This window comes from Notothenia rossii (assembly GCF_949606895.1).
Source record: "Notothenia rossii genome assembly, chromosome: 9".
Classification (NCBI taxonomy): domain Eukaryota; kingdom Metazoa; phylum Chordata; class Actinopteri; order Perciformes; family Nototheniidae; genus Notothenia; species Notothenia rossii.
Genome location: NC_136907.1, coordinates 45,565,388 through 45,637,476, shown reverse-complemented (window position 1 = coordinate 45,637,476; position 72,089 = coordinate 45,565,388). Strand labels below are relative to the sequence as shown.

Sequence of the window (72,089 nt, the reverse complement as noted above, 5' to 3'; positions counted from 1 at the left end):
GGGGGAAAGGTTGTATCTCTCAGGGTGCAGCGGCTGGAGGCTCAGAGCGCTGATAGATGTGGGTGTATGCTGACCTGTTCATACTCTCAGTGTTTGAGGAGGAGGAGGAGTCATGGACATGAGGTTACAAATAAAGCACTCCTGCATAAAAGGCTAAAATGTTATGACTGCAACCAAAGAAACTAAAAAAATGTATCCGGGATGAAATAAAAAACCCAAAGTTCATTCACCAAGTCATCCCCCTGCCCCCTTTCAACTCTGTCTCTCCAATAAAGGCGCTGGTGGTCAAAAAGATTATATTTAAAAAAAAAAAAAAGGTAATAAATAATGAAATACATACATAAATACAAATAAATAAATGTTGGCTTCATGGTGCTAATGCTTTTCAAGACGTAAATGAAATGCATTCAAAAATAGAAAAACATGCTTTGCAAACATTATGGCTTTCCTCATGAAATAACTCTTTACATTAATTCATTCAATATTTTTAAAAGAGTTTATCAAAGTGGGTTAGGGTTAGTTTTAAAGTTTGAGCGGTAAAGAAAAAGCTTTTTTGATTTAGAAATGCTACCATCATATCTTAATAAAAGTGGCATATTTTGACCAAAATGTAACCGCTGTTAACGAGATGTTCTTGATTGCCGTGATGCACTTCATTTGATAATGGAAAATCCCAATTGTTTGCACCTCTGCACTTCCACATATAACATGTAGGCCATACATATTCATGAGTTTGCATGAGGTACTGATGCAATTTAATAAACCTCATCAGTTGCTGTGTAATCCTCTCACAGCCTCAAAAATACAAATAGCTTTCCCCCCTCAAACATCCCTCAGGACGTCTTTTCACCAACAATGGTAATGATGGTATAATTAATGGATTGGCTTCTGTGCATCTGATAGCTCAGTCGGCCGACTTAGCTTCCATATTGACAGGGGGCTTAAATACCCCCCCCCCCCCCCCCCAGATTTATCTGTGCTATTCCTGTAAACTGAGCTCATTAAGCGCAGACCGATTACCAGTGAGTCAATATGAAGCCAGCAGATTACTGCAGTTAACTCAGCTGTGCAGGTCAGAGGGAGTCTCAGCTTCCTCTTCAGGGGCTGCAGGAGGAAACCAAAACTGATCTCTGATCCATTCCTCTCCCACTCCATCACACCCCAAGGAAAACACCCCCAGATGTCAATGGTGACAGGCAGTACAGATAAATAAAAAGGTTTTCAACACTGAAACTTCAACAATATGGTCTGAATTCTGAAAATGGATTTGTTCAAAAGTTTCAATGCTCAATGATTCTCATTCTACATCAGGATTTTAAAACGACAGGCAGGCGGTAAGCCCCTTCATGCTAGACAAGAGAAAATCATTATTCTATACCAGAACAGGGAAAACAGGTTGTCGCTGGGTTATTTTTGTCTTTTGATATGTATTCTTTGCAATTGATTTATCAAAGATTTCTGAATTTCCAAAAGCTAAATTTGGGAAGCTAGATATTACCCTATCCAAAGACAATGGCACACTGAAAACTGAAACTTTGACTTTCATTAAATGTATAATGTCAACAGATTTCACATAACTGTATTAGGTTATTTGAAAGCAATAATATAAAGTTTAAATACAACCTAACCTAATGCAAATATATGTCATTTCTTGACATAATACATTTAATTAAAGTCAATGTTTCAGTTTGTTCAGTGGATGATAAGGGTGCATTATTTTAGATCAACCTGTGTTTACTAAGTTTTGAGTACTTGCTTGATTTGTCATTGCAGGGAATACACACATGTAAATATGAAGTTGTTGAAAATCTGTCATTATTTGTATATGTACAACCAAATACATCACTATTACAAGATTGGTCACAATATTATCTAAACGGAGTGGTGCAGGAATAAGTCCTTAACCCGGAAATTAGTTAGCATTTAACAATTCAATCAATGTTTTCTTATGTGTTAGTGGTTAGCACAAGCCGAGGAGACTTTCATTTGTTGTACTACGACATCAAATGTGTCAGTAAATACCACACTGCTGAACCTTTGAAGATTTGACTTACATCAAAGGGGGTCGCTATCAAGTGGCTGAATGAGATTACTAAACAACATCACAGCAAACACTAGCCGCCTTTAGCTCAGCGCTTTTAACATGAAGTGATCAAAACAGACAGTATTGATTCTGCAAAGATCCCATATCATGTTGTCAAGGTTCCCCAGAAAATGAACTTTACATCCACTTCATTGGAGAACATGCAGGAAACCATAGTGGCAGATATACCATAACTTCAGCGAAGGAAAACTATCTTTCTATTTTAATAGAAGTCACTATGTGAGAGTTTACTATAGTGTAGACCCTTTTTCTGTGAGCACAGAATATTTTAGCTGGAGTCTTTTTTTCCCTTTTTTTTATACAACTGGTTCACTGCGTTATTTTTGATAAAAAAACACAACAAAAGAGACACCTCTTTTACTCATTGACTTCTAGCCAATTCTGCTCAAGGTAGAAGAAAAAAACTTGGTGCACATGTGCTGAGGGCCTCCCTACACACACACACACACACACACACACACACACACACACACACACACACACACACACATATATATATATATCTACACACACACACACACACACACACACACACACACACACACACACATATATATATATATATATATATATATATATATATATATATATATATATATATATATATCTACACACACACACACACACACACACACACACACACACACACCCACACACCTCTACACACATCGAACTGCCCGATTATTACGCCTTATTATTAGTTTTATGAAGGAGATGTCCGGTCACCGGGGTGTGTGTGTGTGTGTGTGTGTGTGTGTGTGTGTGTGTGTGTCCAAGAAAACAAATGAAAGTCTTAGTGAATCAGCAGTATGAATATTCATAGACTGAGAGAAAGGCTGAGACGAGTAGGGCTTAGCAGGACCGGCACCTGGTGAACCCGGATCAGTTTGTATCAAAATGTTCTGCAGTGAAACACAAGAGATCATTTAAACCATATTCATGTGTGTAAGTGTGTGGCACCACAGAAGAAGAGAGAACGCACAGCCGATGAATATGTATGCATCACTATATGTAAGTATTATAGATGATGGTGACTTTCAGTATTTTTATGATTAATCTTTTTTTGGATCATATAACTTGAGGAATGTCTACAATGTGATATTATTTTCTGTACGTTTATTCTCATGCAGTAGATCTTTCATTTTTATCAAGTTTGTGCTTGTCGGTTTCACATTTTTGCTCTTGTCTTTGACTTCAAAATATTTGGTTTGGAAAGAATGAAAATCATGTTCTATGTCTGAGCAGGTCATGGTCTTAGAAGGTGATTCCTGTAAGCATTGATCAGGGCTCTGGTGCTCATGAGGGGTAATCTGCGGTTGTGTCAGGGCCTGCGTCCACATAGCGCCTTTTCTTTTTGTGATTGATTCCAATGGAAACAGAGCGCATGCTGGCAGCCTCTTCAAGAGAAAGAGCTGAACCAGCGTTTTCTGAGCGCTCCTGCTTTTTGTGCGGCCATGCCGAGCGTTTTGAGTTATTCATATTTCGACTTTTCCGAAAACAGCCAGTGATTTGGCTGTAGAATTTGGTAAAGAAGATTGTTTTTTGGCCATGTCTGCCAGACGAAACAGTACAAAGACCTACATGTAATTTCTTGGCCAGCGGACCCTGGATGTTGCTGCCGGTGTGTTTTTTACTTTTATCATTGAAGGGTGACAAGCTCATTGATACAAAGTGTGAGAGCAAGCATCTTTAGTTGTAATTAGTTAAAGCAGTGAAAACATATTTTAAACAAGTATAAAGTAGCACAAACAGAAAACAGGCTGTATGGACACAGGCCCTAGCCCAGACAATCTAAATAATCCTCCCAAACTGAGCACAGTTGACTTTTGAAAAATGTACAAACATAAATCTACTCTACTGCAAAAAGTCCTACAATTGGTCCTCATGTAAGAAACTTCTTGTTTTCTAATCCTAAATCTAGTTTTTCTGCGAGGTTTCCTCGTCAAGTGTTCCAAGTGAGATTCAGCCACCCTTAGCAGGACTAACTTGTGATAGGTAGCTATGTTCGTATGACAAAATAAAAACCTTGAACCTTGAATGTTAGTTCCTGCCTGATGAATGTCCACTTTATATCAGGAGGTTTGACTTTGTGAGATGTCATCATTATCATACAACCTTCTCCCCCATGTATTTCATATGTATTTTAATATTAAAGTGTTACTGTCGGAACTTAGCAAACAAACGTAGCAGTGAACCCTTAGCATGTATTTTGTGGCCTCTTGTCAAAGATTGCATGAGTTTCTCCAAAAAAAGCAAAGATTATAGAAATGGCATACATGTGTGGTAGAAATATTATGGTATGTTTTAATTTAGTTATTTTAATAAGGTGGTACTTGGAGACGTTTATGTTTTCCTTAAGTCACCCATAAGCCAAGGAACTGTGTTCATTCGGCCTCGGCTAATCTAATGATCCCTGTGTATTTGACTACAAATCAATATATATCATGTGACCGAGGGAAGACATAATTCACAACACGTTAAGTCTACATCCTGATTAAGGAAGCGTTGCTTTGTATGTTTCTTTAAATCCATTGTGTGTTTTTCTTCCATTCTCAGGCTCCTCCCAGTAAATGGCAGTATGTGTGCGTTTAGTGCTTGCTGTGCCATTAGCTGCAGATCCTACAAAGAGCCCGGCTGCGTTGTCCTTTCTCCTGGCCCACAGTCCTGCATGGTGAATGGGCGTGCTGGCCTTTCTTAAGACCTACGGCCAGCATTGTGATGGGCAGCAGCGGTTTGATTTAAAGCCTGTGGTCAGAGAAGCAGGTGAAGGTCAGGGCAGTGGAGGTCAGCCCCGGAACATCTGATTTACTTCAATATGCCTGCAGTCACACAGATGAAGCTGTAATGACCGTCAGAAGTGAAGCACTCTGTCACACAGACATGATGTAGAGCTTTCACCGTGCTACTATGTTCACTGAAACAAGTCGAGTCATTTAAAGGGTCAGTTCACCCAGATTACACACATATGTTCTCCTTTCCCTCTTGTTGTGTCCATCCCATCAGATCATTAAGTTGTTATGCTTCTTTGGAACTACTTTCCGCTGAAGAAATAGTCCCTAAAACGTCCCCTGAGACAAACGTTTCATTTGTGTGATTGGGCTATATGAATCAAATTTTATTTATTTATAAATTATTCAGGAACACTGAACGGCTGAGCCAAGAAAGATGTTTATAAGGTTATTTCCCATTATTCTAATAGTTTGAAGCCCGATGGTTTAACATTTAAAAGTCACAGTTGTGTCGGGGGGCACTAAATATTTTTCTGTTTATACACAATAAACAAACAATGAAATACATTTTTTTCTTTAGGGTTAGCACATGTATACTAGCGGAGAGAGGGTAAGGATTTGAGGGTTTCGGTTATTCTGATTCTGATAAATGTAATAAATTGGACCAATTCCATCCCTGTGTCCGATACACATACTTTTTTTATCTCAAAAACTTTTGTAATGGTGAAAAAGCTTATCATATATCTTTCTCCAATGCAAAAACTACAGGCTATATTGCACAATATCCACTGTTAGTATACCAGCCATGGTAGCCTGTAAGGACACACATTAGCATAGCAAGGCTTTGAGCTAAATGCTAACGTTGCAGTTAAACAGGCCAAGTGACAAGTCTAACAGTTAGCAGGTTATGTTTGTTTATATCTTAGTTTAGAGTGTTAGCATGCTAACGTCTGCTTAGTGCAAATGCAATAATATGAAGGCAGATTACACACATATGTTCTCCTTTCCCTTTTGTTGTATCCATCCAATCAGATCATTAAGATAAGATAAGAGATAAGATAGTACTTTTTTATCCCAATTTGGGACATTTTTGTGTTGCAGCAGCAAAAAAGGACATGGCATTATACAATACAAATTAAAAGACAAGATATAACCAAGAAAGTAGAAAATATACATTTGTTGAATTTACATTGAAAGATGATGTTATTCTTCTTTTGAACTACTTCCTTCTGAAGAAATAGTCCCTAAGATGATAGACGGTGTGTTCGGTAAGGTCCCCTGAGACACATTCATTTAATTTATGTCATTTGGTTATATGAATAAAAGGTTGGTTCAGTATTCAGGGACACAGAACCAAGAAAGTTTTATTTGTAAGGTTATTTCCAATTATTGTCATCGTTTGAAGTCCACAACGAGCGAGCGTCCACCCCACCCTTTAAACCAGCCTGATCAATCCTAATTTCAGACTCCTGATCGCTGAACATCCTGATTCAACTATTATCAAGTGGAAAACAAATGTTTTCAAATGAAGAAGACTCATATCCTTAAATCCTAATTCAATTGTTTTCATTGTTACATGCAATAGGAAATGTTGTTTTCACCGGCATTGGAAACTAACGATACACACACAGTATGCACCTCTTGCATGCAAAAGTATGATGTGTGCGTAAGTTGTTGACATTGTATAAATGACAACAACTACAACCAGCTAGTGCATTTGTATTGTAGGCTGTCCAAATATCCAGTAGACAATGAGCAGCCCAGTATAGAAGGCCGAGCTGAGAGGGGCTCCCATCACCTTCTTGTCACATTATCAACTGGAGTGAAAGCATGTGTTCAAAGCTTTGAGAGCCGCTGGGGAGTTCACTGTGAGTGTGTGAGGGCGATTGTGTCTCCATTGGTGAATTCTTATGTGTGCATGGAAGTGTGCTCGTGTGTGTGTGTGTGTGTGTGTGTGTGTGTGTGCTCGTGTGTGTGTGTGTGTGTGTGTGTGTGTGTGTGTGTGTGTGTGTGTGTGTGTGTGTGTGTGTGTGTGTGTGTGTGTGTGTGTGTGTGTGTGTGTGTGTGTGTGTGTGTGTGTGTGTGTGTGTGTGTGTGTGTGTGTGTGTGTGTGTGTGTGTGTGTGTGTGGCGCGCGGGGCACGGGGCACGCGCGTGTGGCATGCGTGTGCGTGTGCGTGTGTGTGTGTGTGTGTGTGTGAATGAATAGCAGCCTGTCACATTAGCCATGGTTGGGAGTGTTAGTGGGCGTCTTTCTGCTCCTGTGTGTTTTGCTCTGGCAGAGTGAAAGTGTCTCAGTCTGAGAGGATAGTAATGAAAGAGAGGATGGAAAATGGCTGAAGAAAGAGAGGCGGACCTCCTGCGCCTTGATGTGCTTTGTGCAGTGAGACAAGACGGTAAATGTGTAGGTGTGTGTCACTGACAATGGGAGCAAAAAGCATCATCTGCCTGCTTAGTTACAAGCTGAGTGGCTGATACCACTCACTGAGAGCCTCATTGACTGCCTGTCAGTCGCATAAAAAGACGTTTAAAGGCACAATCTGTGAGCCAAATGTGAAGAACTCTTCCTCAGTCAACAAACCAGCTAACACATTCAAATAATAGACTGGTTTAGTTGTAGAAAACACTTCATTTGACAAACCCACCAGAAAAACCACCAGTAAAGAACCCGTCTTTTCCTATTAAATATATGACAGCATAGGATTTTTTGCTGAAATGTCTTGAACTAACATAGAAATAGAGGAGTCGTTCTCGATAAAAAAAAAAATGTAAACAGCGAAATACATTTTCTTAGCTATTCTACTTATTGTTAATGGACGATGGACCCTTGAACTGTATGTCAGAATCATGTGACAACATTAGCTGAAATTCTGCTGAAATTGTGCATCACTGTCTGTCTCCTTATGCAACAATGACAAACTTAAGATCAATGTATTCAAATACAAGTGTAACTTTTTTCTCGATATCCTCAATAAAAACATCAAATATTTACATAACAATAACATATTACTCGTCCTGGTTATACAAAACGTAATCCAGTCTGCTGTTGCAACTTGGTTGTATAAAATTTAATTTCAACTAAAGGGTTGGTCAGAGACCTTAAATTATGTTTCTCAATTTTTTTTAACCAAGATCTTCCCTTGACTTAACCAAGTATTGTAGTTTCCTAACTCCAACCACAACCATATTTTATTTGCCATCACTTATTTTGTTATAGTACATAATCTGGAGGATTGCAGATTTGTCAAACATCAACATCCTGTCTGGGAGTAATTTACATGAACCTCTCCGTCATTGGGATGGAACCAAGGCTTCAACAAAGAGGGGGTCTTTGTGACATCACACAAAGGATCCTACAGGCTAAATGTGAAGCTCAAAGTGGTGATCGCCATCTTGGCAGTGCTGCCTCAGCCTATCTCTTGGTGATGGGTAACCTGTGACGGTATCAACCTATCACTAAATATCATTTAAATTGGTTAGTTGTATGAACATTTCTCTATGAATCTTTCTTTTTTACCAGGCTGTTTGTTTCTGCTGTAAAGTTGAGCATTTAAACATGGTGGTGTATGGGGATTGACTCGAGTCAGCTCCAAGTGGCTTTTTAAGGAACTGCAGGTAAGGTACCTACGCGTAGGATGGACTATGCTTTGAGTGGTTTAGAGGCTGCAGATTGGTTCTCAGTTGACCAAAATAAACTCTTTGTTAACCTGGCCTTCTTCAGTTTTCCCCTGGGTGATTCTGTTTTCTCCTGCAGTCTCAAGACTTACCGATGATATGCAGTGAGTTTACATTTCCAAGTATGAGTGTAAAGGTTTTTGACCGTTGATATTTGGGAGTCAAGTGGTAGACTGGGAATCCCATCACGTTAGCCATCTGAATCATGATTAAGCGCAGATTATCACAGAGCATGCACCCAAGACTGTAGTACGTTTTTGATAAGGCAAAACCTGAGAGTGCTTCAAATTAAGTGTTCCTCTAATAGCATCTGAAACCCCACTTCCCCATAGAGGAACTGGGAGATAAGTCAATGTTAAAAATGTTCTTCTCTAAGCTTTTTGCATACTTTAAACATCCACTTTTTTGGTCACTTATTTAAGGATTGTAACAAATGAATTCTAAAGAGTAAAAATGGTTGCAAGTGTTTTGATGGACACAGTTTTTCCGTAAGAAGTGGTTGGATGACATGTCATAGTTTGGTTAGAAGATACTGAGGCCTTAACTGTCTGATTGTTGAGGCTTGTTTAACTAATGTCTTCCCATCTCCTTTTTACTATTTAATCTTCAATCAAGGAAAATACTTTATTAATGTCTGTAAGCCACCAAAGGAAGCCACTTCCTAGGAAAATGTGTTGTTGGAAACGTTGCCCGAACAATCTGGAAGACATCAGAGGAAACGTTGTCAGATATATCCATAAGGTGCAGCCATGTTTCATAAAGCGTATCAAACTACACTCCATATATTCCGATATATCTTGTTTGGATCAATGATACAGATTGCTAAATAGAAGGCATAGTTTACTTCCTGTTACCCAATGAAATTGCCCTTTGGTTTCAATGTCAAATAAGAAGATGAGTATCACACTGAATAACTTTTTAAGCCATGTGTTTAGTATTGCTGATGCTTTAAAGCAGAGTCACTAGCATACATTCCTGATGTTGGTAATAGGTGTTGCTTTTGACACCCTGATGAATGCACTTCATTGTTGACCCTGCGCTGAACCAGAAGTCGTACATTAACTAAAAATCAATAGTGGCGGAAGCCCTGTGTGTGTGCAGACCCTGTGTGTTTTTCTCTTTGTCTGATAGCAGTAATGCAGAGATCAGAGGCTGTGAGGTGTTGTTGATTAAGCGTTTAAGAGACGGACAGACTTTAACCTTCCTATCACCGGGGCCACAGGTGACCACAGTATGGCACGTTTCCTGCCACTGCCTGAACCCAGCTGTCAAATGTCACAGGTACTGCCAGATTTCATCTTTTTTTTAATGAAAGAATTAACCAAACAAAATGCATGTATGATGATCCTTCATGATTGACACAATTAGGTAGTTAAGTATGTACTAATAGTGTAAGTAGACCTCTTCGGTTATGATGTCGTTGTTGGTAAGTAAGATCAACCATAATAGCATTGATTTTTTTTTGTTGATTTAATGATTTGTTTTATCTGTAAATGCCTTGTTGAACCTGAGAATGCGTCTGTAGAAGTATTCAAACTAGGGCTGCACGATATATCTTGTCGTGACGATAATCGCGTTATGCGCATGCGCGATATTCACATCGCAGGATGTGCGATTTGAACTCAAACACGTCATGTTACAATTATTTTGCTGCTTGCTACAAAAGGAAAACTCGCGCGGCTCTCATGTCAGGGGTACTTGAGTGAGTGACATGCAGGCTCTGCATGCACAGCAAACCATCAATCACAATCCTTCTTGATCAGATCACAGCAGGATAACCGAGCTAGCTCAGCTTGTTGCTCTGATAACTTAAGATCCAGACGTCCGTGACTAAAATCCTTCATCTGGTTAAATATTGTTAAAAAAATACCAATTGTATAGCATTAAAGTGTTCTTAAATTCCTGTATTTTTTCATATCGCAATATATAGAAGAAAATAGAAAATATCGCAATGTCAGTTTTTTCCAATATCGTGCAGCGCTAATTCAAACTAAAAATGTTGGTAGAAGAGGGATGAACCTGCCCCCGGTGATGGGTAATGTCATAGAAAATATTTGGCATGGAAGTGTTGCATGTTTTGTTAGATCCATTAGATATCCTAGTGGCATTTAAATGTAATATATAATGATTCACGGCACTAATATAGCAGAAAACCACTCGTTGATATGTTTGAGATAGCCAAGTAATGTCTACCTGAGCATAGAGGGAAGTCACATTCCTGTGTGTGTTGTAATCCAAGTTTCTCTGTCTTTTATATACCGGTAGATAGTCGTGAGAGCAGGCAGTCCTTAATCATTGAAATGCTGTGAATCTTGCATTTTAGAAGGTTTAAATAGATAGTTCCTATCCAAGGATGTTGTACATTTAAATGAAACACTTGAATGGGTGAAGATCTAGCTTCTGGTTTTAATTGTATTTATGTATTTGCCTGCATTATCTTGAAGGGTCATTATTCAATTACCCTGACATGTCCATGCTATAAAAATGCTATATTATATTGAAATATCGAACAATCACAGAAGAGGGTCTACATCTTGCTCTGTATAGCAGTTTTTGTAATATTTCCACTACTTTAATGCATACATTTAAAATGGCACTTTCCTTGGCTTTAAACCTAAATGCATACATCCCCTTCCCCTGTTCTTATCCTGCTGTTTACTCTACAGCATTTATGAGACATTCTATTATCAGTTCTTTTGTTGGTGTGGGCTTTTTCAGGATACATCTCCTAAAATCATGGAGTTTAAAGTCATTCTGACTTATCAATGTCAAGCTGAAACTGCATGGCATTTGTTATTTATTTAATTAAACTAATGTATACTCTTTGAAATGTGGCTCACTTTAATCCTGTATATTTGTATTATTTTTTAGAATGGTAAAAAGCAGTCTTCACACCCATCTATTTGCATCAAAGCTTTATTGCGTACGCCCTGTAGAGCTTGTCACTGAATATAGCAGCTATAAAGCCTATATTGTCTTCCAGAGGATGATAAGTGATTGCAGAGGTCTTGAAGGATGTGCATGTTTACTCTTAATGCTGAAAAAAAGAGCCACTTGAGCCAACTCAAAAAGCAGTTTTCAATTTAAACTCACGGGAAGGAAGGCAGGTCAGTGATTATCGAACAGTTCAAGTGCCATTTATGTAAAAAGTAATATAGTGGCTATGGCTTGAAGATGTATGTATGTCTGTTTGCTCACGGGGCTGAGAGGCCCACCATTAGGACAGGACACAAAGGTCCAACACAATACTGAGAGACACAGTCCAGAGCTGAAGGCTGCACCTGCCTGTCTCTCTGCACCTCACAGAATGGAAACCTTCTTTAAGGAACTGTCTCTGCAATTTGCAGATTTGTTTCAGTTCATCACCCAAACACAAACAGAACAATGTATAATGAGCATTCATATTTATTTTATTACATATGGTAATGGGGATTAACTGAACACATGTTACAGTGTTACGTTATGAGGATACAAACACATTTTAACTGTCATCTGTTACAGTTATGGAAAAAAATATGTAATCTTACCGATACATCTTTAAAAACTGGTGATAACTACCAGGATAACAATGTTACAACACATTTTCAAATGAAGAACGATATATTACGAGGCTCATGTACACAGTACAACACTTCACGAGTCTCACATCATCAATAAAGCGACCAGAGATAATCTCCCAGAATGCATGGACTCTCGTTCCAAGGACATACAGACAAACAATTATAATAGGCTAAACTATTTTAACAGCACAAATATGAGTTGGTGAAGAAGTGGATGGAACATTGCTTGCTTTGCTAATGTTTAAAAAAAAATTCATCATCAAATTCACTATTGGACACGTTATTTGTTTAAAAGATTTGGTGGATGTTCTTAACCCATGCAATAAAACACCATTTTACCTTGTTTACCTTGTAAAGGGAACATATTCATGTTTGCATGGTAAATTATAAAAAAATGTAAGCAATCCAATACTTTTATTTTAAAAAACACTAAGAAGAAGTCCCATTTTTGATACAGAATTTCTTTGTTTCTTCTTTTCTTATGTAACATGTACATATGAGTTTGACTTTTCTGGTTGACAAATGTCATAATTCCTTATGTCTGTCTAATTATTGGACGGATTTCCACATTTTCTTCATTTCTTTCAGGTGATGATCTTTTGACTTTTATCTTATATCATCTATTCTGTATCTTTTGTGCAATATAACTTATGTGCAATATATATATATATATATAATCAAATGTTTTATTTAAAGTTAATATTATCGCTTTCAACTAATTTAATACAGTTATGTTTAATTTGTTGACATAATACATTTAATTAAAGTCAACGTGTAGGCTTTTTATAGCTGTTGCTTTGGCTTCACACCGGGAGGCTCTTCTGCCCCCCACACCACACGGGCCTGCTGTTTGTTGCTCCATTGATCAAAGTCACGACAATAATGAGAGAAAAGCACACTTTCCGACCTATCTTAAACTTCAGGCCCTGCCACCGGGCCACAGTGTGGAGCCCTGACACTCAACTTTGCCTTTCTAGTCAAAGGACTAAACACACATATATAAAACCACACACACACAGACTCTCTCTCTCACTCACACACACACAAAAAACAACAAAGGGAAAAAGCACTATAATTGAAATGGTTCGTGGATGTGTGTATGTGGGGGCAGGAGACAAAACATGACCTACAATTGAAGTGACCTGAAGGGGGGAGGTCTTTATAAGCGAGACGTAAACAGCAAGGGGGCCTTCTCCAACATCTGCTTTGCTTATATACTATATTTGAACTCCACCAACATTTATGCATTTGTCTGTGAGTCTGTCCATCCGTCACTCCTTCCAAGCAGCCAACATTTCAGATAAAGTGTAGCGTTTCTTTCAGTTGTAACACTGAAGAACTGAAACGTTGACTTGAGTTAAATGTATTATGTCACCAAATGACACATAATTGTATTAGGTTAGTTGAAATACAATAATATTAGGTTAAACTTAATATTATTGCTTTCAACTAACCTTATACAATTATATGTCATTTGTTAACATAATACAATATTCAATTAAAGTCAACAATTCAGTTTTGTCAATTGGAACACGATTGATCTTTAACCAACTTGTCACTATCATGTTCTTTGCTTGCCTCCTCTGACGGGGGCTGATTGCTGTTGCTAACTCTTGAATTCAACTTCCATCCACTAACTGCAGAGGTAAAGTGCTCCCTCTCTTTCTTAATATGTTCCCTTTATTCAACCGCCCATCTACCTCTCCTTATAGTGCAGCTATTATTGTCCCCTAATAGATGCCTGAAATGTGAGCATTGTTAGGGTTCTAAGGCAGGTGCCTCTGAAGAGGTGTTTTTAAACATCAGTTCTACAAATGGGGTCAAGAAACACCAAGTAAGGACCTGGAGGTGCTTACACTCAGTCTTGGCACCATTGTCTCCTCACATAACCTCAAATTTAAAGATCATGCTTTAATGGCAGATGTGTGTGTGTGTGTGTGTGTGTGTGTGTGTGTGTGTGTGTGTGTGTGTGTGTGTGTGTGTGTGTGTGTGTGTGTGTGTGTGTGTGTGTGTGTGTGTGTGTGTGTGTGTGTGTGTGTGTGTGTGTGTGTGTGTGTGTGTGTGTGTGTGTGTGTGTGTGTGTGTGTGTGTGTGTGTGTGTGTGTGTGTGTGTGTGTGTGTGTGTGTGTGTGTGTGTGTGTGTGTGTGTGTGTGTGTGTGTGTGTGTGTGTGTGTGTGTGTGTGTGTGTGTGTGTGTGTGTGTGTGTGTGTGTGTGTGTGTGTGTGTGTGTGTGTGTGTGCCTGCTTGTGATTTCTCGATCATCTCGCAAACCCTTGGGCTAGTCTACTTCACTTTTTGCTTGTGTGTTGAGAGAACCCACACGTGACTGAAACGAAACGTTGTCTTTAATTAAATGTATTATGTCAATAAATTACACTGTGGTTTTTGAAAGCAATAATTAATTATAAGTTGAATCTAATATTCCACTCCTCTCTGAAGCTCCTCTCCAAATCCTTCAGGTTTTGAGGCTGATGCTTGGCATCTGGAAGCTTCAGCTCCCTCCACAGATTTTCTATGGGATTAAGGTCTGGAGACTGGCTAGACCCCTCCCTCACCTAAATTAGCTTCTTCTTTAGCCACTCCTGTGTTGCCTTGGCCGTATGTTGATTGATTGATTGATTGATTGATTGATTGAAAAGTTTATTAACATCTTGTATATTGGGTACAGTACAGTACAGCTCGAAACATACAATTGTTAAGGGGATGCAGACCAGAGAAAGACTTTCGTCTTGTTTACATCCGGGTCCCCCATTTCCAATTCATCATACCATTTAAGACATATAAGACATATTTGACATACAGATGGCTTATTTACAATTTACATACAGGTGTTTTTTTACATACAGATGGCTTATTTACAATTTTCATTTTAGATTTCGTTCTAATACATCCTAACCGGACATTTAAGACATACCAAGTCTACAGATATACAGTTAGTAACAGAGTCTAAAATGCGAGTATACACATAGATGGGGGGGGGAAGCTGTCCATTGTACGACAGGTTTAGATTTGTACCATTACCGGAGCCAGTTTTGCAATGCTCTCCCCTGAAGGTGCTCTTTAAGAGAGGTTTTGAAGGTAAGTATAGTTTTACTTTCCTTAACAGTTGTGGGAAGAGTTCAGGGTCATTGTCCTGCTGGAAGACCCCTCCATGACCCATGTTCAGTGTCCTGGTTGAGGGAAGGAGGCTATCGGCCAAGATGTTACGGTACATGGCCCCGTACACCCTCTCCTCGATGCAGGGAAGTGGTCCTGTCCCCTTAGCAGAGAAACACCCCCAAAGCATAATGTTTCCACCTCCATGCCTGACGGTGGGGATGGTGTTCTGGGGTTATAGTCAGCATTTATCTTCCTCCAAACACGGCGTGTCGAGTTGATGCCAAAGATCTTGATTTAGGTCTCATCTGACTACATCATCTTCTCCCAAGGCTTCTCTGAATCATTCAGATGGTCATTGTCAAATTTCGGACAGGCCTTTCCTGTTCTTCTTGAGCAGGCGCTGCAGGGTTTGATCCATTATGGTGTAGTATGTTATCAATAGTTTTCTTGGTGACTGTGCTCCCAGTTGCCTTGAGATCATTAACAAGTTCCTCTCGTGTAGTTCTTGGCTGAACCCACACCTTTGTCATGATTCTCAATACCCCACGAGGCCAGATCTAAATCCATCTAAATATTACCAGAGCTATAAGTCAAGAGACACACGCATTTCACTCCACTCACACGCTCACACGCCACACCTTGTATTTATCACGCAGAGATTTCTTTCCAGGCTACCGCCCACCAAGTTGCGCCGCAATGTTGTACTAGGCTTGTTTGAGACGCGTGCACTCCACTAGCACCCAGCCCCCCCCCCCCCCCCCCCACCCGTTGACATTCGCGATACGGAGGGCTTCATACTCCACTAGCACCCCCCCCCCCCCCCCCATTTGACATTTGCGGTACGGGCGTCATGGGAACTTTGAGGGGAGCCAGAAGTTGGAGTACCAAACACTGCTTCCAAAATCTCACTCTGAAACTTGAGAGCCCTGTATTACCATTGGTGAAGGAGTGACGCGCAGCCAGAATGCCCAAAACCGGAAGCTGGGTTGTAGCTCTCACTCTATATGCAATCACAGTTTTTGACAAAAATGTTATGATCAGTAATCATTTCAAATAGAGACACAGACACATTGGATTAACCTTCAGCAGCGTTGTAATGCGTTTTAATGCCATTGAACCAAGTGGCAAACTCTGGGGCAGAGCCGGGAGGCCAATAAGCAAGTGCCTCAAACTGCAGTTCATCTAGTGGCCAGTAGGAGCAGTCTGCAGAAAGGAGCAATTGGCTAGTTGCACAAGATGGCGTCTATCAACTTCCGGCAGCTGGGTGTGCAGTTGTAAACTTCCGGTCTACGGTGTGGAGTGGTTGAGCGGGTAGATATATAGATAGATTAGATAGATAGATAGATAGATAGATAGATAGATAGATAGATAGATAGCGGTAGAGCAAAGTGAGAAGGCTAACGTTAACGTGATGGCACTATTTTACACTCGATGTCTCCAAGACCTACCGAAGGTTAACATCAGTGATGTACATCGGCTGGTACAAGCGGCAGGCTCAGCCCCGAGGAGCAAAAGAGAAAAGGGGTTCAAGATGTACTATCCAGTTACATCGACAATTATGAAGGTAAGTGACAAACAAAGCTGTAGTTACTGGCTAACTTTGACAGCTTGACAGTCTTGATACAGTGTAAAGCATTTTAATGATGTACTATTACGTGTTTTGGATAACATGAATGATATCCAATTCCCCACAGTTTCAAACAAAGATCTACCTTCAGGGAGAGTGAGCGTCAGGGCTAGCTGTTACAGGTCCATGAGAAAGCATGAAAAGCCTCACGATCTCAGAGTAGGGAGAAAAATGAAAAGTGTTCATCGGTTCAAAGCCTCAACCAGGTTCATGTTCTGGGGTTTTGATGTGGCTAGAGTAGGTAACCTGTGATTTAGGATTCAAAAAAGCTCAGCTAGCTGACGTTTTGCAACAGATTCGTGATAGTGATTAGTGACAATAAATTAGCTCACATCAACTGGTAGCTAGCTATGTGTGTGTAGCATGAAGGGGCTACAGATTTATTTTCGTTTTGTAACCCTGTCGTGTAAAATGATAAATACATTAGCTAAACCCAAACTTAGCTTTCATCAAAGATTCTTGATGAGAGGTTGAAAACTGTCTCTGCTTTCATGGAAACCCCAGAAAGAGCCTTCTCACTTTGCTGTGTTCAACGTTCTACTAACACTATTTTATGTAGTTATAATATAATAAGATAATAAATTGAGACAGCTGAGAGAGCTTATCTGTTTGAATGTCCTTAAATTACAGTATTCCAAACAGCAGAACTTCTGTGTATGTGATGTGACTGATAACCTGACATGGTTTAGCCAGCGCCATATAGATAGAAGAGTTAGGACAGCGGAAGTCCAAAAACACTGCGGTCAAGTGAGCCTACGCTACGTTTCTGTTGGTCAAGTGAGCCGTCCCAAAATTGAAAGTTCGCCCGTATTACGAGTTTTACGGTAAACGTCCTCAGCTAGTCTTTGCTGGTGTGTAGCAACATCCTGTTTTCAGAATAAAACGAGATATTGTAACGATCCCAGAAAATTTCGGAGACAGGGATGTATTCCTCAGTTAGGCGTCTTCCCGTCCTTGTTTATTAAAGAACACACACATCAACAGGGACACATGTGTCTCTCTCTTATGGACGTCCATGAACTAGCAAGCAGCAGACTGCGGTTACATAACTTCCGGTCTTAGACCGGAAGTCACCCTCCAGACTGCAGTCAGGCTGCAATAAATTAAAATAGAGCTGTCAGTATGATCAAATCCTAATTTTGAATCATTAGTTTACATGATCTTTGAAACATTGAGCTAAAAAACAAATATTTCTTCATTCTCAAATTATAAATCAGATTGTCTTGTAATCTAGGAGAAACACTGCTCAAATAGGACATTTTGGATAGCTTTTATTATGAAATTAAACATCAGATTAACATGAAATTTCATGAGTAGCTCACTGAGGTGGTCTACTATCACACTGAATCGAAGAACTTCTGTGGAAGCAAAGATTTGTGGAAATATTGAAATTTGAAATCAGGAGCAACACTGTTCAAATTCCACATTTTACATAGCTTTTATTCTGAAATTCCACATCAGATTGTTATGAAATTTTATGAGCAGCTATCTGAGGTGGTCTACTATCACACTGAATCGAGGAACTTCTGTGGAAGCAAAGATTTGTGGAAATATTGAAATTTGAAATCAGGAGGAACACTGTTCAAATTCCACATTTTACATAGCTTTTATTCTGAAATTCCACATCAGATTGTTATCAAATTTCATGAGCAGCAATCTGAGGTGGTCTAATATCACACTGAATCAAAGAACTTCTGTGGAAGCAAAGATTTGAGGAAATATTGCAATTTGAAATCAGGAGCAACACTGTTCAAATTCCACTTTTTGGATTGGTTTTATTCTGAAATTCCACATCAGATTGACATGAAATTGTATGAGCAGCTATCTGAGGTGGTCTACTATCACACCGAATCGAAGAACTTCTGTGGAAGCAAAGATTTTAGGAAATATTGAAATTTGAAATCAGGAGGAACACTGTTCAAATTCCACATTTTACATAGCTTTTATTCTGAAATTCCACATCAGATTGTTATCAAATTTCATGAGCAGCAATCTGAGGTGGTCTAATATCACACTGAATCAAAGAACTTCTGTGGAAGCAAAGATTTGAGGAAATATTGAAATTTGAAATCAGGAGCAACACTGTTCAAATTCCACTTTTTGGATTGGTTTTATTCTGAAATTCCACATCAGATTGTTATGAAATTTATAATAATGTAATATATAATAGATAGATAGATAGTCTTTGTTGCTCATCTATTTAATAAGCTATTCTGATATCTTATTTCTTAGGCTGTAAAGGATATTTTGCATCCCCCAGTCCTCCTTTGAATGTTCTATTTGTAACAGAGCCAGCCACACCTTAGGCCCTTTAAGGCCTAGTTAACACATTTAGTTTTTCATTAATGCTATTTCCAATATTCAACTACAACTTATCAGACTTGCAGTTATGAGACTCCTGCCTCATTGTCATAGTTTGGGGGGATCTTTTTGTGGTTTCCGCTTTCTAATCTGCTTTCAAAACCATCTCATCATAATCATAATGGTCAGTTAGTTAAGGAAGAGGCCTTCAACCCTAGGAACACAGTTCACACAGTTAAACATGGTGGTGGGAGCATCAAGCTATGGGGCTGTTTAGCAGCCTCAGGCACAGGGAGCCTTGTTCGGGTGCAGGGAATCATGAAAAAAGAATATTATGTTGACATTTTGAGGGATAATATGCAGAAATCTGCTCGTAGTCTGTCCTTAGGTTGTCGCTCGGTCTTCCAACAAGACAATGACCCGAAGCATACATCAAAATTGGTCCAACAGTTCCTGAAGGATACCAAAACCAAGGTCCTGGAGTGGCCCGCACAGAGCCCAGACCTCAATCCTATTGAGAATCTTTGGAGGGTGCTGAAAGTGAACGTCCATGCTCGGAAACCACGCAATTAGGACCAGCTGGAACAATTTGCAAAGGAAGAATGGGCCAAAATCCCTCAGGTGACCTGTGCCAACCTAGTGAAGAACTATTTTAAGAGGTTGTTTTCAGTTGTGGCTCAGAAAGGGTACACCATTGACAATTAATGGCCAGGGGGCTAATAATTTTGGATTTCTCATTTCTGCCCTTTTTTTGTTTAAACTGATTGTATCAATAAAGTATTCTAATCAAAAATGTCAAATTATGTCTTTAGAGTCCATTTGTTTTCACATTAACAAATATGTGTTGTTAATGGCCATTTCCATGGAGAAATCAAACGTTTTGTCTAATTTCATAAGGGGGGGCTAATAATTTTGGTCACAACTGTAAATGCATATATCTCTCTCGCTCTCTCGCTCTCTCGCTCTCTCGCTCTCTCGCTCTCTCTCTCTCTCACACACACACACATATGCGCACGCACGCACGCACACAAACCTGTAAAGCAAAATACCTACTACAGCACTAGTAAATTTAAATATAAAAGAGAGGTCAAAAGGTTAGACCAATCGAAGTCAAAGGATCAAAGAGGGTCATCAGTTCAAAGACTCAAAATTGCACTCAACTACAATATTTTTTTCCCTTTGTGCCAAAGTACATATATACAGGTGCATGTAGCTTGCTTTGCTTCTCATTGCTTCAGCAAAAATTAAAAGACTTTTCTGCAAAGGAGGATCTGTCCTACAGTCCTCTGAGGATGAGGAGGACATGTCCAGCTGGAATGACACAGGTATTGAGGAGACAGGTGTTTTCTCCCATTGATCCCCCCCCGCCTCCCCACACACACACACACACACACACACACACGCACACGCACACACACCTGTATGACCAAGTACACTCTACAGTACTTGTAAATTTAAAAAAAAGAGAGGTCGAAGGGTCGAAGTCAAAGGATCAAAGAAGGATCAGTTCAAACAATCAAAGAAGCACTCTATTACACTCAAATACCGAATTTTGTGTTGGTTTTTACTGCAGTATGTTCATTTAGGTGCTGTTGCTGCCAACCTATAAATGCATAATGCATGAATGCATTTCTGAAAAATGCATTTATGCATAAATTTAGTTTCTGCATTTATGAAATACTGCTGCATGTAGGCTGTTGATGCAAACCTATAAATGCATCTCTCTCTCTCTCTCTCTCTCTCTCTCTCTCTCACACACACACATGCGCACGCACGCAAACACGCACGCACACACACCTGTAAAGCCAAATACCTACTACAGCACTAGTAAATTTAAAAATACAAGAGAGGTCAAAAGGTTAGACCAATCGAAGTTAAAAGGATCAAAGAAGGATCAGTTCAAACAATCAAAGAAGCACTCTATTAAACTCAAATACCGAATTTTGTGTTGCTGTCATTCCTTCCGTGAACCTGTCAGGTGGTAGGTTGCTAATCCGTCACATTGAACTCTGTTCACTTAAACCTCACCAATGGCTGATAGGCGAGGTAATTATTATTTTTTAAACATTTCCCACAATAGCACAAAATATCTCAAGAAATATCTCAGAAGTGTTTTTGGAAGAAAAGTTGATAACTATCAAAGTGGACATTGTTATAAATTAATATGTAATTATTATATAATTTGCTGTATTTATTGTTACTTTTCCATACAAGGTAATGGAAGGCCTCCTCCATCTGTTCGCAAAACAGCAAAACCTGGGCCAAAGGATCTTTCTAATGAACCATTTCACAAGTGGAGTCATTCTTTTTGGAGAAGGAGAGGCAGTGAAACACCACAGCTTGCGAAGGGTAATGCTTTTTCCCCTTACTTTAACCAGACCAGAGCTCCAAAAGCCGTTTTTAATATGAAAAAGCTAATTTGTATTTTTAAAGTTATATAGATTTGTATGAAAGAGTGGAGTAACTTCATTGTCTATTTAAGTTTGTGACAAATACTAATCTAAATTGGACAAGATGGCGTTTTGATGGAAGACAAAATTAATAAAATGGAAAATATTTAAAAGTAGATGAAGTTAATGCATTTTTTTTCATTACATTACAGACTGACTTCAACAACTACGAAGCCATACTGTCCTTCGTAAATGTTAGAGGAGTGCACTGGAAGTTACTGGTCAGTGACTGTTACTTCACTGATGTTCAGAAATCCTTTTGTGTTATAAATATATATGATGTTTCTAAATAACGTTTATCTTTTTGTTAGTATGTACTTCCTACCATAAACAGTGTATTTTTGATGGATCCAATGGCCACAAAAACAGAGCTAAAAGAATCTGTAAATGCAGCAAAAAGAATAAGGTATGTCCAATTTTTATCGTAAAGGATTCACTTGACAAATATTATCATAATCTCCCTGAACCAACCAGTGGACATACTATCATCAGCTAATTACTGTGAAATGTTATAATAAAACCAAAGCATCTGGCTTAATAAATATTGCTAGATTTCTTCAATTTAATTGTTGAAAGTAATTGCACGAGACAGAGGTCACAACAAAACAGTAACTTCAAGCAGTGATTTGAGGCTCAGTTTTATTTATTGGAAGGTTAAGATTCTTGAAAATGGACCTTGATATCAGTATTGTATTGATACCAAAATGTTTTTCTTTACTAAGGGATTACTTCACAATGAGGAGTACCGTGTATGGCAATGCTGACTGGGGGAAAATCAGGTGGAAGGGAATCACCATGGACCATCCTGTCCAACGTGACCAGTGCAGCTGTGGAGTAATCGTGACATTGGTAATGACCGTGTGTGAGTGTGTGTGTGTGAGTGTGTGTGTGTGTGTGTGTGTGTGTGTGTGTGTGTGTGTGTGTGTGTGTGTGTGTGTGTGTGTGTGTGTGTGTGTGTGTGTGTGTGTGTGTGTGTGTGTGTGTGTGTGTGTGTGTGTGTGTGTGTGTGTGTGTGTGTGTGTGTGTGTGTGTGTGTGTGTGTGTGTGTGTGTGTGTGTGTGTGTGTGTGTGTGTGTGTGTGTGTGTGTGTGTGTGTGTGTGTGTGTGTGTGTGTGTGTATGTGTGTGTGAGTTTATCTGGAAAAGACAATTTGTGCTACCCTTTGTGACAATTACTGACAGAATTTCTGTCAATCTCAGAGTAGAGTGTATAATTTCCACAAGGTGACATGGTGTAAGGGAAAATATTCATCTTTTACTGTGTCCAAAATAACATTTGTGTTTATAACCTTTCACATCCGATTTTATATATTATATATTTCCGAGTATATTCTTAAATCGGTGTCTTCATTCAATGTGCAAAGGAAAAATGTATGATAATGCTACAAACATGTATTTATATTACCATAAGCTTCAATTAAAAAGTTTTTTTTATTTAACATTAATTATGTGTAAGATGACAAAGATCATTCTGTATGTTTGTGTAGATGGCAAAGTCATTGATGGAGGCATATCCTGCATTGCCAGACATGACCTTCAAAACCACCAAGAAGGAGATGGCTCTTGCAAGGACACACTTGGCACAGTCATTGTTGAAGGGTTCAGGTTCGTAATCCATTTTAATATTTACTGTAGACATAATTCATTCCTTATCATGTCATTGTGAAATTTGATTTAATCCTACACATCCAAACAAACTGAAGCCTCTCAAAAGAAGCCCAAATAATACATCTTTTGTAGTCCAAGGTGTGACAGAATTTGTGTACAAATGCAAATTCATGTACCCCACACATTTCTCAGAATCATTAATACTTCTTATCAAACTTAAAAGTCAACTGGAGATGAAACATGATCCATATCATTTATAATCTGTTAATGCATGAAGTATTAATATTTTTATAATTTGCATATAATTTATAATCTGTTAAGGCATGAAGTAATAATATTTTTATAATTTGCGACAGTAAAGAATTTTGAATAGTGACAGTTACATTGATTTAGACTGTCAGGCTTTCAATACGCCTGAGTGGATGATTATCAATCATCTTGTTGACAAGCTAAATGTGTTTTGATTGCAAGTCTGTTGTAACTGAACTGTGTTATGTGTACATAAGTAAATAATAACATAAATGTATTTCATCTCAGTGTTTGATATGGACAATGACTGTGCGATGTGCGCTGCCCCAAAGCCCCCTGGATCTGGACCTCCGAATACCCTTTGGGTGAGTTTTCCTTTTAAATCAATGACTGCAGGATTTTTCGTTGTTGTTGTTCTTCAATTCTAATATAGACTGGTATAAACTAAATTAAAATATATTGAAGGTGTTAAAACCTAATTGAACCACGATCTTCATCTCCCCCCCGCCCCACGCTCTTTATTTCAATCAAATTACGGTACTTTTATGTAATCATATATGTTCAAGACACATCCAAGAAGCAATGTATGACTGATAAATCATTGACTTTGCTTATTTTATTTTACAGATACAGTGTGATACATGTGAGCGATGGTATCATGAAGAATGTCTGGCGACCGACGAAGACACACTTAAAAAAGCAAGGGCAGGCCATTGGGAATGTGTCCTTTGCATTTAAATTGAAAAACAGCTGCAAACAACACTTGACTCTCACTTTCACCGACACACTGAAGCTCACTTACTGTATGTGTACACAAAATATGGAATTTGAACAGTGTTCCTCCTGATTGGAAATTGTAATTTTTCCTAAAATGTCTGCTTCAACAGTACTTCTGCTATTCTGTGTGATAGTAGACCACCTCAGATAGCTGCTCATAAAATGTCATAACAATCTGATGTGGAATTTCAGAATAAAACCAATCCAAAATGTGGAATTTGAACAGTGTTGCTCCTGATTTCAAATTTCAATATTTCCTAAAAATCTTTGCTTCCACAGAAGTTCTTCAATTCAGTGTGATAGTAGACCACCTCAGATAGCTGCTCATAAAATTTCATAACAATCTGATGTGGAATTTCAGAATAAAACCAATCCAAAAAGTGGAATTTGAACAGTGTTGCTCCTGATTTCAAATTTCAATATTTCCTCAAATCTTTGCTTCCACAGAAGTTCTTCAATTCAGTGTGATAGTAGACCACCTCAGATAGCTGCTCATAAAATTTCATAACAATCTGATGTGGAATTTCAGAATAAAACCAATCCAAAAAGTGGAATTTGAACAGTGTTCCTCCTGATTTCAAATTGCAATATTTCCTAAAATCTTTGCTTCCACAGAAGTTCTTTGATTCAGTGTGATAGTAGACCACCTCAGATAGCTGCTCATAAAATTTCATAACAATCTGATGTGGAATTTCAGAATAAAACCAATCCAAAAAGTGGAATTTGAACAGTGTTCCTCCTGATTTCAAATTGCAATATTTCCACAAATCTTTGCTTCCACAGAAGTTCTTTGATTCAGTGTGATAGTAGACCACCTCAGATAGCTGCTCATAAAATTTCATAACAATCTGATGTGGAATTTCAGAATAAAACCAATCCAAAAAGTGGAATTTGAACAGTGTTCCTCCTGATTTCAAATTGCAATATTTCCACAAATCTTTGCTTCCACAGAAGTTCTTCAATTCAGTGTGATAGTAGACCACCTCAGATAGCTGCTCATAAAATTTCATAACAATCTGATGTGGAATTTCAGAATAAAACCAATCCAAAAAGTGGAATTTGAACAGTGTTGCTCCTGATTTCAAATTTCAATATTTCCTCAAATCTTTGCTTCCACAGAAGTTCTTCAATTCAGTGTGATAGTAGACCACCTCAGATAGCTGCTCATAAAATTTCATAACAATCTGATGTGGAATTTCAGAATAAAACCAATCCAAAAAGTGGAATTTGAACAGTGTTCCTCCTGATTTCAAATTGCAATATTTCCTAAAATCTTTGCTTCCACAGAAGTTCTTTGATTCAGTGTGATAGTAGACCACCTCAGATAGCTGCTCATAAAATTTCATAACAATCTGATGTGGAATTTCAGAATAAAACCAATCCAAAAAGTGGAATTTGAACAGTGTTCCTCCTGATTTCAAATTGCAATATTTCCACAAATCTTTGCTTCCACAGAAGTTCTTCAATTCAGTGTGATAGTAAACCACCTCAGATAGCTACTCATGAAATTTCATAACAATCTGATTTGGAATTTCATAATAAAAGCTATGTAAAATGTGGAATTTGAACAGTGTTGCTCCTGATTTCAAATTTCAATATTTCCTAAAATCTTTGCTTCCACAGAAGTTCTTCGATTCAGTGTGATAGTAGACCACCTCAGATAGCTACTCATGAAATTTCATAACAATCTGATGTGGAATTTCAGAATAAAACCAATCCAAAAAGTGGAATTTGAACAGTGCTCCTCCGGATTTCAAATTGCAATATTTCCTAAAATCTTTGCTTCCACAGAAGTTCTTTGATTCAGTGTGATAGTAGACCACCTCAGATAGCTGCTCATAACATTTCATAACAATCTGATGTGGAATTTCAGAATAAAACCAATCCAAAAAGTGGAATTTGAACAGTGTTGCTCCTGATTTCAAATTGCAATATATCCAAAAATCTTTGCTTCCACAGAAGTTCTTCAATTCAGTGTGATAGTAGACCACCTCAGATAGCTGCTCATAAAATTTCATAACAATCTGATTTGGAATTTCAGAATAAAAGCTATGTAAAATGTGGAATTTGAACAGTGTTCCTCCTGATTTCAAATTGCAATATTTCCACAAATCTTTGCTTCCACAGACGTTCTTCAATTCAGTGTGATAGTAGACCACCTCAGATAGCTACTCATGAAATTTCATGTCAATCTGATTTGGAATTTCAGAATAAAAGCTATGTAAAAAGTGGAATTTGAACAGTGTTCATCCTGATTTCAAATTTCAATATTTCCTAAACTCTTTGCTTCCACAGAAGTTCTTCGATTCAGTGTGATAGTAGACCACCTCAGATAGCTACTTATAAAAATTCATGTTAATCTGATGTTGAATTTCAGAATAAAACCAATCCAAAAAGTGGAATTTGAACAGTGTTCCTCCTGATTTCAAATTGCAATATTTCCTAAAATCTTTTTTTCCACAGAAGTTCTTCGATTCAGTGTGATAGTAGACCACCTCAGATAGCTACTCATGAAATTTCATAACAATCTGATGTGGAATTTCAGAATAAAACCAATCCAAAAAGTGGAATTTGAACAGTGTTCCTCCTGATTTAAAATTGCAATATTTCCTAAAATCTTTGCTTCCACAGAAGTTCTTTGATTCAGTGTGATAGTAGACCATCTCAGATAGCTGCTCATAAAATTTCATAACAATCTGATGTGGAATTTCAGAATAAAACCAATCCAAAAAGTGGAATTTGAACAGTGTTGCTCCTGATTTCAAATTTCAATATTTCCTAAAATCTTTGCTTCCACAGAAGTTCTTTGATTCAGTGTGATAGTAGACCACCTCAGATAGCTACTCATGAAATTTCATAACAATCTGATGTGGAATTTCAGAATAAAACCAATCCAAAAAGTGGAATTTGAACAGTGCTCCTCCTGATTTCAAATTGCAATATTTCCACAAATCTTTGCTTCCACAGAAGTTCTTCAATTCAGTGTGATAGTAGACCACCTCAGATAGCTGCTTATAAAATTTCATAACAATCTGATGTGGAATTTCAGAATAAAACCAATCCAAAAAGTGGAATTTGAACAGTGTTGCTCCTGATTTCAAATTTCAATATTTCCTCAAATCTTTGCTTCCACAGAAGTTCTTCAATTCAGTGTGATAGTAGACCACCTCAGATAGCTGCTCATAAAATTTCATAACAATCTGATGTGGAATTTCAGAATAAAACCAATCCAAAAAGTGGAATTTGAACAGTGTTCCTCCTGATTTCAAATTGCAATATTTCCTAAAATCTTTGCTTCCACAGAAGTTCTTTGATTCAGTGTGATAGTAGACCACCTCAGATAGCTGCTCATAAAATTTCATAACAATCGGATGTGGAATTTCAGAATAAAACCAATCCAAAAAGTGGAATTTGAACAGTGTTCCTCCTGATTTCAAATTGCAATATTTCCACAAATCTTTGCTTCCACAGAAGTTCTTCAATTCAGTGTGATAGTAGACCACCTCAGATAGCTACTCATGAAATTTCATAACAATCTGATTTGGAATTTCATAATAAAAGCTATGTAAAATGTGGAATTTGAACAGTGTTGCTCCTGATTTCAAATTTCAATATTTCCTAAAATCTTTGCTTCCACAGAAGTTCTTCGATTCAGTGTGATAGTAGACCACCTCAGATAGCTACTCATGAAATTTCATAACAATCTGATGTGGAATTTCAGAATAAAACCAATCCAAAAAGTGGAATTTGAACAGTGCTCCTCCTGATTTCAAATTGCAATATTTCCACAAATCTTTGCTTCCACAGAGGTTCTTCAATTCAGTGTGATAGTAGACCACCTCAGATAGCTGCTTATAAAAATTCATGTTAATCTGATGTTGAATTTCAGAATAAAACCAATCCAAAAAGTGGAATTTGAACAGTGCTCCTCCTGATTTCAAATTGCAATATTTCCACAAATCTTTGCTTCCACAGAGGTTCTTCAATTCAGTGTGATAGTAGACCACCTCAGATAGCTGCTTATAAAAATTCATGTTAATCTGATGTTGAATTTCAGAATAAAACCAATCCAAAAAGTGGAATTTGAACAGTGTTCCTCCTGATTTCAAATTGCAATATTTCCTAAAATCTTTGCTTCCACAGAAGTTCTTCGATTCAGTGTGATAGTAGACCACCTCAGATAGCTGCTCATACAATTTCCTAACAATCTGATGTGGAATTTCAGAATAAAACCAATCCAAAAAGTGGAATTTGAACAGTGTTGCTCCTGATTTCAAATTGCAATATTTCCTAAAATCTTTGCTTCCACAGAAGTTCTTCGATTCAGTGTGATAGTAGACCACCTCAGATAGCTACTCATGAAATTTCATAAAAATCTGATGTGGAATTTCAGAATAAAACCAATCCAAAAAGTGGAATTTGAACAGTGCTCCTCCTGATTTCAAATTGCAATATTTCCACAAATCTTTGCTTCCACAGAGGTTCTTCAATTCAGTGTGATAGTAGACCACCTCAGATAGCTGCTTATAAAAATTCATGTTAATCTGATGTTGAATTTCAGAATAAAACCAATCCAAAAAGTGGAATTTGAACAGTGCTCCTCCTGATTTCAAATTGCAATATTTCCACAAATCTTTGTTCCACAGAGGTTCTTCAATTCAGTGTGATAGTAGACCACCTCAGATAGCTGCTTATAAAAATTCATGTTAATCTGATGTTGAATTTCAGAATAAAACCAATCCAAAAAGTGGAATTTGAACAGTGTTCCTCCTGATTTCAAATTGCAATATTTCCTAAAATCTTTGCTTCCACAGAAGTTCTTCGATTCAGTGTGATAGTAGACCACCTCAGATAGCTACTCATGAAATTTCATAACAATCTGATGTGGAATTTCAGAATAAAACCAATCCAAAAAGTGGAATTTGAACAGTGTTCCTCCTGATTTCAAATTGCAATATTTCCACAAATCTTTGCTTCCACAGACGTTCTTCAATTCAGTGTGATAGTAGACCACCTCAGATAGCTACTCATGAAATTTCATGTCAATCTGATTTGGAATTTCAGAATAAAAGCTATGTAAAAAGTGGAATTTGAACAGTGTTCATCCTGATTTCAAATTTCAATATTTCCTCAACTCTTTGCTTCCACAGAAGTTCTTCGATTCAGTGTGATAGTAGACCACCTCAGATAGCTACTCATGAAATTTCATAACAATCTGATGTGGAATTTCAGAATAAAACCAATCCAAAAAGTGGAATTTGAACAGTGCTCCTCCTGATTTCAAATTGCAATATTTCCACAAATCTTTGCTTCCACAGAAGTTCTTCAATTCAGTGTGATAGTAGACCACCTCAGATAGCTGCTTATAAAAATTCATGTTAATCTGATGTTGAATTTCAGAATAAAACCAATCCAAAAAGTGGAATTTGAACAGTGTTCCTCCTGATTTCAAATTGCAATATTTCCTAAAATCTTTTTTTCCACAGAAGTTCTTCGATTCAGTGTGATAGTAGACCACCTCAGATAGCTACTCATGAAATTTCATAACAATCTGATGTGGAATTTCAGAATAAAACCAATCCAAAAAGTGGAATTTGAACAGTGTTCCTCCTGATTTAAAATTGCAATATTTCCTAAAATCTTTGCTTCAACAGAAGTTCTTTGATTCAGTGTGATAGTAGACCACCTCAGATAGCTGCTCATAAAATTTCATAACAATCTGATGTGGAATTTCAGAATAAAACCAATCCAAAAAGTGGAATTTGAACAGTGTTGCTCCTGATTTCAAATTTCAATATTTCCTAAAATCTTTGCTTCCACAGAAGTTCTTTGATTCAGTGTGATAGTAGACCACCTCAGATAGCTACTCATGAAATTTCATAACAATCTGATGTGGAATTTCAGAATAAAACCAATCCAAAAAGTGGAATTTGAACAGTGCTCCTCCTGATTTCAAATTGCAATATTTCCACAAATCTTTGCTTCCACATAAGTTCTTCAATTCAGTGTGATAGTAGACCACCTCAGATAGCTGCTTATAAAATTTCATAACAATCTGATGTGGAATTTCAGAATAAAACCAATCCAAAAAGTGGAATTTGAACAGTGTTGCTCCTGATTTCAAATTTCAATATTTCCTCAAATCTTTGCTTCCACAGAAGTTCTTCAATTCAGTGTGATAGTAGACCACCTCAGATAGCTGCTCATAAAATTTCATAACAATCTGATGTGGAATTTCAGAATAAAACCAATCCAAAAAGTGGAATTTGAACAGTGTTCCTCCTGATTTCAAATTGCAATATTTCCTAAAATCTTTGCTTCCACAGAAGTTCTTTGATTCAGTGTGATAGTAGACCACCTCAGATAGCTGCTCATAAAATTTCATAACAATCTGATGTGGAATTTCAGAATAAAACCAATCCAAAAAGTGGAATTTGAACAGTGTTCCTCCTGATTTCAAATTGCAATATTTCCACAAATCTTTGCTTCCACAGAAGTTCTTCAATTCAGTGTGATAGTAGACCACCTCAGATAGCTACTCATGAAATTTCATAACAATCTGATTTGGAATTTCATAATAAAAGCTATGTAAAATGTGGAATTTGAACAGTGTTGCTCCTGATTTCAAATTTCAATATTTCCTAAAATCTTTGCTTCCACAGAAGTTCTTCGATTCAGTGTGATAGTAGACCACCTCAGATAGCTACTCATGAAATTTCATAACAATCTGATGTGGAATTTCAGAATAAAACCAATCCAAAAAGTGGAATTTGAACAGTGCTCCTCCTGATTTCAAATTGCAATATTTCCACAAATCTTTGCTTCCACAGAGGTTCTTCAATTCAGTGTGATAGTAGACCACCTCAGATAGCTGCTTATAAAAATTCATGTTAATCTGATGTTGAATTTCAGAATAAAACCAATCCAAAAAGTGGAATTTGAACAGTGCTCCTCCTGATTTCAAATTGCAATATTTCCACAAATCTTTGCTTCCACAGAGGTTCTTCAATTCAGTGTGATAGTAGACCACCTCAGATAGCTGCTTATAAAAATTCATGTTAATCTGATGTTGAATTTCAGAATAAAACCAATCCAAAAAGTGGAATTTGAACAGTGTTCCTCCTGATTTCAAATTGCAATATTTCCTAAAATCTTTGCTTCCACAGAAGTTCTTCGATTCAGTGTGATAGTAGACCACCTCAGATAGCTGCTCATAAAATTTCATAACAATCTGATGTGGAATTTCAGAATAAAACCAATCCAAAAAGTGGAATTTGAACAGTGTTGCTCCTGATTTCAAATTGCAATATTTCCTAAAATCTTTGCTTCCACAGAAGTTCTTCGATTCAGTGTGATAGTAGACCACCTCAGATAGCTACTCATGAAATTTCATAAAAATCTGATGTGGAATTTCAGAATAAAACCAATCCAAAAAGTGGAATTTGAACAGTGCTCCTCCTGATTTCAAATTGCAATATTTCCACAAATCTTTGCTTCCACAGAGGTTCTTCAATTCAGTGTGATAGTAGACCACCTCAGATAGCTGCTTATAAAAATTCATGTTAATCTGATGTTGAATTTCAGAATAAAACCAATCCAAAAAGTGGAATTTGAACAGTGCTCCTCCTGATTTCAAATTGCAATATTTCCACAAATCTTTGCTTCCACAGAGGTTCTTCAATTCAGTGTGATAGTAGACCACCTCAGATAGCTGCTTATAAAAATTCATGTTAATCTGATGTTGAATTTCAGAATAAAACCAATCCAAAAAGTGGAATTTGAACAGTGTTCCTCCTGATTTCAAATTGCAATATTTCCTAAAATCTTTGCTTCCACAGAAGTTCTTCGATTCAGTGTGATAGTAGACCACCTCAGATAGCTACTCATGAAATTTCATAACAATCTGATGTGGAATTTCAGAATAAAACCAATCCAAAAAGTGGAATTTGAACAGTGTTCCTCCTGATTTCAAATTGCAATATTTCCTAAAATCTTTGCTTCCACAGAAGTTCTTTGATTCAGTGTGATAGTAGACCACCTCAGATAGCTGCTCATAAAATTTCATAACAATCTGATGTGGAATTTCAGAATAAAACCAATCCAAAAAGTGGAATTTGAACAGTGTTGCTCCTGATTTCAAATTGCAATATATCCAAAAATCTTTGCTTCCACAGAAGTTCTTCAATTCAGTGTGATAGTAGACCACCTCAGATAGCTGGTCATAAAATTTCATAACAATCTGATTTGGAATTTCAGAATAAAAGCTATGTAAAATGTGGAATTTGAACAGTGTTCCTCCTGATTTCAAATTGCAATATTTCCACAAATCTTTGCTTCCACAGACGTTCTTCAATTCAGTGTGATAGTAGACCACCTCAGATAGCTACTCATGAAATTTCATGTCAATCTGATTTGGAATTTCAGAATAAAAGCTATGTAAAAAGTGGAATTTGAACAGTGTTCATCCTGATTTCAAATTTCAATATTTCCTAAACTCTTTGCTTCCACAGAAGTTCTTCGATTCAGTGTGATAGTAGACCACCTCAGATAGCTACTCATGAAATTTCATAACAATCTGATGTGGAATTTCAGAATAAAACCAATCCAAAAAGTGGAATTTGAACAGTGTTCCTCCTGATTTCAAATTGCAATATTTCCTAAAATCTTTGCTTCCACAGAAGTTCTTTGATTCAGTGTGATAGTAGACCACCTCAGATAGCTGCTCATAAAATTTCATAACAATCTGATGTGGGATTTCAGAATAAAACCAATCCAAAAAGTGGAATTTGAACAGTGTTGCTCCTGATTTCAAATTGCAATATATCCAAAAATCTTTGCTTCCACAGAAGTTCTTCAATTCAGTGTGATAGTAGACCACCTCAGATAGCTGCTCATAAAATTTCATAACAATCTGATTTGGAATTTCAGAATAAAAGCTATGTAAAATGTGGAATTTGAACAGTGTTCCTCCTGATTTCAAATTGCAATATTTCCACAAATCTTTGCTTCCACAGACGTTCTTCAATTCAGTGTGATAGTAGACCACCTCAGATAGCTACTCATGAAATTTCATGTCAATCTGATTTGGAATTTCAGAATAAAAGCTATGTAAAAAGTGGAATTTGAACAGTGTTCATCCTGATTTCAAATTTCAATATTTCCTAAACTCTTTGCTTCCACAGAAGTTCTTCGATTCAGTGTGATAGTAGACCACCTCAGATAGCTACTCATGAAATTTCATAACAATCTGATGTGGAATTTCAGAATAAAACCAATCCAAAAAGTGGAATTTGAACAGTGCTCCTCCTGATTTCAAATTGCAATATTTCCACAAATCTTTGCTTCCACAGAAGTTCTTCAATTCAGTGTGATAGTAGACCACCTCAGATAGCTGCTTATAAAAATTCATGTTAATCTGATGTTGAATTTCAGAATAAAACCAATCCAAAAAGTGGAATTTGAACAGTGTTCCTCCTGATTTCAAATTGCAATATTTCCTAAAATCTTTTTTTCCACAGAAGTTCTTTGATTCAGTGTGATAGTAGACCACCTCAGATAGCTACTCATGAAATTTCATAACAATCTGATGTGGAATTTCAGAATAAAACCAATCCAAAAAGTGGAATTTGAACAGTGTTCCTCCTGATTTAAAATTGCAATATTTCCTAAAATCTTTGCTTCCACAGAAGTTCTTTGATTCAGTGTGATAGTAGACCACCTCAGATAGCTGCTCATAAAATTTCATAACAATCTGATGTGGAATTTCAGAATAAAACCAATCCAAGAAGTGGAATTTGAACAGTGTTGCTCCTGATTTCAAATTTCAATATTTCCTAAAATCTTTGCTTCCACAGAAGTTCTTTGATTCAGTGTGATAGTAGACCACCTCAGATAGCTACTCATGAAATTTCATAACAATCTGATGTGGAATTTCAGAATAAAACCAATCCAAAAAGTGGAATTTGAACAGTGCTCCTCCTGATTTCAAATTGCAATATTTCCACAAATCTTTGCTTCCACAGAAGTTCTTCAATTCAGTGTGATAGTAGACCACCTCAGATAGCTGCTTATAAAAATTCATGTTAATCTGATGTTGAATTTCAGAATAAAACCAATCCAAAAAGTGGAATTTGAACAGTGTTCCTCCTGATTTCAAATTGCAATATTTCCTAAAATCTTTGCTTCCACAGAAGTTCTTCGATTCAGTGTGATAGTAGACCACCTCAGATAGCTACTCATGAAATTTCATAACAATCTGATGTGGCATTTCAGAATAAAACCAATCCAAAAAGTGGAATTTGAACAGTGTTCCTCCTGATTTCAAATTGCAATATTTCCTAAAATCTTTGCTTCCACAGAAGTTCTTTGATTCAGTGTGATAGTAGACCACCTCAGATAGCTGCTCATAAAATTTCATAACAATCGGATGTGGAATTTCAGAATAAAACCAATCCAAAAAGTGGAATTTGAACAGTGTTGCTCCTGATTTCAAATTGCAATATATCCAAAAATCTTTGCTTCCACAGAAGTTCTTCAATTCAGTGTGATAGTAGACCACCTCAGATAGCTGCTCATAAAATTTCATAACAATCTGATTTGGAATTTCAGAATAAAAGCTATGTAAAATGTGGAATTTGAACAGTGTTCCTCCTGATTTCAAATTGCAATATTTCCACAAATCTTTGCTTCCACAGAAGTTCTTTGATTCAGTGTTATTGTAGACCACCTCAGATAGCTACTCATGAAATTTCATGTCAATCTGATTTGGAATTTCAGAATAAAAGCTATGTAAAAAGTGGAATTTGAACAGTGTTCATCCTGATTTCAAATTGCAATTTTTCCTAAAATCTTTGCTTCCACAGAACTTCTTCTATTCAGTGTTTTAGTAGACCACCTCAGTGAGCTACTCATGAAATTTCATAACAATCTGATGTTTAATTTCATAATAAAAGCTATCCAAAATGTCCTATTTGAGCAGTGTTTCGCCTAGATTACAAGACAATCTGATTTATAATATGAGAAAGAAATATTTGTTTTTTAGCTCAATGTTCAAAGATCATGTAAACTAATGTCTCAAAATTAGGATTTGATCATACTGACTTTCTATTTTAATTTATTGCAGCGGACTTCCGGTCTAAGACCGGAAGTTATGTAACCGCAGTCTGCTGCTTGCTAGTTCATGGACGTCCATAAGAGAGAGACACATGTGTCCCTGTTGATGTGTGTTGTCTTTAATAAACAATGGCGGGAAGACGCCTAACTGAGGAATACATCTGTCTCCGAAATTTCCTGGGATCATTACAATATATATACCGTAAAAAAAAAACTCGTCTTATTCTGAAAACCGGAAGATGTTACACGCCAGTAAAGACTCGCCGACTTCATTTTTACCGTAAAACTCGCAATACGGACGCATTTTCAATTTTGGGACGGCTCACTTGACCAAGAGAAACGGAGCGTAGGCTCACTTGACCGCAGTCCAAAAACGGTTATCGTCACGTGGTTCATGCCAACCCAGTCTCATGGCATTTCGTGTTCACCAACACGATTTTTAATCTATTGATTCGTGTTCACCAACACGATTTTCCCCTTTTTTTCGTGTTGCACAGCACGATTTTAAAAGCAATGTATTTCTATTGGTAGTCTCACGGCATTACGTGTTATAGGAAGACCAGAAGCTGTGTGGTTCATAAAAACATGTTCTTACTCAATATCAAGCCACAATTATTGCTTGTATTTTAAATCGTATAATTTCGGACTTTTGTTGCCGTCTGTGAGGAAAATAAATGGGGCTGAGAGCCTCAGGATACTGAAATCTGTATATTTGTAAATCTTTTTTTCCTTCTAAATTGTTATTCTTTTCAAAATAACACACTGTTATTTACTCACCAATAACACACAATTATCCTTGTTTTTATTTATTTGTTTAATTCCATAATCTCTGGCTTTTTTAGCGTCCGTCAGGAACTGAATTTCAAAATAGAAATAACCGGAAACAGATGTAGGCATTTGGAGTGATTACCCAAGATCCTCAGCTAAGCTCGCCGATTGGATGTTTTAGCCGCAATGCATGCTGGGATTTGGTGTTTATATGATATGAAATCCTGATTTTTAAAAAAAATAATACTTAATTCCGTGTGTTCTTGCTTTTCTCTTTGAAAGTCATCACATAACGGCATTGTAATACACGGTTCAGCTGCATTACATATTACAGATCTGCCGTAGTTCTTTATTTATAGAGCCCTGATGAGAAGACCTTTGGTAAAACTGGAAGAAATGCCGCCGAAACTGAAGACTTGACGTGGATCATAAATATATCAACAATTAAACAAGATCTTCAATTTTTCTTCACACAATTCGTCTCCTCCTAACTCGGCTGACTTTTACATTTGATCCAATTGGTAGATAGGTTATATTTACACCATAACGGTGCACAGCTGATATAAAAGGACTTGTAGTTTTTAAAGATATTACTGATTTTCTTTGAATATAAGAATGTAAATACTGAGTCTGAAATAGTATAGCAATATGCTGTAAAATTATGTGAAAGCATGAATAAAACTACACATCTTCAGATGTTGTACATATATAAGTGTCCTACACTAATAATACAAAGTTATTATGGCTGTGCACCTTGTGTGCACCGCCTAGTGGTTAAAGCATGTTATTGAATTATTGTTTTTATGTGTTATATATTTGATCAAAAAAATATTAAGAGTACATACACACATATTAATAGATGTCTTGTAATGCGCTGTTGAGGAACATGTGACCCAAGTTTTTCATTCATTGCATACACAGCTTTGTGTATTATGATATGTCAATAAACCTTTGAAAATCTTGAAAGGGATGTGCAAAATAGCCATTATACAGTCTTTAATTAACTATTAGTAGAGAATAACGAGTAATGAATATACCTTATTACTCGTTTCCATTCATGTCAATTGCAGATAAATGTTTAGTCTTCTCAAGCACCAACTATCAGATATCTCTCCTGATTGTTGGCACTTGACAATCACCTTCCCTGAATTTTACTCAGGTGTAACTAAAGTCTGCTTTAAGGGTTGTTTATATTTCACATCATTAATCAGAATCTGCAAAGTAACTCAAATAAATGTAGTGGAGTAAAAATACCAGGTTAACCTCTGAATTGTAGTGGAGTAGAATTACAAAGTAACAATGAGCTGTCATGTGGGTATATATTAATGCTGCGCATTATGGACACAAGCGATGTTCACCCATTTATTAATTATATGTTTTACATTTGATAACACCAATGTGTTTAATACTGGCAACTTCTAATTGTGGGAAAAACGAGAACGTTCAGTAGAGACGTCCCATAGCATGTGTAGTCCTGGGGGGGCGTTCGATTCCAGTTTTGGATAGTCTGGCCTGCTTTCGTTCCATTTCAAACAGCTGTTTGACGCTCTGCGTAACCTTGGCGCACTGCCATTCCAACATCCAATCCCAGAGCTTGAAGATTAATCACGGGGACTGTAGTCCTAAACGATAGCTTGGGATTATGGGTAGTGTAGTGTCTTCGGCCATCCTGAACTCAAAATGCGTAAATCTGTTTCCGGTTATTTTTATTTTGAAATTCAGTTCCTGACGGACGCCAAAAAAAACAGAGATTATGGAATTAAACAAATAAATAAAAACAAGGATAATTGTGTGTTATTGGTGAGTAAATAACAGTGTGTTATTTTGAAAAGAATACAAAATTAGAAGGAAAAAAAGATTTACATATATACAGATTTCAGTATCCTGAGGCTCTCAGCCCCATTTATTTTCCTCACAGACGGCAACCAAAGTCCGAAAATATACGATTTAAAATAAAAGCAATAATTGTGGCTTGATATTGAGTAAAAACATGTTTTTATGAACCACACAGCTTCTGGTCTTCCTATAACACGTAATGTCGTGAGACTACCAATAGAAATACATTGCTTTTAAAATCGTGCTGTGCAACACGAAAAAAAGGGGAAAATCGTGTTGGTGAACACGAATCAATAGATAAAAAATCGTGTTGGTGAACACGAAATGCCGTGAGACTGGGTTGTTCATGCAGACGAGGATCGTTCCCCAGAATTTCATGTCGGGCAATGTGAATGCATTGATAACAGGAGATAGAACTACGATTTTTGGTAATTATTAGTGAATAAAGGTTTTGATTTGCAATATTTATACAACAAATCGATATGTGTATGTATTTACATCAATATGTTTTAAAAAATAAAATAGAATTTGCTAATATTAAGTGATAATATTAGGATTAGTGTGAACAACTAGTTTACATGTTAGGCTAACAGTGCCTTGGTTAAAGAGCCTGTTGCTGTTTATAGCTTTGAATTCTTTAAAACCAATATTATCTTCTTAAACTTGTATGGTAGTCAGGAGCATCACTTTCTAATGTTTATTGATATATTTAGAGGGAGGGGATCTAAAGGAATGCTTCAAAATTCAGATTAGATTCATTTCTACCATTTTCTTAAATTCATGGTAGCTTCAGTAATCCCATGGTAATTGAGGACACAATTTATCTAAATGACTAATGTCATCTTTATGGCTTTCAGAAAAGACAGGAGACCGACAGGTGACTATCAAAGGACTAGCAGCAGCAGCAGCAGCATGATGATGATGATGTTAAATGTGTTGTTTTAGGAACATTCATTGCAAAAAAATGGAATTCAATAAACATTGAATAGCATATCATGCAGTTTATCTGTGCCTTTTCCTCCGTGTTGTCCTGGTTTGCTGTGCTGTCTGGGGATGCTCAAATCGCTCAGAGAAAGGAGTACGTATGTACGGCTTCCCCACTGACACAGAGCGCAGGAAAAAATGGCTGGCTCAAATCAGCAGGAGCAATTTCACGACCAACAGCAAACACATATGTGAGGTAATTATATACAAACACTGCATTTGCACTTTTTCACAAAACGAAAACCACACCATTGGGAAAGCTTAATGTTTTGTTTAATACAAAAAAACAGAGAAAGGCTTGAAAAACACAGAGTTGAGACTCAGGGTGCAGGGTGAGGGTCTCAGTGCAGGTATTCAGGCTCCATTGAATCCCTCTCTGGTTCTTGTGCTGAAAGAGGGAGTAACAGACAGGAGAAAGGGTTATACACACCTATAAAACACACCTACGGGATGGGAAATTGCCTTGGGGAGATAAGGTGTGATCTTTGTTCCCAACTGAAGTTATGGAACTTTATTATTTGTGAGTTTAACAAAGTATGACAAATGGCATCAGTAACAGATGTGATAGGAATTTCTATAAAGTTGTCTCACATTCTTGGTCATATTTTATATACAGTATGTAATGAGTATAACATGTCCAGTAAGTATAAAGTGTTTCCTAATACCGTGAATTCAACCACTATGGAATATGTATGTGGGCAGACAAAACTGAGTTGTTCTGTGTGTGAAGTAACCTCAAGTCACTCCGCAGGCACATTTTGATTCAGACCAGTTTGTCAAGACAAAAAAGGGCAAGACTAGGCTGAGAGCAGAGGCTATACCCACCATCTTCGTGCATCGCCCTGTGGTCAAAAAGAGAAGGGCCCCTGCACCACGATTCACCCCGGGACCTGTATCTACAAAGCCCATAGCTCATGATCACAGCTATAGTGTGAAAGGTGACACAGGTATAATAAGTATGAACTCTTAGCAACAAAACTCATATTTCTTATTTTTAAGTGGTATAATATTTTAAATGTTCGAAAATCAACAGTGCCATGTCTTCTACTTACATTAGTCTCAAAGATTGAGGGAAGAAGGGATGAGGAGACTGAGAGAAAGGAAAGTAAGGGTGAAGAAAGAGAGGACATGGCTAGTGAGGAGAGACAGGGAGGGTGGACACCACCCACTCAGCCAGCAGCCAGTCAGCCTACGAGGGAACCAGCAGCCAGTCAGCATACGAGGGAACCAGCAGCCAGTCAGCATACGAGGGAACCAGCAGCCAGTCAGCATACGAGGGAACCAGCAGCCAGTCAGCATACGAGGGAACCAGCAGCCAGTCAGCATACGAGGGAACCAGCAGCCAGTCAAACAGATCTATTAAAAAAATTAAAGAGAAAATTAAAGAGCCAAGAAGGAATCACCAAAAAAGCAAAGTCTGCACTAAGAAAAATCAGGAAGGAAAATGCACCTCTCAAGAAAACAATGAAAATTAGGGACAACAAATATAAGAAAACGTTTTCAAAAGACCAACTTAAGGCATTAGGCAGACTCACCACAAAGGGGATGAAATGGAGCAATGAGACAATTAAGAAGGCTTTAAAAATTTGCTTTGCGTGCGGACCAACGGGTTACAAAACTCTGCAGGAATTGCAGATTCCCCTTCCAGGAATAAGGACACTGCAAAGAAGAATGCAATGTGTTAAGTTTGAGCCTGGTGTGTAACAGCTAACATCACTCTCCCTCCACCCGTAACATCACTGCCCTCCACCTGCCAGCACCCAGCCAGAGGAGCGCAAACAACAAAAACAATCAAGGTGTCCCGTCATGTACCTGGAAGTTTGGGTTGGCAAAATGGAGTAAGAGAGGGACTTGAAAAACCTTGGTGGCTCTCTACTCATGTTGTTACAGTTGTCTTGGTTATAGCTCTCAATTCTTTTTTTGTTGCCATTTCCACATCTTTAGAAAATATGAAATAAATGAAGTGAAATCAACCTCTTCTCTGGAGAACAAAATTTGATTTCTCTGTCTTGTGATTTTGCAGTCTTGCAGTTTTGCTCCTCCACCTGTAACATCACTGCCCCTCCACCTGCCATACAGTAGGTTACTAACAAGATTACTTATATAATACAGTGATAGAATACATGTTTAGTATGCTTACTTATATAAAACAGTAGTATTAAACTTACCTTGTGTTTTCACTCTCACTTAAGTCCCTCTCCCTTTGCCATCAATCCAAAATCAGCTGAGCTGCAACATTATACTGACAGGTAATAATCAACATAATCACAAGGAAACAATATGGCTGCTAAAAACACTCACTCTTACACGCACCAAAGTTATATTTATCTAATATTTAACTCTCCACCCCCGCATACAATCCCTTTTAGAAGCCCCTCTTCTCTAATTCAACAACGTTGGACGAAATGACATTAAGAGAACGGAATTTACAAGTAAAAGGCTGTTCAACGTGTGTTGCTAACTTGATCCGGTATCCTAGCTTTATCTGTTATCTGTAAACGTTCCCTAAATCTACTAATTTAGGGATAATGCACTGACATCCTTTAATACACATGTTAATTTGAATCAGATGTACTGATAATATCCGCAATATAAATCTTTAAACTTCTTCTTACCTTTAAAAGTCCGTCACGAACGGTCGATTATGCTGCAACTCTACAGCTCTGCTAGCCTTGGCGCTAACTTCCGGGGAACGATTGAGAGGCTCCACGATCCGCCATTGCTGTAAAAAAGTGGTCCATTGGAGTGAACGGAGATGACGTAACTCTCAGTCTATACGGCGCTGGGTTTAGCCTTTTCCCACACCTACTACTTGCCTGATCAGCCTGCTCTCAGCTTTCTCATTTGTCTGTTTTTTCATTTCATTTCAAACCTTTATTTAGACAGATTGGTCCCTTGAGATCATCGATCTCATTTACAAGGGAGACCTGCATCATTTAGTTCCACATGAAACATAAAAACAACATACAAACAAACAACAGAGGATATCATATTTACATATTCAACATTTACAAATAACCAGAGTGTCAGAAAGCATTTAATTTAGACGTGCCTTAAATACATTCAGAGAAATAAAAATGCTCAATTTCAATTTTGTCTGTAGACTGTTCCAAGCAAGTGGAGCTGCGCACATAAAAGCTGTCTTACCTAAGACAGTCCTTACTCTTGGCACATCTAACAAGACAACTTTGTTGTATTGAAGCAGTGTCCTAAATGTAAAATGACTGACATTTTGTTTTACTGTGTAGATCAGGGGTGGCCAACCCGCGGCTCTCGAGCCGCATGCGGATCTTTGCCTAGTTTCCTGCGGCTCTTCAGTTCATATCGAGTTGTATATGTGTGAGTTTGGGGGAGAGACACTTACTCCTGACTAGTGTTGCACGGTGTACCGTAACTTGAAAGGTATACCGCGATACCCTGCCGTTAAAAACGTTATGATTCCTCCATTTCATTAGTATCGGTACTTTAAGAATGACGGGGGACAGTACTCCGGTGAGAAAGCGCTGTTTTAAGAAGAGCTGTATGTGTTCAGCGCTCTGCTTCCACTACTGCACTGCAGCCGTGCCTGCAGTCCCGCCCCTCTCAAGCACGCTCTAATGGCGCATTCGCACTACAGCGCGGAGCTCGCTTTAAGCGTGCCGAGCCGTACAGGGCCTGTTTTTGGTTGCGCTTACACTTGGCCTAGTTCCGGCCCGGGGCTACTTTTTCACCTTTTTCCTGGCACGACTAAATCGTGGTTCTATCGAGGCCAACAAACAGGGCTGAGTCGGGCTGAGTTTGCTAAACTAGAGAGAGAATCGCTGTAAAGGGGGCTACAACTACAACAAGATGAACATATTTGACCGTGATTTAATTGTAATACACGTTTCAAAATGATGCCGAAGTAACAACATACTGATACCGGTTAGTAAAAACCATGAATTAATGCTTTGACAAGTCTGCAGACAGACGGCAGGCGAAAAACCTTTTAAAATGCATGTTTTCTAAATGGAGCTTGGCTAAGCTAACGTTATATATGCTCCGACCGTCCACACTCACCACAACAGCCTATGCAGACATAAATAAACCAGCGACTGTATTCGCCATCACACAGGCAGTCTATGGTTTGTACTTGTTTAACTTTTGTCTAGTTTCTGAACAGATATGAAGAGCTGTGAGCTCTGAGTGCTAAGAGCTAACGGCTAACGGCTGTGTTGTTTTTCTGGGGCGCTCATTGAAGATGACGTCATGGCTCTGCCTACACTGCGTTATTATAGATACTACCCCAGTTCCTAAACTAATGTGAGCGCAGCATTAAAGTGAGCCGGGCCTAATAAGGCCTAACAGAACCGAGCGAGGCCGAGCGAGGCCTGCAGTGTGAATGCGCCATAAGTGCCTCCCCTCTCTCGTGCATGCGCTAGCTGCCAGAGGGCATGTGAGAAAACGAGAAGCATGGCTGCAAGTGGGAGTGCAACTGCCGCTGCGCCTCGGCTTGTTGACAAAAAAGACGCCAGAAGCGAAATTTTGATGTATTTTAGCTATATCTCTGACAGTGAGGGCAAACCTACAGACACCACGAGGCCTGTCTGTAAGAAATTTATTAATTGTATTTAATACGAATTCTTGTCATTTATTTTATTTATTGTTCTCATTGTTTAAAAGTTTGTGTTATGGTTCTGGTGTGAAATAAAGCACAATAATTACATTTAAGACTGTTTCTCTTTTTTTAAGAAAAGTATCGAAAAAGAATCGGAATCGCAATTCTTGACTTGGCATTGAAACCAACATGTTGGTATCGTGAAAACACTACTCCTGACAGTTAAACCTGATATTTAGTAGGTCTGTTAAGTATTGAATGCTGATAATTCTGAATAATTTGTCCGGTCAAAGTTGTTTGGGCTCGGATAAAATCGCTCCGTTACTTTCTTCCCGTGTTACTTTCGTCCCGGCTCTCCCTATGTGTGTATGTGTGGTCTCAGGTGTCAGTATGAGAGGATGACAGCGTGTCTAATTTTGATGTGGCCCAAGACCCAATCACAATAATACCTGCGATGCAGTGAACCAATCACCTTTGAGGGGGGGAAAACCTATCGTTGATTAAACCTTATCCAGTGTTCCGCTGCGCCCCCCCAACGGAGCCCCGCGCCCCCCCTGAAATTCAAGGTGTATATATATATATATTTTTAAATATATATACAGGACTGTCTCAGAAAATTAGAATATTGTGATAAAGTTCTTTATTTTCTGTAATGCAATTTAAAAAAACAAAAATGTCATACATTCTGGATTCATTACAAATCAACTGAAATATTGCAAGCCTTTTATTATTTTAATATTGCTGATTATGGCATACAGCTTAAGAAAACTCAAATATCCTATCTCTAAATATTAGAATATCATGAAAAAGTATACTAGTAGGGTGTTCAACGAATCACTTGAATCGTCTAATTAACTCGAAACACCTGCAAGGGTTTCCTGAGCCTTGAAAAACACTCAGCTTGGTTCAGTAAACTAAATCACAAGTATGGGGAAGACTGCTGATCTGACTGCTGTCCAGAGGACCGTCATTGACACCCTCCATCAGGAGGGTAAGACACAAAAAGAAATTTCTCAAAGAGCAAGCTGTTCACAGAGTGCAGTTTCAAAGCACATCCACAAAAAGTCTGTTGGAAGGGGGAAATGTGGCAGGAAACGCTGCACAACCAAGAGAGATGACCACAGCCTTAACATCATTGTGAAGAAGAGTCGCTTCCAGAATTTGGGGGAGCTTCAAAGACAGTGGACTGAAGCTGGAGTCCAGGTATCAAAAGTCACTGTTCACAGACGTGTCCGGGAAATGGGCTACAATAGCCGTATTCCCATGGTCAAGCCACTTCTGAACTCAAGACAACGGAAGAGTCGTCTGACTTGGGCTAAGGAAAAGAAGCACTGGACAGTTGCACAGTTGTCCAAAGTCCTCTTTTCAGACGAAAGCAAGTTTTGTATTTCATTTGGAAGTCAAGGCGCCAGAGTCTGGAGAAAGGCTGGAGAGGAGCAAAATCCAAGTTGCTTGAAATCCAGTGTGAAGTTCCCACAGTCAGCGATGGTTTGGGGAGCCATGTCAGCTGCTGGTGTTGGTCCACTGTGTTTCATCAAGCCCAGAGTAAATGCAGCTGTGTACCAAGAGATTTTAGAGCACTACATGCTTCCGTCTGCTGAAAAGCTCTATGGAGATGAGGAATTAATTTTCCAGCATGATCTGGCACCTGCCCACAGTGCCAAAACCACCAGTAACTGGTGTACTGACCATGGCATTACTGTCCTTGATTGGCCTGCAAATTCCCCTGACCTGAACCCCATAGAGAATATGTGGGGTATTGTGAAGAAGAAGCTGAAAGACACCAGACCCAACAATGCTAATGAGCTAAAGGCCGCTATTGAAGCATCCTGGGCATCCATAACACCTCAGCAATGCCATAGGCTGATTGCCTCCATGCCACGCCGCATTGATGCAGTAATCCGTGCAAAAGGATTCCCAACCAAGTACTGAGTGCATTAATGGACATTTTCAAATGTTTGATTGTGTTTTGCTGTTATAAATCTTTTTTTTTTACTTGGTCTGAGGAACTATTCTAATTTTTTGAGATAGGATTTTTGAGTTTTCTTAAGCTGTATGCCATAATCAGCAATATTAAAAAAATAAAAGGCTTGCAATATTTCAGTTGATTTGTAATGAATCCAGAATGTATGACATTTTTGTTTTTTTAATTGCATTACAGAAAATAAAGAACTTTATCACAATATTCTAATTTTCTGAGACAGTCCTGTATAGCACCAAATTGCAAATAATCTACAACTACTGTCACTTTTCACATTGAACATGTGCTCTTTTATTAAATAAATTAAACGCTTTCATTTTAAGTTGTGAGTTTAGTGTTTTTGACCCTAAGAAACACTGATGCATTAATCAATAACAATAATCCATAGCTCCTCTCTGCTCCAGAGGATTTAGAAAATATATATCCCAATGCCATAAAAATGCATCAGTGACGGGGTTGAAATCTTGTCTCCAGCAAACAAAAAACTGAAACAAGCGGTATCAGTGACTGTGTGTTTGATGTGGCTCTTTGCAGTAACATAGAAAAAATGTGGCTCTTAACATCTGACTGGTTGGCAACCCCTGGTGTAGATTGTCTTTGAGAACTGCTCACCTGTGGAGATTGCAGTGGCAAAGTGTTCCTGTGTAGCTGGAACAGCACTCTGCAACCACGATGTTGCACTGCTGTTCCAGACCGCACACTACTCCACACTCAACCTGGCTGCTGTACCCCCTGTCCTCAGCTGCACTGAAACAGAGCAGCGATGGCACAAGCCAAGAACCATGGTAAGTACAGTATGTGTTCACAACCAATCCACGGTTTAATGAGTATTTCCTTTGTGCCAAGAGCTGATTTAGTATGTTGCATCAACAACCTTTTCAACTAATTTGACAATTCTTTTGTGTAATTAATAGGGTGTGAAACCAGGCAGAGTGAGTGACATGGTGTTCATCTCCACTAAGCCAAAGCAGTTTACAGTTGCTGACGGTGTAAGGTAATATATATTGTCATAAGTAATTGTATGTAGCCTGCTACAACTTTGTGATTGTTGTCTGAGTGTAAAATTGTACTTAAAGTCCTAATTATCATATACACATGTTCAAAGGAGTACATGTTACAAGGCCGTGCGGGGGGAGCTACCAGACCCAGATGTCCTCAAAGTCAGCGAGGCATACAAGGACTTCTCAGCAGACATCGCACCACGAAAAAAAAACGAATGGCTCACTACTCAACTCAACGACTAACACTCTTTCAGAAGATATGTTGGAAATGCACACATTATATATATTTTTTGCATCTACTTTCTGGATATTGTACATCTGTTCATCTGTTATATAAACTAGCATTACTTAAATATGCAGAGACTAATTGAAATGTTTAAATATGTATTTCCCCCCCCGATATAACATCAACCTATGTTTTGTAAAAGTTTATTAAATTAATCTGGAAAATGTTATCATATTGTGGATTTATTAAATTATGTATTTTCCTTTGTTATTTATGTGTGCGTTTGTTTTGAGGGTATAATTCATTAGTACCTATGGTATAACTGCTTTTTGTAATGAAATACACAATTGGTTTGGGAGCAAGAAATCTTTTAATCGTTGTTGCCCAAGCTTGCCGAAATGAATAGAAACTTATCTCCCGATTATAATATTGTGTAACTTGCAGTGTTGGGCAAGTTACTTTAAAAAAGTAACTAGTAAAAGGTTACTTTACTTTACTTAAAAAATAATAACAATAAAAAAACAAGTTTTTTTGTTGTTTTTTGCTGACTAGTTCTCTGAAAGCAACAGGCTCGACCGTTGCGATGGGCAGCATGTCCTCAACAACATACCTGACAATCTATTCAGTTGACTCTGGGTTACATGTGGCGATTTGAAAGAATCGTTTTTTGGCTGTTTAGATGGTGTTGCTCCATCTGGGTCACTGCCGGTGGTTGAGATGGGTGGGGTCTTTGGCGACTAGTTTTATAGCCCCATGTATATTACTTAAGTACTTCAGGAGATTAGCATTGCTGTTATTCGATGTGGACAATGCTTTCTGTCTGTGTGTGTGTGTGTGTGTGTGTGTGTGTGTGTGTGTGTGTGTGTGTGTGTGTGTGTGTGTGTGTGTGTGTGTGTGTGTGTGTGTGTGTGTGTGTGTGTGTGTGTGTGTGTGTGTGTGTGTGTGTGTGTGTGTGTGTGTGTGTGTGTGTGTGTGTGTGTGTGTGTGTGTGTGTGTGTGTGTGTGTGTGTGTGTGTGTGTGTGTGTGTGTGTGTGTGTGTGTACGCGTGTGTGTACGCGCGCATACGCGCGCATACGCGCGCATACGCGCGCAGGGCCGGCTCTAGACAATTTGCAGCCTGAGGCGAGATTTGAGTTGGCGCCCCAGCCAGAGAATCGTACAATAGAAAAGATAAAGATCAATAGAGTATCCAAGGAATACACAATAGAATGGGGGGTGGACGTCACATCCTCTAGGGGGGTCCGGAGGTATGCCCCCCCGGGAAGATTTTTTTAACATTTTAAAGGTCACATGTCATGTTTTTCCGGTTATTACCCGTCCCCTTGTGTGTTATGAAGGTTTTTCTGCATGTAAACGGTGTGCAAAACCCTGAAAGTACACCCTCTAGCGAGTAAAACTGTAAAACTGAAAATACCTCCCCAAAACGCCTCGTTGGTGAAACGTCATAATCCATTTGATTCTTCCGGGTACGTGCTTACGAAAGCACGTACCCGGAACTAAATGGGCCAATCCGTGGAGCCGTTACGTTAAGCCCCAGCTGATCCAAATTGACCAATCCACACACACTCAGTGCAGGCAGCCCTGCTGATTTCTGCTCCGTGCTGCAGGCTGATAAAAGACAGTTGGGATCGCGCGAAATTCTCTCTGCAGACCCATTCTCACAGCGTTTATCAACCTATAAACCTTTTTCTTACACAATATCAAGCCACACTTATTGTTTTTATTTCGGCTGTGACTTTGTGTTTGTTCAGGTTGAGTTTGGCTGTGTTTGGCTGTGTATCGCTAAACAAGGAAATCACGGAGGGGCGGGAGGCGGGGAGGGAGGAGCTGCAGTAGTGAGCCGTTTAGTGGAGAAAGTGAATACTGCTGAATACACATACTTTACAGAGATGCTGTATGCGAAACCAATGTGAGTTTGGAAAATTGCACAGTATTTTTCTATTTTAGTATACCTCAACAATGGAATTATGATCAGTGGAAATGGCCATGACATGTGACCTTTAAAGTAAAATGCTTCAATCTGGTGCACTTTAAGCAGAATTACTACTAGATCTAGGGGGTACAACTCTAAACACCCATATGAAAAAGATTGGTTTACATTTTATTAATCAAATAAGTATGTGAACATAACCAATAACCTACCATAGCCAATAACAAATAAATGTAACTTATTTTATTTGTGTCGTTCATTCATATCTTGTTTGACCTATTAACATTTATTTATTCGTGCATTTTTTTTAATCTCTCCAGTTTAAAACAATATTTTTGGTTTACTGTCCTATAGTATACATTGAAATGATTTCAAACCTGTTTTATCCCAATAATTATAAAGGAGTGCCTTGGAAATATTTCTTTACATAAATTGTGACCAAACCGTTTGAGAACCACTGAGATAACTTAGACTAAAGTGAACTATCTAAACACTCAGAGTCCTTTACCTCACTGAGCTGTAGTTATCAGCCTCTCAGTCTGACTGGAGAGGACTCTCCCTCCACATTATTGTAGAAACGTCTTCTTCTAATATCCGTTAGAGCAGCTAGCACCAGATTCTAATAACAACAGCGCCGGTACCGGTGCACCCTCCCTCTCTCCCTCATTCGCTCCCAGGCTCACTCGCACTTTGGCTGTGAGCTGCGGGCGCCAGATAAGCCAACATCCCCTATTTTCATCACTTACAGCGCCCATCGTACAGGGCAAATGAAAAGTGTAACCGGGGTCAAAAAAGGGTGTTACATTTACTTAATTATGAATGTTGTTACATCAAGGCCGAATATTAGGATGAGCACCAACGGTCAAAAAGTTTTTCTACCAGCGCAGCGCCTCCCCAGATCTGGCGCCCTAGGCGAACGTGCGTGTGTGTGTGTGTGTGTGTGTGTGTGTGTGTGTGTGTGTGTGTGTGTGTGTGTGTGTGTGTGTGTGTGTGTGTGTGTGTGTGTGTGTGTGTGTGTGTGTGTGTGTGTGTGTGTGTGTGTGTGTGTGTGTGTGTGTGTGTGTGTGTGTGTGTGTGTGTGTGTGTGTGTGTGTGTGTGTGTGTGTGTGTGTGTGTGTTAGCATTAACAAGTGTTCGTGTGTGTATGTTCCCCATAAGGCAAGACCCGCCCAACTCTGTCTCTGATTGGCTTACGCCGAAATGTTACCCCGCGTTAACCAATCATCACTCCTCTCTGGTTACTTTCACTTTTCAATGGTGCTGTGTGAGTACATCGCTGTATTCGCCTGTAAATTATTCGCAGGGAGATTCGTTTCAGTTCCATCACATAATGTAACGCAGTAACGCACCCATTTAAATCAAAGTAACTATAACGGCGTTACTTAATGGGAATAGGTAACTAGTAACGCTATTAGTTACCGCAGAAAGTAGTTGCGTTACAGTAACGCGTTAGTCCCAACACTGGTATTGCTGCTGTTAAATACCGTCAAACTATGTGCAATATGTGCTTTATGTGCAATATATACTTTATATACATATGCCATCTTTAATAGCTGTAATATATACCGGGCTGCTAAATCCTAAGAACTGCTACAGGATTTGATTTGTTGATTTGAGTAGTAATATTCATCCCGCTTTCGTCTCATTAGTATGCATTAAAAAGTGACAGGTCACACCTCCCCCCATTATGCAAATGAGCTAAGTCCCGCCTCCCCTTTGATTGAGGTGTGAGATCTCAAGTAGGTGTGATATCCCAAGTAGGTGTGAGATCCGTCGATAGGAGGGGGTTGATGTGTATTCACAGGTGTGAAAAGCCCCCACTGTTGCGCCTTATGGTGTATCATAAAAAATGTTTCAATCACATTAGTATGCATAAAAAGTGACAGGTGGGCCCGCCCCCAAGTCTATTAAAACAAAATGCCGCTTCCATCACATTAGTATGCATAAAAGTGACAGAAGGGCCCGCCCCAATTATGTGATGTCAGAAGATCGAGGGGGTGGAGTGAGATTAAAAAAAAGAACCCCGTGCAGATAAAAAGCCAGTCATTTCCAATCATCAAGTCATCTTTCCAAAAAGAAAAAATGGCCAAGAGACGCCTCGATATGGGTTTAATCAGCGAGACGCCTGTGACAACTTACCGCCATCCGTCCGGAGCGCCAATCAAGAAACGGATGCAGTATCTGTACCGGGTTCAAACACCTCCGGTCGAAGATCTTGAAGAAAAATGGCTTCTGGAAAATGAACATGTTTGGGGATACGTATTCAACTATATGGCGAATGAACTGCATTTCTACAATCTGAAGAATGGAGAAACGTATGGACCCCACAGTGTTAAAGTGACGTTGACCTCAACAGATTGGGCTGTGTTAACTCTGGTGTCTTCCAGAGATCTCCACGCAACCATTGTATCGGAAGAAGTAGTGCATCAAGAAAATACTCTGAAACCAGCGGTGTACAAGATATTTGCAACAGAAAGCAAAGAAACGCAAACAAAAAGCGAGATCAAAGAAGAGTTTTCACCGTTACCCCTCAATGTGGAGGAAGAAGAAGGAAATATCCCCCCGCCGCCAGAAGTGAAAAGAGTCCTGACAAGCACCGTCCGGGAAACTAAAAGCGGACCATCTGGGCGATGGTATTACCGCGCAAGCCGTTTGCTGACGCAGGGGGGAGGGGTTCTTTAAAATGAAATTAAACACCTCTTCCCAAAGCGTGACTTCCCTATTGAGAGCATGCGTCTAGGGCAGTAGGGTCTAAACCAGGGGTGTCAAACGTACGGCCCGCGGGCCGGATCAGGCCCGTGAACAAGTTTAATCCGGCCCGCGAGATGATTTTGGAAAGTATAAAAAATAAAAAGAGCTGCAATTTTTCAATGAAAGAAACTGCTGTTCTAAATGTGTCCACTGGGTGTCGCAATAGCAATTATGTGAAGCGAGCAAACTATGTATAACGGGGCTGAGGAAGTAATCCTGTGTTTACAGTCTATCGTGCTTGGCTTCCTCACTCCCCAAAATGTCGCTATCAAAAAAGAGAAAAGTGGACACAGAGTGCAGAGTTTTCCAAGAAAAATGGTCATCCTCCTATTTATTCACGGAAGTGAATGGGAAACCCGTGTGTTTGGTTTGTTCGCAGCACGTTTCAGTGCTGAAAGAATATAACCTTCGTCGCCACTATGAGACTCAACATGCCGACAAATATGATAACTTGAAAGGAAAACAGAGAAGCGAAAAGGTGAAGGAATTGCTGGCGGGTCTGAAAAAACAGCAGTCTGTGTTTACTCATAGCCGAGAAATCGGCGATGCTGCAGTGAAAGCCAGCTACCTTATTGCTAATGAAATTGCAGTGGCTTCAAAACCATTTAGCGAGGGTGAATTTGTGAAGACATGCATGCTGACAGCTGCAGAGATTGTGTGCCCTGAAAAGCGTCAAGCTTTTGAAAATATCAGCCTGACAAGAAACACAGTTGCACACAGGATTTCTGATCTTTCGGAGGATTTGGACAGCCAATTGAAGCGCAAAGTTAAGTCGTTTATTGCGTTTTCAGTTGCAATTGATGAAAGCACGGACATTACAGATGTTGCGCAACTGGCCATATTCATCCGCGGAGTTGATGATACTTTGACCGTAACCGAGGAGTTTGTGGAGTTGGTGCCGATGACGGATACCACGACAGCGGCTGATATTTTCAACACACTCGAGGGTGCCCTGGACAGAGTCGGAGTGGACTGGTCACGCGCTGTCAGCGTGGCTACAGACGGTGCGCCTTCAATGATCGGGAAAAAAGCAGGTGTTGTGACGAAATTCAGGGAAAAAGTGCAGACTGCAAATGGAGGACGTGATTTTTGGACTTTTCACTGTATTTTGCACCAGGAGGCATTGTGTTGCAAGTCATTAAAGATGGATAACGTCATGAAGGTGGTCGTCCAAACTGTTAATTTCATCCGATCAAGAGGCTTGAATCACCGTCAGTTTGACAACCTTCTCAGAGATAAAGACCACAACTACGGCCTGCCTTACCACACCGAGGTAAGATGGTTAAGCCGAGGCATTGTGCTGAGGCGTTTCTTTGATTTACGAGAGGAAATTGAACAATTCATGAAACAAAAAGGCAGACCAGTGTTAGAATTTAAGTCCAAAGAATGGATGCAGGATCTTGCGTTCATGGTGGATGTTACAGAGCACTTGAATAACTTGAACACAATGCTGCAGGGGCGCAACAAAGTTGTAACGCAGTATTATGACAGCGTATGTGCGTTCAAGTTGAAGCTGTCATTGTGGGAGACGCAGCTCGCGGGAGGTGATGCAGCGCACTTTCCTTGTCTGAAAAATGTGTGCGATACCCAACATGTCGCAGACATGAAGCGGTTCAAAGATAAACTAATAGGACTATTGCGGGAGTTTGAGCAACGCTTTCAGATTTTTGGTGAACTGGAGAAAGACTTCAAAGTTTTCTGCTCGCCATTCACCGCGAATGCCTCTGATCTGCCCGTCAACATTCAACTTGAAATAATAGACTTGCAGTGTGACTCAGATTTGAAGGGGAAATTTGCTGCAGCTGGCTTAGACACATTTTATCAGTATCTTTTGCCAGGTTACCCCAACTTGACAGCCCTTGCTGCAAAAGTGTTGTGCATGTTTGGAACCACGTATATTTGTGAGCAAGTTTTCTCTGTAATGAGCATCAATAAAACAAAGCTGCGCTCAAGGCTCACGCACAAGCACTTAAATGACATCCTGAAATTGGCTGCCACTCAGGCTTTGACCCCTGATATTGATGCACTTGTGAAAGCTAAAAGATGCCAGGTTTCAGGAGCAAAAACAACAGTGGGTAACCCAACTTAAAATGCTGCATAAGACACTGCACCCTGATATAGTTATCTAAAAAATGATTGTCTTCTGTGCAGATTGAAAGAAAGTGAACAGTGTGTGATTTACTGTAATAATGACAGTAACTTCAGTTCATAAGTTAGGTTTGTTGAAATTGTTCATGCATTGCACAGCTTTTATTTATCAATAAGTAATGTAGCCTACAAGGCAGGAAGTAAGTAACTCAACCCTCTTGAAAAGTTTCTACCTCAATTTGTCTCAATCATTTGGTGAGTTAGTACAGGATTAATATGTTAAAATGACAAATTAGTTATTTGAGAAGAGTTTTTGTATTTTGTTCATTCCCAGTATATGACTTAATGTTGTTGTATGGCTTTTTGTTGATACGCCAAGTCTAAATGTGCTTGTACTGTTATTGCACTAAAGTTCACTAAACTTAAACAAAGAAAACAATCTGAAGTTGTCGTCATTTTTTTGTTATTATGCTATGATTTTACCGCTCCGGCCCACTTGGGAATAGATTTTCCTCCATGTGGCCCCTGAGCTAAAATGAGTTTGACACCCCTGGTCTAAACCAATTGGCCAGATACACTAACATGCAGAACGTACGGTATGTTTGAAGACTAACCATTTATCCAGTTCAAGCTGTCTTTAAGATGTGACATTGCGCTCTGACTATCCCCCGTAAAATCGTGACAAACTATTACTTATTCTTAAATTTGACCTCTTGCTCCTTGGTTGAAAATGATAGATGAAAAAATAACTTTAAAAAAAAAGACTCAAACAGCGAGGGACATTATACTGGTGAAAAAACTCTCAACGACGATGTTCAGTAAGCGATCAATCAAAATCGAAGGATCCAATGTATTTTTAAATGGAGCAGAAATAGAACTAGTCTCCCAGTGCAAGTATCTTGAACAGGGACTGTCATATTGGAACTCGCACTTGACTTTTTAAGAAACATATCCAGAAAGTATCCAATACCATGAAATTCAACTTGCAACATTTTAAACAAATTAGACCTTTTTCTTAACTGTCAATGCTGCAAAGTCATACCTCCACTGTATGATTCTATCCCACATTGAATACTGTTTTACAAACTGGTCGTTTGCTTGTGCCACACACCTGAAACCCATAGAACAGCTGTTCAAGAGAGCTATCCAGGTGTTTGATAGAAAGCCACAGTCATACCACCACTGTACCATCCTTGAAAATCACAATTTCTTGAGTTTTTGACATTTTTATGTCTTTTAAAAGTATGTGTTTTTTTAAATAATATTTACATGGGCTGGCCCCCCCCTCCCCTTGGGGGAATTCATCCACAGAAAACACACTGGACGCAGCACTAGGTCAGAAACCAGAGGAGACTGAAGTCCACCACAGACGGACCACCTTTGACAAAATGTCCTCTCCATTAAAGGCAGCTCATTATGGAATAGCCCCCCAACTGAGATACGGGATTGTCCTTCTCTCAATAGTTTTAAAGGTCAACTTAAAGAATGGTTGAGCAACAAACAGACGTGTAATCACTGTTAAATAAATGCACTTTAACACAGGGGTATCTCCTCTTGCACTTTATGTAGCGCTTTTATCTTATCTTGCACTTTATATATCATAGCTGCTACATTGTACTGCCATGTGGTAAATGCTTGTATGCTGCTCATGCTCTTTCTGCATATCATGTATTTTATTTTTGCTGTATATATATATATATATAAATGTCATGTTCTTATATGCTGTATGTGACGGGACTACAGATGGAAATTAGCTCAAAGCTAAAATCCGGCTCATTTACACTTGTAAGCATTATTTTTGTTTTTAAAGTGTTCATCAATGTGCACTACGGTAGCCCTGAAGAAAATTAAACATTAAAATATGTTATCGATGTCCCCATTCCCATTTTGTTTTGGGAATAATTGCGATGTTTACTATGTTTTTGGTAGCTCTTAACAAAACAGAATTTTTGTAAAAGACTGAGACTCTAAAAGGCAAGTTTGTGATTTTAACACTGTTTCGATTAAACAATACATTATACAATATTACGACTTTTTGCCATATTTTTAACACAATATACTTGTACCTTTTTTTTTGTGGTTGTAGGGCTTCAAGATATTTTTGCATGTCATGCATAAACACGGTGTCATCTTTTCCTTGAAACTGACGTGCTGCCCGTTTTACAAAACAAGTTATATTTCTGCTTCTTCATCCTCTGAATTTTCCTCCCCCCGTCCCTCTTCCTTCAGCCAGCGCAACAAGAATCAAGGTGGATCTGTGAAATGAAACACCTCTTCCCAAAGCGTGACTTCCCTATTGAGAGCATGCGTCTAGGGCAGTAGGGTCTAAACCAATTGGCCAGATATACTAACATGCAGAACGTACGGTATGTTTGAAGACTAACCATTTATCCAGTTCAAGCTGTCTTTAAGATGTGACCTTGCGCTCTGACTATTCCCCGTAAAATGGTGACAAACTAATACTTATTCTTAAATTTGACCTCTTGCTGCTTGGTTGAGAATGATAGTTGAAAAATAACTTTAAAAAAAAAAGACTCAAACAGCGAGGGACATTATACTGGTGAAAAAAACTCTCAATTCTACAGATGATTCCCCCTCCACTCAACGCAATAAGTCCCTCCCTCCACTAAGCAAAGCATCTAAAACTAAGGACCCCACTAAGACGACAGTTTGAAAACTAGCTATGGATCTGAGAAAAACCAAGTCTCCCCCCGTGAGTTGCAGCCAGGAACAAACTCCTGGACTACCATCATCACCACCATTCTGGACACCCGAATCTTGCAGTACTACTGCTGCTTATTTTGCTCCTTGGGCCAAGACGTCTCTGTTTATGGACACAGTGAAATCAGTGTTGGTTGATATTGTGGAGGGGGTGATACATCGGTACAGAGAAGAAATATGCAACGGATGCCGAGTCAGTCACCCCGGCCAGAGGCAACACGATTGTCTGAATGACAGGCCCGATTTTTTCTTCAGAAACAATTACAACGCGTTAATGAAAAGACTCTGGCTCACCGACTTCATTACTGAGATCGACCAGACTCTTATTGATAAAGACATTTTCACGGATGATTGGAGGATCCAAGGCGCTTCGGAGGCTTTTCTGCACAATCTCAAAAATTGTAGACGCCTCAAGGAGAGACTTGAAAAGATCCATGCCGAGTTGGATGGAGAAGAAGAAGACTAATAACCTGCGGTTGGTTGAAGCCAGGGATTTTTTCTTTTTCGATACATTGACTTTTTCTTTAAAGTAAAATAAAAATGGGGAACCACTATGCAAAACGCTCGGTATATATTGATCAGAATGTAGTCAATACCCTTTTAATAAGTGTGGTGATGAGGACGATGGAAAACGGAGTGAATAGTGATCCCTGTGTAAACAGAATGGCTGAAGTCTGTAAACTAGAAGACATTTTGGATATCGTTCGTTCTGGCAGTACTATTCCTGGTCATTGGGAAACGATTGTAAACGAAACATTTAAAGTGGTCCTGGAATCTTCATTTTCCGAAACATTCTGTAACATTACCGAAGAAATTAAACAAACATCAAAAGTGTATCATGTGCTCTCATTGTATGCTCTGTTTGTAGATGTAATGCATCTTTGTGTCAAAAACAGCATACACATGAATATTTTTGACTGAAGTGAAAAAACTCCATCATGATATTTCCAGTAATCTGGGGAATTCTAAGCTGGAGACGGTCCTGGTGATGTTACAATCAGTATAACTATTGATTTTGTGTGTGAAAATGTTTAAATGTAAATAGGACCTTTTTTAAAAAAAATTGTTTTTTACATTTTAAAAACTGTTGTCTTCATTATAGCAAGGGGAGCGTGTCTGATACATGTGTATTACAGTCCTTCACATGCACTGTTGTCTTCATTATAACAAGGGGAGGGTAACAGTGAAGATGTATGATACATGTGTATTGAAACGTGCGTATTATACCCCCACAGAAACATGGAAACACAGAAACACAGAAACACAGAAAACACTGAAACCATTAAAACACTGAAAAAACACAGAAACACTGAAACACCGACGCACAGAAACCCCGAAACACAGAGACACAGAACTACAGAAACACAGAAACACAGAACCACAGAGACACAGAAACACAGAAACATGGAAACACAGAAACACAGAAAACACAGAAACACTGAAACACAAAAACACAAAAACACTGAAACACTGAAACACTGAAACACCGATACACCGAGACACAGAAACACAGAAACACAGAAACACAGAAACACAAAAACACAAAAACACTGACACACCGACACACCGAGACACAGAACCACAGAAACACAGAAACACAGAAACACAAAAACACAGAAACACAGAAATACAAAAACACTGAAACACTGAAACACCGACACACCGAGACACAGAACCACAGAAACACAGAAACACAGAAACACAGAAACACAAAAACACAGACACAAAGAAAACACAGAAACACATAAACACAAAAACACAGAAACACCGACACACAGAAACACAGAAACACAGAACCACAGAAACACAGAATCATTATTTTAAAAAGTCAAATAATCGACTTTTTAAAATAATGATGTGTTTATTCAAAAACCATACTAGCACACAAGCCTGTTTTTTGTGTTTTCAGTGTTTTCGGTGTTTCTGTGTGTCGGTGTTTCAGTGTTTTTGTGTTTCTGTGGTTCTGTGTTTTCTGTGTTTCTGTGTTTTCTGTGTTTCTGTGTGTCGGTGTTTCTGTGTTTTTGTGTTTCTGTGTTTCTGTGTTTTCTTTGTGTCTGTGTTTTTGTGTTTCTGTGTTTTTGTGTTTCTGTGTTTCTGTGGTTCTGTGGTTCTGTGTCTCGGTGTGTCGGTGTTTCAGTGTTTTTGTGTTTTTGTGTTTCTGTGTTTCTGTGTTTTCTGTGTTGCTGTGTTTCCATGTTTCTGTGTTTCTGTGTCTCTGTGGTTCTGTGTTTCTGTGTTTCTGTAGTTCTGTGTTTCTGTGTGTCGGTGTTTCAGTGATTCTGTGTTTTTTCAGTGTTTCAGTGGTTTCAGTGTTTTCTGTGTTTCTGTGTTTCCATGTTTCTGTGTTTCTGTGGGGGTATAATACGCACGTTTCAATACACATGTATCATACATCTTCACTGTTACCCTCCCCTTGTTATAATGAAGACAACAGTGCATGTGAAGGACTGTAATACACATGTATCAGACACGCTCCCCTTGCTATAATGAAGACAACAGTTTTTAAAATGTAAAAAACACCTTTTTTTATTTAAATTTTTTTTTTTTCCTATTTACATTTAAACATTTTCACACACAAAATCAATAGTTATACTGATTGTAACATCCCCAGGACCGTCTCCAGCTTAGAATTCCCCAGATTACTGGAAATATCATGATGGAGTTTTTTCACTTCAGTCAAAATATTCATGTGTATGCTGTTTTTGACACAAAGATGCATTACATCTACAAACAGAGCATACAATGAGAGCACATGATACACTTTTGATGTTTGTTTCATTTCTTCGGTAATGTTACAGAATGTTTCGGAAAATGAAAATTCCAGGACCACTTTAAATGTTTTATTTACAATCGTTTCCCAATAACCAGGAATAGTACTGCCAGAACGAACGATATCCAACATGTCTTCTAGTTTACAGACTTCAGCCATTCTGTTTACACGGGGATCACTATTCACTCTGTTTTCAATCGTCCTCATCACCACACTTATTAAAAGGGTATTGACTACATTCTGATCAATATATACCGAGCGTTTTGCATAGTAGTTCCCCATTTTTATTTTACTTTAAAGAAAAAGTCAATGTATCGAAAAAGAAAAAATCCCTGGCTTCAACCAACCGCAGGTTTTTAGTCTTCTTCTTCTCCATCCAACTCGGCATGGATCTTTTCAAGTCTCTCCTTGAGGCGTCTACAATTTTTGAGATTGTGCAGAAAAGCCTCCGAAGCGCCTTGGATCCTCCAATCATCCGTGAAAATGTCTTTATCAATAAGAGTCTGGTCGATCTCAGTAATGAAGTCGGTGAGCCAGAGTCTTTTCATTAACGCGTTGTAATTGTTTCTGAAGAAAAAATCGGGCATGTCATTCAGACAATCGTGTTGCCTCTGGCCGGGGTGACTGACTCGGCATCCGTTGCATATTTCTTCTCTGTACCGATGTATCACCCCCTCCACAATATCAACCAACACTGATTTCACTGTGTCCATAAACAGGGACGTCTTGGCCCAAGGAGCAAAATAAGCAGCAGTAGTACTGCAAGATTCGGGTGTCCAGAATGTTGGTGATGATGGTAGTCCAGGAGTTTGTTCCTGGCTGCAACTCGCGGGGTGAGACTTGGTTTTTCTCAGATCCATAGCTAGTTTTCAAACTGTCGTCTTAGTGGGGTCCTTAGTTTTAGATGCTTTGCTGAGTGGAGGGAGGGACTTATTGTGTTGAGTGGAGGGGGAGTCATCTGTAGAATTGAGTTTTTTTCACCAGTATAATGTCCCTCGCCGTTTGAGTCTTTTTTTTTTAAAGTAATTTTTCAACTATCATTTTCAACCAAGCAGCAAGAGGTCAAATTTAAGAATAAGTAATAGTTTGTCACCATTTTACGGGAAATATTCAGAGCGCAATGTCACATCTTAAAGACAGCTTGAACTGGATAAATGGTTAGTCTTCAAACATACCGTACATTCTGCATGTTAGTATATCTGGCCAATTGGTTTAGACCCTACTGCCCTAGACGCATGCTCTCAATAGGGAAGTCACGCTTTGGGAAGAAGTGTTTCATTTCACAGATCCACCTTGATTCTTGTTGTGCTGGCTGAAGGAAGAGGGACGGGGGGAGGAAAATTCAGAGGATGAAGAAGCAGAAAAATAACTTGTTTTGTAAAACGGGCAGCACGTCAGTTTGAAGGAAAAGATGACACCGTGTTTATGCATGAGATGCAAAAATATCTTGAAGCCCTACAACCACAAAAAAAAAGGTACAAGTATATTGTGTTAAAAATATGGCAAAAAGTCGTAATATTGTATAATGTATTGTTTCATCGAAACAGTGTTAAAATCACAAACTTGCCTTTTAGAGTCGCAGTCTTTTACAAAAATTCTGTTTTGTTAAGAGCTACCAAAACATAGTAAACATCGCAATTATTCCCAAAACAAACTGGGAATGGGGACATCGATAACATATTTTAATGTTTAATTGTCTTCAGGGCTACCGTAGTGCACATTGATGAACACTTTAAAACAAAAATAATGCTTACAAGTGTAAATGAGCCGGATTTTAGCTTTGAGCTAATTTCCATCTGTAGTCCCGTCACATACAGCATATAAGAACATGACATTTATATATATATATATATATATACAGCAAAAATAAAATACATGATATGCAGAAAGAGCATGAGCAGCCTACCAGCATTTACTACATGGCAGTACAATGTAGCAGCTATGATATATAAAGTGCAAGATAAGATAAAAGCGCTACATAAAGTGCAAGAGGAGATACCCCTGTGTTAAAGTGCATTTATTTAGCGGTGATTACACGTCTGTTTATTGCTCAACCATTCTTTAAGTTGACCTTTAAAACTATTGAGAGTGGGACAATCCCGTATCTCAGTTGGGGGGCTATTCCACAATGAGCTGCCTTTAATGGAGAGGAAATTTTGTCTAAAGGTGGTCCGTCTGTGGTGGACTTCACAGTCTCCTCTGGTTTCTGACCTAGTGCTGCGTCCAGTGTGTTTTCTGTGGATGAATTCCCCCAAGGGGAGGGGGGGGCCAGCTCATGTCAATATTTCTTTTTTAAAAACACATACTTTTAAAAGACATAAAAATGTCAAAAACTCAAGAAATTGTGATTTTCAAGGATGGTACAGTGGTGGTATGACTGTGGCTTTCTATCAAACATCTGGATAGCTCTCTTGAACAGCTGTTCTATGGGTTTCAGGTGTGTGGCACAAGCAAACGACCAGTTTGTAAAACAGTATTCAATGTGGGATAGAATCATACAGTGGAGGTATGACTTTGCAGCAGTCACAGTTAAGAAAAAGGTCTAATTTGTTTAAAATGTTGCAAGTTGAATTTCATGGTATTGGATACTTTCTGGATATGTTTCTTAAAAAGTCAAGTGCGCGTTCCAATATGACAGTCCCTGTTCAAGATACTTGCACTGGGAGAATAGTTCTATTTCTGCTCCATTTAAAAATACATTGGATCCTTCGATTTTGATTGATCGTTTACTGAACATCGTTGTTGAGAGTTTTTTCACCAGTATAATGTCCCTCGCTGTTTGAGTCTTTTTTTTTAAAGTTATTTTTTCATCTATCATTTTCAACCAAGCAGCAAGAGGTCAAATTTAAGAATAAGTAATAGTTTGTCACGATTTTACGGGGGATAGTCAGAACGCAATGTCACATCTTAAAGACAGCTTGAACTGGATAAATGGTTAGTCTTCAAACATACCATACGTTCTGCATGTTAGTATATCTGGCCAATTGGTTTAGACCCTACTGCCCTAGACGCATGCTCTCAATAGGGAAGTCACGCTTTGGGAAGAGGTGTTTCATTTCACAGATCCACTTTGATTCTTGTTGTGCTGGCTGAAGGAAGAGGGACGGGGGAGGAAAATTCAGAGGATGAAGAAGCAGAAAAATAACTTGTTTTGTAAAACGGGCAGCACGTCAGTTTCAAGGAAAAGATGACACCGTGTTTATGCATGACATGCAAAATATCTTGAAGCCCTACAACCCAAAAAAAAAAGATTGTGTTAAAAATATGGCAAAAAGTCGTAATATTGTATAATGTATTGTTTCATCGAAACAGTGTTAAAATCACAAACTTGCCTTTTAGAGTCGCAGTCTTTTACAAAAATTCTGTTTTGTTAAGAGCTACCAAAAACATAGTAAACATCGCAATTATTCCCAAAACAAACTGGGAATGGGGACATCGATAACATATTTTAATGTTTAATTTTCTTCAGGGCTACGGTAGTGCACATTGATGAACACTTTAAAACAAATATAATGCTTACAAGTGTAAATGAGCCGGATTTTAGCTCTGAGCTATTTTCCATCTATAGCTCCGTCACATACAGCATAAGAACATGACATTTATATATACATACAGCAAAAATAAATACATGATATGCAGAAAGAGCATGAGCAGCATATTCAAGGATGGTACAGTGGTGGTATGACTGTGACTTTCTGTCAAACACCTGGATAGCTCTCTTGAACAGCTGTTCTATGGGTTTCAGGTGTGTGGCACAAGCAAATGACCAGTTTGTAAAACAGTATTCAATGTGGGATAGAATCATACAGTGGAGGTGTGACTTTGCAGCATTGACAATTAAGAAAAAGGTGTAATTTGTTTAAAATGTTGCAAGTTGAATTGAATGGTATTGGATACTTTCTGGATATGTTTCTTAAAAAGTCAAGTGCGAGTCCAATATGACACTCTCTGTTCAAGATACTTGCACTGGGAGACTAGCTCTATTTCTGCTCCATTTAAAAATACATTGGATCCTTCGATCCTTAAAACTAGAACACTGATGGCTGGCTTACGCTACAAACTTCATCACCTTTTAACAAGAGAGTAAGTATATAAAACGTTATTTTGTATATTTTACACATCAGCAGAAACAGAGAGAGATGGCAGGACACTGTGTTTGAGAGAGAACCCCTCCCCCCTGCGTCAGCAAACGGCTTGCGCGGTAATACCATCGCCCAGATGGTCCGCTTTTAGTTTCCCGGACGGTGCTTGTCAGGACTCTTTTCACTTCTGGCGGCGGGGGGATATTTCCTTCTTCTTCCTCCACATTGAGGGGTAACGGTGAAAACTCTTCTTTGATCTCGCTTTTTGTTTGCGTTTCTTTGTTTTTTGTTGCAAATATCTTGTACACCGCTGGTTTCAGAGTATTTTCTTGATGCACTACTTCTTCCGATACAATGGTTGCGTGGAGATCTCTGGAAGACACCAGAGTTAACACAGCCCAATCTGTTGAGGTCAACGTCGCTTTAACACTGTGGGGTCCATACGTTTCTCCATTCTTCAGATTGTAGAAATGCAGTTCATTCGCCATATAGTTGAATACGTATCCCCAAACATGTTCATTTTCCAGAAGCCATTTTTCTTCAAGATCTTCGACCGGAGGTGTTTGAACCCGGCACAGATACTGCATCCGTTTCTTGATTGGCGCTCCGGACGGATGGCGGTAAGTTGTCACAGGCGTCTCGCTGATTTAACCCATATCGAGGCGTCTCTTGGCCATTTTTTCTTTTTGGAAAGATGACTTGATGATTGGAAATGAATGGCTTTTTATCTGCACGGGGTTCTTTTTTTTTTATCTCACTCCACCCCCTCGGTCTTCTGACATCACATAATTGGGGCGGGCCCTTCTGTCACTTTTATGCATACTAATGTGATGGAAGCGGCATTTAGTTTTAATAGACTTGGGGGCGGGCCCATCTGTCACTTTTTATGCATACTAATGTGATTGAAACATTTTTTATGATACAACATAAGGCGCAACAGTGGGGGCTTTTCACACCTGTGAATACACATCAACCGCCTCCTATCGACGGATCTCACACCTACTTGGGATATCACACCTACTTGAGATCTCACACCTCAATCAAAGGCGAGGCGGGACTTAGCTAATTTGCATAATGGGGGGAGGTGTGACCTGTCACTTTTTTATGCATACTAATGAGACGAAAGCGGGATGAATATTACTACTGATTTGATTTGTTTTTTATCTGTATTTTTGAAAATTATGTAACTTTTTATCTTTTTTTTAGCATATTGTTTATTATATTATAACTTAATACTTTTTTAGCATATTGTTTATTCTATTATAACTTAGTACTTTTTAACGCATGTAAGATATTCAACACTATGCTTTCTGTGGCTCTTTCCTGCTGTAACGCTGCAGATTTCCCCTCTGTGGGACTAATAAAGGTATTCTGATTCTGATAATGGGACGAATTTGTACAAAGGGGCACACAGCAATGTAGTGCCGACTTTCTTACACGCTAGAAGGCCAATCGCTTTTCTTTACCCCGAAATCCGCTCATTCTTGCTCTCGGTGTGACATAACAAACTGTCAAACTGTCAAGCTGTCAAAACTCTGTACACAAACCGGAGGTACTCAGCCGCACACCCAGCCGCCGGAAGTTGATAGACGCCATCTTGTGCACAGAGCCTATTTCCATAGACCCCCATGTTAAAATGACCAACTTTACAGTGGTTCAAAAAACCATATTCTCTGTATAGTTAGATTCTCCCTTCGTGTTAACTCATTTGTTTAAGTTATATTAAGCCTTAAAGTTATGCATACATTAGGGCGTGGTCACATTGAGTGAGCGTCCGAGGTGTTAAGGCTTCAGAGATACTTCTGTGTAACAAGAACTCAGGAACTTTAGTACTTTTTGGAGCGTCACAGACAGCGCCTCCGTTTATTCAAGTAGAGTCACACACCGCCCTTTCTTTTACAACTTAAGGACAGACTCACGCGCAACCACATGACCTCTCACCCCAATGCTTACACTTATATCGGACTATAGAGAACCGCAGTGACGCGTCATAAAACCCGGAAGTAAACTTCTTCCGGTTCCTTCGTCAAAAACCAATGCAATTTCTCCATAGGATTTTGGAAAATAGCTTGAAATAAGGTCCGTGGTTGACACACATTTAAGAGGGGGATTACGTTTTGTTCAGCCGGATAATCTCCACATGTCAACCCTACTTTTATAATTTTTGAATCTTAAATCTAATCGCCAGAAGCAAAATGCTAACGTTATGCTATAGACGAACTACAAGCCAGTACAGCAGCAGGGTCGCACGACTTCAACGTCACGCCAACTTAGATCGTTTCAACTGACTTGCACTGAAACTGCATTTTGAACACTTTAAATATATTAACATTTAAAACTGTATAGCCCGGTTATCTAGGCCCTTTTTGTTTTGTTTAATGTATACCACGTTTATCTAGGCCCTTTTTGTTTTGTTTTATGTATACATGTCACACTGTGGGAAACGATATTTCGAGACTTCTGGATGTATAACACATGTAGAATTTTTGACAATAAAGCTGACTTTGACTTTCGGGCGCTTGCATATTTTAACAAAGCTTTTCATTTTAGCCACACTGAATTTAACTAGAAGTCATGGCTGTGTCAATTACCAGTCTGATATCGTTTTACAAAGATGACAAGAAGAGTGTAGATAGAGGAGAGATCCACTACAAGTCAGGACACGTAAAACAGTGCAGCCTAGATGAAGGTGTGCTTACCGGTGTTGTCAGGGCTAGCATGAGGGACAAGGTTTATATAGCACTTTTCAACACAAGGCAATTCAAAGTGCTTTACAAAAAATGAAAGACATTAAGAAAAGAACATTTAAAAAAAGCTAATAAAATAAACATTAAAAGAAAAAATACATGGATAAAAGTTACAGTGCAGTTTAAGATATGAATAGTTCAATTAAAAGCAGCGACAAAAAGAAGAGTCTTCAGCCTGGATTTAAAAGTAGTAAGAGTTGCAGCGGACCTGCAGGTTTCTGGGAGTTTGTTCCAGATATTTGGAGCATAATAACTGAACGCTGCTTTACCATGTTTAGTTCTGACTCTGGGGACAGACAGCTGACCAGTCCCTGAAGACCTGAGAGATCTGGATGGTTCATACACTGAACAAAAATATAAATGCAACACTTTTGTTTTTGCTCCCATTTTTCATGAGATGAACTCAAAGATCTAAAACATTTTCTATATACACAAAATAACCATTTCTCTCAAATATTGTTCACAAATCTGAAAAAATCTGTGATAGTGAGCACTTCTCCTTTGCCGAGATAATCCATCCCACCTCACAGGTGTGGCATATCAAGATACTGATTAGACAGCATGATTATTGCACAGGTGTGCCTTAGGCTGGCCACAATAAAAGGCCACTCTGAAACGTGCAGTTTTGCTTTATTGGGGGGGTCCAGGGGGGTCCGAAAACCAGTCAGTATCTGGTGTGACCACCATTTGCCTCACGCAGTGCAACACATCTCCTTCGCATAGAGTTGATCAGGTTGTTGATTGTGGCCTGTGGAATGTTGGTCCACTCCTCTTCAATGGCTGTGCGAAGTTGCTGGATATTGGCAGGAACTGGAACACGCTGTCGTATACGCCGATCCAGAGCATCCCAAACATGCTCAATGGGTGACATGTTAGGGTTAGGGTTAGGGTTAAACTTACTGGTTTTCGGACCCCCCCAGACCCCCCCAATAAAGCAAAACTGCACGTTTCAAAGTCCAACACTTCCAAAAGGGCGGGTGGAGGGGGTCCGGAGGACGGGTCTGGGTCGACAGCCCAGAGGCAAGGCAGAGGAACAGGAGGTGGTCTCGGGCGGACGGCCCGGGGGCAAAGCAGAGGAACAGGAGGTGGTCTCGGGCGGACGGCCCGGGGGCAAGGCAGAGTTCAAGAAGGGGCGAAAGCCACAGCAGGCCAACTCAGGGGGCCGGGCATGAGGGCAAAGGCTGGAGGCCTGGCTCTAGGGCGAAAGCCGCTGGGGAACTCAGGAGGCCAGGCACAAGGTTGGGCAAGAAGGCGGTGACGGGACAGCTCCGGAGGGCAGGCAGGAAGGTGGTGACGGGATAGCTCCAGAGGACTGGCAGGACGGAGGCGGGACAGCTCCGGAGGATAACGTACATAGCAATGGGACCCCTCCAGTGTCAGCTGGATCGCCGGAGCACTGGGATCGAGAGCAGGAGCTGGTGGAACCCCTGGCGGGACAGGCGTAGACGGGACCCTGGATGGAACATGGGCTGGTGTCAATGGGACCCCCGACGGAGCAAGTGCTGGTGTCGACGGGACCCCAAACAGGACAGGACAAGGTGTTGGTGGGACCCCCGCTGGAACAGGTATCGGCGGGACCACCAACAGGAATATATCATATATATATATATATATATCATATTCTATTGAAACGGCATATGGTGAGATATCAGATTTGACATAGAGCTGTTGAGGCATGGAGAGGTGATATACAGGTGAAGATTGTGGGATGACCGGACCGTGTCCATTGGAGCTACAGCGATATCGTGTTTTATGTTGAGGGATGCCTTTCCATGGTAACAGCCTATGGTGAGATCTCAGATTTGGCGTAAAGCTGTTGAGGCATGGACCGGTGATATACAAATGAAGTTTGGGGGGGGATCGGACCGTGTCCATTGGAGTTACAGTAACATCGTGTTTTATGGCGAGGGATGTGTTTCCATGGAAACGGTATATGGTGACACCCCATAATTGACGTAGAGCTGTTGAGGGAAGGACCATTAACCATTATCTGAAGTCTGCTGCTCTGAGCATGTCAGTTGGAGTTATGACATCATCGTGTTCCATGACACAGGTGTTTATATTTGAGCTAACGACGTATCCAGAGATCAAAGGTTTCCATGGTGATCAAATAAATGTGACAAAGGCTCACATTTGTTGAACAACACATTTGTAACAGGTTTGTTAATTGACCAAAAAATATGAACAGTTGGAAGGTTGAAAATGGGATTATTATTAGGATTATTTGTAGTTCATTGAAAAGTAGAGTCATTTAGAAAGATGTGAACATTGAAGTTTCTATTTTAGAAAAGCTGACACTGTAGTGCATCACATAGTTAGCTGATAAAATGTTAGGGATAAATACCTTGACATACTGACTACAAGAGCTTGAATCAAACAAGCAACCTTGTATTTGAAAGATTAACTCACATAGAAACAGTCGCACCTGGCATATAAGTGGTGTGGCTGAGTACTTTAAAGGGTTCATGAATAGAGGGGACTTGAATGTTAAATAAGAACAAGAAAATAAAAGTCTAAATGCATGAAAAAGCAGCAGAATATTTGAACTGAAAACTTTAGAACTAAAAGGATACGTCACCAATAATGTCTAAAATATGTGGAACATGTTGAAGTCAGTATGAAGTCTCAATCAGATGGAAAATAATAGGCTGAGACAGTCTGTTAAACTCCAGTGACCACGTCATTAGTCTGCTGCTCTAATTATGTCAATTGGAGTTATGACATCATCGTGTTCCATGACACAGGTGTTTATATTTGAGCTAACGACGTGTCCAGAGATCAAAGGTTTCCATGGTGATCAGTGAGAGGAGAGTATTTTCATTGTTCTGAATGAGAGATAAACCTGTTACATGTGAACGTTTTGTTGAAGGACCGTAACAGATATCGGGGAAATTTCAAAGTGTGAAGCATGTCAAGGAACTTGAGCATCTGAAGTGTATTTTTTGTGTACTTTCGGGTTAATAATGTGGACTTTTTGGCAGATTAACAAAAAGTGTGCGGCTGCTCTGGTGGGGAAAGGTGAGGCTGAACTTACAATGGAGTTGAATGGAGACATGTTGAAAGTGTTTGTCACTTCAAGCCCTCAAGAGGCATTTTATTTAATTATTTTGCTTTTTTTTTTTATCTTTCAAGCTACAAGATGTTTTCCTACGTTTCTCATTAAATATTATGTCTCAGGAATGTAGGGTTTGGGAATTACGGCAGGTTTAAAAGAAAATATGAAGGCAAAATTAAATATGTCATCCACTCTAGCTGTGACATCACGCACTCTAAAATCTGAAGAAGGCCTCTTTACCAAGGTCTGAACAATGTTTAATATCTCTAAAAGTAAGAATCAGATTTAAAAGTTGTGTTACAAGGATAATGTCAGAAAGATGTGTAACATTTTAAAGTTGGAATGAGGTTTCTGAGTGAAAGTATGAAGGAGCAGTTAGCAAGTTGCATGAAGATTGTCTGAAGATTTCTCCATTGACTTCCATGTTAAAAATGTGATGTATTATGGGAAGTATCTCTGGAATTATGAAAGTTATGAATTAGCAAAGTAATAGCCATCGATTCCCGACCGAGCTGAACGTTTTGATGTTTGAACGGAGTTTCTGCGATGCTCAATGCGGGAGGAGAAGTGGCACAAAATGAATTTATGGATAAAGCTCTCAACACTCAGATGAAAGGGAGCTGTATACTTTTCAATAATCCAAACATCTTTAGAATATGATCACAACCAATAACAAATCATTTAAACTTGTTTATTCTTATCTTATGTTACCTAGTTAGCATTCTTTCTTTTTATCTATGCATATTTGACTAATCACTCTCTTTTTAAACTTTATTATTTTTTGTACTGTCCTCTAGTACACATTGGAATGATTTCTTACTTTATTTTTTACAAGTATATTAAATAGATAAAGGTGTGCTCTCTTTCTCTCTCTCTCTCTCTCCCTCTGTCTCGCTCGCTCGCTCACAGAGGCTTTGTGCTCCTCCGTGGCGAGGACAGCTTGCGTTAAAAAATAATAATAAACACATTTGTAAAGTGTGGGGGGGATACACAAACAGGATTTCGAAAAGTTGGGGGGACATGTCCCCACTGTCCCCAGTGGAAATTACGCCATGCGTGTGTTTGCGTCAAGTGCAATAAATAAATATGCAAGTTGCAATACACACACAGTAAAACTCTGCCCCTCATGTGCAGTATAGGCTGGCATGACTAGGCTGTGTTCAATGGGGCTGATGTGTTGTGTAAGCAGCGGGGGCAGCCGGGCTTAACAGGTTAATGGAAATTATTTTTTTATTTCAATATAAAGACTGTGTTAAAATAATGAGATTTGAAGATTGGTGCCAGTAATTTATTTTCAAATTCAATAGTAAAGTAACATTTTTGTTTGTTTTTTTCCCAAGGGACTTCATAGCCCAGTATTTTTATTGGAATGGCATCATTGACTGGAAGAATATGCAGCACAGAATCTATGTTTAATATTCAGTGTCAATGAAAGATATAGCATGCATGCTCATTATGTAGTAATTATGAATCATTAATACACCGTCATTGCAATATATTATCAAAATAGGCAAGGCAAAGCAAGGCAAGATTATCTATATAGCACCTTTCAACACAAGGCAATTCAAAGTGCTTTACAAAAAATGAAAGACATTAAGAAAATGTCATTTAAAATCAGTCATTAAAAAGAAAAGATAATAAAATAAACATTAAAAGAAAAAGATACATGGATAAAAGTTACAGTGCAGTTTAAGATGTGAATAGTTCAATTAAAAGCAGCGGCAAAAAGAAAAGTCTTCAGCCTGGATTTAAAAGTAGTCAGAGTTGCAGCGGACCTGCAGGTTTCTGGGAGTTTGTTCCACATATCTGGAGCATAATAACTGAACGCTGCTTCTCCATGTTTAGTTCTGACTCTGGGGACAGAAAGCTGACCAGTCCCTGAAGACCTGAGAGATCTGGATGGTTCATAATTTAGCAGTAGGTCAGAAATGTATTTTGGGCCTAAACCATTCAAAGCTTTATAAACCAGCAGCAGTATTTTTGAAATCATTTGTTTGACACACAGGGAGCCAGTGTAAAGACTTCAGAACAGGAGTGATGTGATCCACTTTCTTAGTGTTAGTGAGGACTCGAGCAGCGGCGTTCTGAATCAGCTGCAGCTTTCTAATAGATTTTTTAGTGAGACCTGCAAAGATACCATTACAGTAGTCCAGTCTACTGAAGATAAAAGCATGTACAAGTTTTTCCAAATCCTGCTGTGACATTAGTCTTTTAATCCTAGATATGTTCTTTAGGTGATAGTAGGCTGATTTAGTAACTGTTTTAATGTGACTGTTGAAACTCAGGTCAGAGTCCATGACTACTCCTAGATTTCTGGCTTTATCAGTTGTTTTGAACATTGCAGACTGAAGCTCAGCGCTAACTTTTATACATTCTGCCTTGGCTCCAAAAACCATTACCTCAGTTTTATCTTTGTTTAATAGGAGAAAGTTCTGACACATCCAGTCATTGATTTATTCAATGCACTTACTCAGTGTTTGAATTGGAGCAGTATCCTGGTGAAATAGTTACGTAAATGTGTGTGTCATCCGCATAGCTATGGTAACTTATTTTGTTGTTTTTCATTGTCTAAGCCAGTGGTAGCATGTAAATGTTAAAGAGAAGAGGCCCCAAGATGGAGCCTTGAGGTACCCCACATGTCATATTTGTCAACTCAGATGTGTATTTACCGATAGAAACAAAGTTGTTTCTGTCCTTTAAGTAGGGTTCAAACCAATTTAGAACTGTTTCCGAAAGTCCCACCCAGTTTTCTAGTCGGTCTAGTGATATGTTGTGGTCAACAGTGTCAAACGCAGCACTGAGATCTAATGATACTAACACTGAAGTTCTGCCACAGTCTGTGTTTAAGTGGATGTCATTGAAGACCTTTACAAGAGCAGTCTCAGTGCTGTGGTTTGGACGAAAGCCTGACTGGAACACATCGAAACAGTTATTTAAATGCAAGAAGTTACTCAACTGTTGAAAAACAACTTTTTCAATGATTTTTAAGAGTGGTTTAATGACTGCAGTTTTCAGGGCCTGTGGAGAAATACCTGATTGAAGAGATTTGTTTACTATGAAGTAGATCTGAGGCCATGCAATGAAAAACATCTTTGAAAAATCCTGTTGGAATAATATCAAGGCAGCAGGAGGAGGATTTCAGAAGTTGAATAATGTCTTTAACTTTGAAAATCTCATTCTGTTCTCAAAAATTGGGTATTTAGGGTTGTGTACAATGCTACTACACCGCATTGTTAGTTTAAATTAATTGTAACAATAAAATTGTAGTGATAAATGTGCTGG

At 38.9% G+C, this 72,089-nt stretch overlaps 1 protein-coding gene and 2 long non-coding RNA genes across 4 annotated transcripts; 2 read left to right on the top strand and 1 right to left on the bottom strand.

The window, feature by feature from the left end:
- Positions 1-22,280: 22,280 nt before the first annotated feature.
- LOC307020521 (uncharacterized protein) lies at positions 22,281-24,429 on the top strand (the record flags this gene model as incomplete). The annotated part of the gene is made up of 4 exons (XM_079651934.1): positions 22,281-22,394; positions 23,032-23,149; positions 23,690-23,766; positions 24,029-24,429. The coding sequence occupies 4 exons, from the start codon at positions 22,281-22,283 to the stop codon at positions 24,137-24,139; spliced, it is 420 nt and encodes a 139-aa protein (XP_079508060.1). The 3' UTR covers positions 24,140-24,429.
- Positions 24,430-39,192: 14,763 nt separating this feature from the next.
- LOC307019580 lies at positions 39,193-40,684 on the bottom strand. 2 transcript variants are annotated; one of them, XR_013802697.1, is made up of 4 exons: positions 40,414-40,684; positions 39,931-40,234; positions 39,704-39,802; positions 39,193-39,266 (listed from the first exon to the last, which is right to left on the bottom strand). It is a non-coding gene; the product is annotated as an uncharacterized lncRNA (long non-coding RNA). The 2 variants fall into 2 exon arrangements; XR_013802696.1 differs by having other exon boundaries at positions 39,704-40,234.
- A 5,363-nt stretch (positions 40,685-46,047) lies between these two features.
- Positions 46,048-46,836, top strand: LOC307019600. Its single transcript, XR_013802706.1, has 3 exons — positions 46,048-46,220; positions 46,350-46,429; positions 46,541-46,836. It is a non-coding gene; the product is annotated as an uncharacterized lncRNA (long non-coding RNA).
- The last annotated feature ends 25,253 nt before the right edge of the window (positions 46,837-72,089 follow it).